Raw genomic sequence first — 72,089 nt, 5'->3', positions numbered from 1 at the left:
CATGACAATGCCAATAGGTGCCTCCATGTTCTATAAATATTTCATCAAAACTCATGAGGATAGGTGATATCGCTTTTCTGGATTTTCTGTTGAGGTTAACAATGAATTATTTCTAAGGAACTATTTGTATAGGTGTACAGAATGTGCACACACAAGACCAAGGGACAACAGCTACCATGATTTTAACATGTGGACAACTATGCTTCCACCTATCACTGGGACAGAAAAGGAAAGGGGAAAGCTGAAGGAAATACAGTGTCAGACAACTGTGACAGGCCATCCCAGACAGACTCACCAGGTGCTAGTCAACTGTGACAGGCCATCCCAGACAGACTCACCAGGTGCTAGTCAACTGTGACAGGCCATCCCAGACAGACTCACCAGGTGCTAGTCAACTGTGACAGGCCATCCCAGACAGACTCACCAGGTGCTAGTCAACTGTGACAGGCCATCCCAGACAGACTCACCAGGTGCTAGTCAACTGTGACAGGCCATCCCAGACAGACTCACCAGGTGCTAGTCAACTGTGACAGGCCATCCTAGACAGATTTACCATGTGCTAAGAGACATGGGATTGTGAACAAGACTGCTAAATTGAACCAACAAAGATACTTTAAAGCTGTATTAACTTTTAAAAAAAAGAAGTATAAAAATGTATTTGTCAAATAGAAATCAAAAATGCTTTGGGGAAGAGGTTTTGTTTTTGTTTCCACAGGAACTAAGAGGCTATGGATTCCTTTGGGATTAATATGGATCAGGTTTGATCAGGGGAGACGTCCTGAATCATGATAGGTGACATATATCAACAAAGGTTACAACTGGTTTTCCCAAGTCTTGGTCATTATCTCAGTTTTCTCAGGGACCCTGAAAGATGCCTTTACCCACAGACAACAGGAAGTACCACATTCCCAAGAGACAGAGTGGGTGGTTGTTGATTATTTGGTGGGTTATGGATGTTTGTTATCATTTAGGGGAATATAGGATAAAAGACAACTATTTATCTCAGATATTTTGCATCAGCATGGATTTTGGTATATTAATATAAATTTCAAGTTATTTTTGGTATCCTGTACATAGTTTCTACTCTTGTTTGGGGTATGGTGCTTTTGCAGCTCATTTAAAAATTCAATGTATAATTAAGAAAAGAGATTGGTAATTAATCTATAATAATCAAGCTTGTAGTCACATTACATATGTTTTCAAGGTTAAATAGGTATACTTTAGACATTTGGATGATTTTAAAACACTTTGAAGATGTACAGAATATGGCATTTAAGATGCTTAATAACCTAAGGTTATTAAGTAAGACACATCTGCTCCTGGCAGCATCAATTTACTTCATAAAAGGATGATGGGCATCAAAGAAATTCCATATGGAGGTTGCTTTCAATGTGGCAAGGCTAGCCATTTAGGCAAGAAACTGGTCTTGCCTTGACTGCTGACAGTCAATAGTCAGCAATAGGACACAGAAAACAGTCAATAGGACACAGAAAAGTGACTGTTGAACTTTGCCAAGACAAGGCAGGACAGTTCTTTGAGATTCCTGCTTCACAGAAGAGTATGCCAGACATTCTGCAGGACACAGAGGAAAGTGACTGATACACTTTGCAAATACAAGGCAGGACAGTCCTTCAAATTTCCTGCTTCACTGAAAAGTCTTCCAGATATTCTAAGCCTATAGGCTGAAGATTGGATGGCCCAACATTGCAGAGGAACACTGGGTGACTGTACAGGCAGCCAGATGTCTCTGCTGTTAGGTAATATTATATTCTTCTGGGGCCTTTGATGGCATTAAAGACTAAAAATAATTAGAGTTATAGCTTTCCTTACTTATAATAGAAAGTAAAGTAGGTATAAAACTTTGAAATCCTTAAGATAAGATAGCTAACGGAGTATTTTCCCTGAATTTGCTAAATACAAATGGAATGAAAATTGTAAATGTAATTCTTACTTGATAACTGTTTTGTTATATATAATTAACTATGTTAAAGTTAAAATCTTTCATTTTTATTTAGACAAAAATGGGGAAATGTGGAATATTAGTTTAAGATGTATTACATTCATTTATGCTGTGGAATATTTAATGATGCAAAGATGTTGCATTATTTTATATTGCATTTGTTTAACTCTATGAAGCTGTGTTACTTTGCCTGCCTAAAACACCTGATGGTCTAATAAAAAAACTGATCAGCCAATAGCTATTCAGGAAAAGGACAGGCAAAGCTGCCAGGCAGAAAAAATAAATAGGAGGAGAAATCTAGGGAAAAGTAGAGCAAGGAATGAAGAGTGAGAAAAGGAAAAAGTGAGGAGTCCTCCAGGGGGCAGCCATCCAGTCACACAGCCAGCCATGGAATGCAGAAGTAACCGTCTTATTAAATAAGAAACACAGAGCCAATGCAAAGATGAAAGCCAAGAGGTCAGAGCTAAGAGCCTTACCCTTCACTGTTGCAGCTAGCCTTTTCATCCAAGAGAGCTACTTCCTGTCTGTTTGTCTTTATATAGACTTTTTGTTCTGCCTTCTCATTGGTTGTAAACCCAACCACATGACCGCCACATCACTGCCTGTCTGTACAGACTGCCAGGTCTTCTATGGTTGGTATTGAGATTAAAGGTGTGTGTCTCCAATGCTGGCTGTATCCTTGAACACACAGAGATCTACCTAGCTCTGCCTACCAAGTGCTGGGATTAAAGGCATGCACCACCACTGTCCAGCTTTCGCTAAGGCTTGCTAATAGTTCTGACCCCCGGGCAACTTTATTTATTAACATACAAGTCACATTTCAGTACAAATAAAATATCACCATATTTCCCCTTTTCTATTTTAATAAAAAGAAAAAAGGGAAAAGGTTACAACTAACATAAGAAAAACTATGTACAAAAGTACAATAACTATATATAATATATACAAGTAATAAATACCTAAGCAATGTCTAGTCCATTTGTATTTGACAAATTCAGAGAAAATAATTCCATTATCTATCCTATTTTGGTAAGTCCAAAATGTACCTAATTCATTTTCTATCCTAACTAATCTTTAACTATAACCAACTAATCTTCAACTATAACTAACTAATCTTCAACTATAACTAACTAATCTTCAACTATAACTAACTAATCTTCAACTATGACTAACTAATCTTCAACTCCCTCAGAGACCCAAGAAGGAAATAATATTACCTAACAAAAGTAAAAACAGGAAGTACATGCATGCAACTTCCAAAAAAATTGGAAAAAAAGAAGAAAGATATATAGATTAAAGGAAAGTAAAAAAAACCAGAGGCGCCGGGCGGTGGTGGCGCACACCTTTAATCCCAGCTCTCGGGTGTGGTTGTATTGTGTTCCCCAAAATATTGTGTATCCTAATAAACTTATCTGGGGTCAAGGAACAGAAAAGCCACAATATTAAACATAGAGGTTAGGCAGTGGTAGCACACACCTTTAATCCTAGCATTCCAGACACAAAAATCCCTCTGGATCTCTGTGAGTTCAAGGCTGCATTGGAAACAGCCAGGCATGGTGACTCACACCTTTAATCCCAGAAAGCAGCCTTTAATCCCAGGGAGTGGTGGTAGAAAGCAGAAAGGTTTATAAGGCGTGAGGACCAGAAACTAGAGGCATTTGGCTGGTCAAGCATTTGGCTGGTTAAGCATTCAGGCTTTTGAGCAGCAATTCAGTTGAGACCCATTCTGGATGAAGACTCAGAGGCCTCCAGTCTGAGGAGACAAGACCAGCTGAGGATCCGTCGAGGTGAGGTAGCTGTGGCTTGTTCTGTCTCTCTGATCTACCAGCATTCACCCCAATAACTGGCCTCGGGTTTGATTTTATTAATAAGACTAAGATTCATGCTATACTCGGGAGGCAGAGCCAGGCGGATCTTTGTGAGTTCGAGGCCAGCCTGGGCTACAGAGTGAGTTCCAGGACAGGCACCAAAACTACACAGAGAAACCCTGTCTCGAAAAACCAAAAAAAAAAAAAAAAACCAAAAAAAAAAAAAAAAAAAAAAAACAGAGGCAAAATGTAATTAAAGAGAAACTGGATCATTTAAGTCAGAAAAGCTGGCTAGAAACAAGCCAAGCTAAGGCTAGGCATTCATAAGTAAGAATAAGTCTCTGTGTATTTATTTGGAAGCTGGGTGGTAGTGATTTTTTTTTTTAATCCATACAGTTGTGAGCTGTCATATAGAAGCTAGAACCTGAACCTGGCTCCTCTGGAAGAACGACAGACATTCTTAGCTGTTGAATCACCTCTCCATTCCCATTATGCATCCATTCAAGTGGAGGTAAATTTTATTTTACCACATGACATTTTGTAGTTACCAATTCACCTTACCTATTTAGAATTGCAGTTTATTCAGTACAAGTACTGGTACCCAATATATGATAAATGTATGTGACAAAATACATGAATCCCAAACTAACTATTTAACCATACAGTGTGGATAATAATTATATGCATAAAAACACTATTGCAGCCATCAACACCAAGATCAGAAAATTTTAATCAATAATTTGAGAACTCCAGTGTATAATTGTAACAGTTGCTACTTCCTGGAGACTTTGTATGAATGGATCAACACTATGACATTTTACACACTTTTTTTACTCATTTAACCCCTTTGCTACTTTACAACCCAGTTTACAGAGCAGAAAACTGAGACTTAAAATAGGTAGATACATTAGCAACCGCAAAAGGATGCGTTTGACCCTACCTTTTTCAGATTCTGAAGTAGGCACTATTCCCATTGAACCAGGTTGCTTTATTTATAGACATTCATTATAATGATCTCTTGTTCTGTACCATATTTACACTGTGTCTTAAATCATCTAAACTTGAGTAAACTTTAAAATGGGTGATAAATGATTGCATAATCAATGTTCCCACACTATCACAGTTGATAGCCTATAACTGCTTTGAAAGAAGATGAGTCACAGTCATAGTATGCTTTAAAACACCAAGAATGTGTGCCTTTAAAGTATGTAATAGATCTGCAAAAAAAGATGCACATTAGAACTCATGTGTATTTCAAATTTAAATATTGGCAAACATCAATTGAACAGGATACATGACTCAAGAGTATTAGTCTCCAACAACTCTAACTGCCTCAGGAGAAAACACATACATCAATGATTATTGCTGTGATAAAACACCATAACCAAAGTAATTCATAAAAGCAAGAGTTTAATTGGGCTTAGAGTTCCTGAAGGTTAGAGTACATGATGGTGGAGGGAAGACATGGCGGCAGGAGGCTGGGGCACCAGCTGAGAGCTTACCTCCTGATCCACTAGCATACAGCTCAAAGCCCGCCCCGTGGCACATCTCCTCCAACAAGGCCACAGTTTCTTATTCTTTCCAAACATCTCCACCAACTAGGGATCAAGTATTCAGACACAGGAGCTTATGGGGGCCATTCTCATTAAAAAACGCCACATTTTCCTACTTTGATGCAGTATTAGAGGAGAAGAAAGGTTGTGTGGGATTGAGTGGGGAAGTGGGATAAACTCAGATGGCCTCAGGAGACCTAGTTAGCAAATGTTTTTAGAAGTTGATGTGCACATTGTGTGACACAGCTGTTATTAAAAATAAGTCACGAAGTCTTGCAATTAAATTACACCAAGGTTACAGTGATAAATCCAATTGTTTTAATCCACTCAGGACTGTTTGTGCTCATGCAGTTATTCCTGTCCTGTACTGTGGAAATGGTGTGTGATGTTACTCATCACATATCTCTTTTAAGCTCCATATTAGGTGACATCAGCTATGGCGGGAGCTTTTATTCCACCAACTTGGCAAACCAACAAACAAGGGCTGGACTAAGGGATTGTAAATTTGAAGATTATGGGTAGTTTTATAAAGTAAAATTACAAAGTAAAAATTAGTGGGTTATTATAAAGTTTATTTAAAACACCTTATTTCCTGTTGCCCATGGCTGCTTTTGTAATAACTGTGCAAAGTAGCACAGAGTCAAGAAAGACCTCATGCCCCATAAATCCAAAGATATTTATTATTTCATCAATTAGAGAGAAATTTTGCCAATCTCTTGTCTAGGCTTAAGAGGCTAATTGACAGAATGTTAATTTTATAGGCTAAATATAGAAAGAGTATCATGTATACAGCTATCACATTCTGGCTAGCATAAAGACTTGGCAAAACTTTCAGTACTCAAAAACAACTATCCGACTCAGCAGAAAAGTTGCCTGTGTAATTGGCAAATGAGTAAAATGCCAATATATACAACACCAAATGGAAAGCAACTTCAGTTCAATTAATGTAATTTGTTGGGGATGGGAAATAATTTAATTTTAATGATGATAAATGTATTACAAAAATGTAGTCAATTTAGAATGCACTTCTATTTGTCAAATCAAGGCTGAATGGCAGGAATAGGTTGTCTATGGACACAGCAGTTTGAAATGGTCTGTATGTCAAATGTGTTGCTGATTGGTCAATGAATAAATCACTGATTGGCAGTGGCCAGGCAGGAAGTATAGGCGGGACTAACAGAGAGAAAAATTGAGAGAACAGGAAGCTGGGTGGAGGAGACACTGCCAGCCGCCATCAGGATAAGGAAGATGTAAATTACCGGTAAGCCACAAGCCACGTGGCAAGGTATAGATTAATAGAAATGGATTAATTTAAGCTATAAGAACAGTTAGCAAGAAGCCTGCCACGGCCATACAATTTGTAACCAATATAAGTCTCTGTGTTTACTTGGTTGGGTTTGAGTGGCTGTGGGACTGGCGGGTGTCAGAGATTTGTCCTGACTGTGGGCCAGTCAGGAAAACATTAGCTACAAATGGCGCCCAACGTGGGGCAAGAGTTTCCACCTAAAAACTGAAAAAAGATTCTAAAATGGAGCTAAAAACAGCTTCCTAATTGTCTCTCTCAAATGAGCGGCAGCTGCCAGTTTGAGCTACTGGCGGGTTGCTGGCGTGCGCGCTCGACCTACAGTATGGCGGGAATGAGGCCTCTGCAAGTGGCACATTAAGCTACATTGTGGATTTAGCCTTTGCTAGTACAAAACAAAAAAAGAGGTTTCTGGGCTACACGCTGCTTGGATAAAAGCATAGACCCACTATAGCTCCCAGAGCTGGTGGTAAAGTACCACGCCATGTTGGGAAGCTGAGGTGGGCGGAGCCAGCAGCCACAGCTGCTGCAGCTTAAAGCAATAGATTCACAATAAGACAGATTCAGATGTAATAGTTTAAAATGTGTGTAAAATATACGTAGGCTTAAAAGAGACAAAAAAAAGGTGATATATACAGTATAGAAACAAATACATGGTTTTAAAAAATAAAGTCTTTAAAGAGACAGTAAAATTAATATAAAAAATAAGCCACGTAGAGATGACTATTACACAGAGAGTCTGGATTGTGTTGTCTTTGGGATTCTTAACTACAGAGAGATATTTGATTGTAAAGGAAGCTGAGTTAAACCAGTATGTATATTTTAAAGATACTTTGACTTCAAAATTTGGATGTAAGGATATGTTGCTTTGGAAAAGAGTCTCTTTTGTTTCCACAGAAAGCAAGAGGCTATGGATTTGTTCCAGATTAAGACACATCAGGCTTGACCAGGCAAGACCACCTGAAAGGTCTCCGATGACACCATGGCCCAGATGATCCAACGTCCAGAACCGTTTCAAGGCAACTGGCTCAGATGATACAGCCTCACGGACTACTCCATGATCCTAAAAATTTTCTTTGTTTCCCCAGAAGATACAGCGCCCCCCTCCAGCAGGAAGTAGTAAGAGAAGCTACGCCCAAATTCCCAAATATACCAAGCTGACTTTGGAGATGTGTAAAGGTTAAAACCTTCCTTTTTAAGAAAAGAAAAGGGGAAGTGCTGTGGAATGGTCTGTATGTCAAATGTGTTGCTGATTGGTCAATGAATAAATCACTGATTGGCAGTGGCCAGGCAGGAAGTATAGGCGGGACTAACAGAGAGAAAAATTGAGAGAACAAGAAGCTGGGTGGAGGAGACACTGCCAGCCGCCATCAGGATAAGGAAGATGTAAAGTACCGGTAAGCCACAAGCCACGTGGCAAGGTATAGATTAATAGAAATGGATTAATTTAAGCTATAAGAACAGTTAGCAAGAAGCCTGCCACGGCCATACAATTTGTAACCAATATAAGTCTCTGTGTTTACTTGGTTGGGTTTGAGTGGCTGTGGGACTGGCGGGTGTCAGAGATTTGTCCTGACTGTGGGCCAGTCAGGAAAACATTAGCTACACCTCATGCCCCATAAATCCAAAAATATTTATTATTTCATCAATTAGAGAGAAATTTTGCCAATCTCTCGTCTAGGCTTAAGAGGCTAATTGACAGAATGTTAATTTTATAGGCTAAATATAGAAAGAGTATCATGTATACAGCTATCACATTCTGGCTAGCATAAAGACTTGGCAAAACTTTCAGTACTCAAAAACAACTATCCGACTCAGCAGAAAAGTTGCCTGTGTAATTGGCAAATGAGTAAAATGCCAATATATACAACACCAAATGGAAAGCAACTTCAGTTCAATTAATGTAATTTGTTGGGGATGGGAAATAATTTAATTTTAATGATGATAAATGTATTACAAAAATGTAGTCAATTTAGAATGCACCTCTATTTGTCAAATCAAGGCTGAATGGCAGGAATAGGTTGTCTATGGACACAGCAGTTTGAAAAAAGTCAATGAAAGTTTGCTGTGACTCAATTGTCTACAGAAAGCTCAAAATGCTGAATTATTTATGATTATCTATAAATCATTTGCTATGTGTTGGCATCAATAAAATTAATAAACACACACAGACAACTTCCCCAGAGATCTTGTCTTTAAACAACTAGCTGGACAGCATCAGTCAGGGACCAAAGGGGGCAATTTCTCTTTGTCCAGTGACATTAGGACACTTAAGTTAGTGAATCTGATTATTTTGTTTACAGAAAAACCAAGAAAACTAAGACTGGACAGAAGACAATACCTTGGACAATGAAAAAGCAGAAAATAGTCAGGAGACCAACCCTCATCCAGTTACTGTAGCAGGATTTTTTCGACCACCAGCCCCCAAATCATGACATAGAGACTTATTATTAATTATTAAAGCTTGGACTTATCTTAGGCTTGTTCCTAACTAATTCTTATATCTTAAATTAGCCCAAACTTTTAAATCTACATTCCTTTATGTGGCTCAGTTACCTTTACTCTGGACTGCCCATCTTGCTTCCTCTGAATCTGGCTGGTGACTCCCTGGTTTCCTCCCCAGTCCTCTCTGTGCCCAGAAGTCCCTCCTAGCCTCTTCCTGCCATTCAGCTCTTTATTAAAACAATCACAGTGACACATCTTCACACAGTGTAAAGAAATATTCCATAAGTTACACCCAACCTCAAGGAGCACCCACTGTGAGCAACTTTCTCTGAGGCCAGAGATAAAGAACATTGGGGAACGGGTGGCTGAAACTGATGGTTAGAGCTTTAAACAGCTCTAGAAACTCACTGACACACACATTGATCCTACACTCAGACCATTGTCCAATGTGGTGTAGTGGATTGGGGTAGAGGCTCTGTTCCATACTCAAGTAGGGACCCAGGATCCTTAAACTTAGGTGCTAAACCACCTCCAGGAGTCCTAGAGGATCATGGGATGTCTTGTTTATAGGTGACCTACAGAAGAGTGTGTACTGGGTATAGCAAGAGATTTTAGGGCTAATTCTAGAGAAATCTGCACAAAAGGAAATGGTCATTTGGGAACAGAGTATTGCCTCACTGCTGTTCTTAGCCCTTTCTTCATGGATTGAGAATTTGTAGTATATGACACTTCCCCTTTAAAATTTATTTTATGTGTACGAGCGCTCTATTCTGCATGTACAACTTTATGCCAGGAGAAGATCTCAGATCCCACTGTCAATAATTGTGAGTCACCATGTGGTTGCCAGGAATTGAACTCAGGACCTCTGGAAGAGCAGCCAGTGCTCTTAACCACTGAGCCTTCTCTCCAGTCCTGTTTCCTCTTTGAAAGCACATCCCAGTAAACATGCTCGACTCATCCAAACTGCACAGTAAACCTGAAAGGGTCCAGGAAAACTCACCAGCAGTTGTCTGCTGCAGATGTACAGGATTTGAGCTGGCTCCTGCAGGAGATTATGGGAAGGATGGGAGAGATGGGGTCAAAAGAACCTTATTTCTCTGATGTAACTGATTACTTTTCTGTGGTGGTATTGTGTTCCCCGAAGTATTGTGCACTCTAATAAACTTATCTGGGGTCAGAGAACAGAACAACCACAATATTAAACATAGAGGTTAGGCAGAGTTAGCACACGCATTTAACCCTAGCATTCCAGAGGCAGAGATCTACCTGAATCTCTGTGTGTTCAAGGATACAGCCAAGCATGGTGACTCACACCTTTAATCCCAGGAAGTGATGGCAGGAGGCAGAGAGGTATTTAAGGCATAATGATGAGGAACTATAGTCTGGTTAAGCTTTCAGGCTTTCAAGCAGCAGTTCAGCTGAGATCCATTTGAATGAGGACTCAGAGGCTTCCAGTCTGAGGAAACAGGATCAGCTGAGGAACTGGTAAGGTGAGGTGACTGTGGCTTGTTCTGCTTCTCCGATCTTCCAGCATTCACCCCAATACCTGGCTCTGGGTTTGTATTATTAATAAGATCGTTTAAGATTCCTGCTACACTTTTCTACTTTAATTTTATAAAATAGTTACTCAGATTCTTATCACCTGGATGTTTATAACTTCAGGCCGGTGCTACCTGTTATGTTATTGGAATTTCCTGAGTCTTTTCTAAAACTTTGTGTAAGGAAAGGCAGATGCTCAAATGAGGTGTTAGGACAAGTAAGTAAAACACAGAGAAGATTAAAGGGAAGTCTGAAATAAACATCCTGAAGGATGCAATTGCACCGACCAATTGTAAAGTTCAAAGACAAACACCCAACAGTGTGAACAGAGCTGGATGTCTGCAGGTGCATGCTGCCTCGCCGTGTGTGTTGGTGGGTGTCTGAGAAACTTGCCAAATTCTATTTCTAGAATGTGATTCTAAGGACAGCAGGGCAGGAATGTGCTCCTGGAACAATGTCAAGCAAACAGGCCACCCTCCTCTCCCCAGCCTGGGTGCCAGTAGAGACATACATGTGAGGGAGATGCTTCCACATGCAGCTCTCCATCTGCTTCCTGGACTCTTTGAACAGAATGGAAATGCTGAGAGCCGGGGCAAAGCCAGGGGCACCGCTGTCAGCTGGCCCAGAGACACCTCCGCTCACGGCGATTGGCACAATCCACGGCAGGCACACACTTTGGTGAGAGCAATAGTCCAGTTTCATCTACAACGTGTTTAAACACGGCTGCTCACAGGTCTCCCTCCTTAGTAAAGCAACAAGACCAGGAAATATCAGAAAAAGGACTCCAGAAACTGACATGCAGGTACTACCTACCACATGATGGAGGCCTTCCTTTGCTCCTGGTGTGTAGGAAAGCTGCCCCACGTGGTGGCCTTGACCGCCTTCTTCTTTGGGGGGTTTCCTGGTGTAACTACCATCTGTCATGGGGAGTATTCTGGGAGAGGCCTTCCTATTCTAGCAACCTGCAGAGGAATGACAGATGAATGTGGGGGAAGGGGAGCACATGTCCCCCTCTCTGAGTGGGCTTGTGTGACTTCAAGTCAAACAGAGCTATAATTACAAATGAGCTTTTGAAAAGATGCATCCCCAAATGTCAAGGGTTGCAGTTTCTTTAACTGTCTTTCTATTTCTTATCTATTTTTCCCATAAATTTTTTTTTTTTGGTAAAGAAGAGACTCAGAATCTCAGAGCCCTATCCCAGAAAGGCAGTATTTGCTTTTTACAAATTAAAAAATGACTAGTTAAGAAAATTCATAAATGATAGTAAACTTTGTAGCACCATAATGAAGAGAATAGTGATGTGACCAGAAAAGTGTTTATTTTAGTTGTCTCGCCTGTCCTGTGCTGTCCAATATGGCAGCCTGTGTGTGTGTGTGTGTGTGTGTGTGTGTGTGTGTGTGTGTGTATGTGTGTATGTCATTTGAGCACTTGAAATGGATGAATGGATCGGTGTAGACAGGCTCTGGGTATAAAATGCAGAACCATTTCAAGTACTCCATACAGAAAGAGAATGTAATCTCTTGAATAATTTATTTTGATTGCAGGTTCAAATGGTAATATTTTAGTTACAAGGGACTAAATAGAATACATAATATTTAAATTTTTATTAAGTGGTTTTTATTTTTTAATGTGGCTTCTAGAAAATTTAGAAATCTGTTGTGGTCCACATATTTCTATCAAACACTAGGAGACAGCATGTGTATTAAGGGAATTGTGGAAATAATGACTAGTTTGGAAACTCCCTTGCTGGTCTCCTCTCAACTTCACATTCATTACCTAAAGCTGATTATTGGCAACCACTATTTTTCCTTCTCATTCCATTTGTTTTAGGAAATGAGAAGCAGTATACACTGTAACAGTGTAACTCCTAGGCCAGCAACTCCAGGCTGTGTCTGTCATAATGTGTCTCTCTACCCTCTAGCCAAAGCACATTGTGTGCGTGGGAGAGGAGACGTTGCAGGTGCCCATGTGCCACAGTGCATGTGTGGAGGTCAGAGGACAGCCTTCTGTAAAAGGGGGTGTGATGGCTGTTCTTAGTTGTCAACTCGACTACATCTGGAATGAACTACAATCCAGAAATGGAGGCACACCCATGAGAGAGTCTTTTTGCTTGGTTTTAAGTGAGTGAATCCACTTTAAGGTAGGGAGACACACACCTTTGAAGTGAGAAGACCCACCTTACATCTTGGCCACACCTTCTGCTGGAAGTATATATAGACATAGAAGAAAGAAACTTTTTCTCATTGCCTGCTTGCTCTCACCTTGCCAGCACATCCATTCCTTCACTGTCATTGGAGCCTACGTCTTTGGAATTCCAGGATGTACTGAAGACCAATTGAGATACCCAGGCTTGTGGAATGAGCAACTCATGGATTTGGGGACTTTCTGTTCATAGCCAGCCATTTTTGGATTAGCTGGACTGCATGCAACCTATATGTCATTCCAATAAATCTTATATGAGATGTGTGTGTGTGTGTAGAGAGAGAGAGAGGAGAGAGAGAGATTCACTCTAGAGAACCCTGACTAATACAGGGAGTAATTGAATCATTTTAAAAAGCAAATTAAAAGCCCCTTCCATGTATATGTTACATTTCAAAAGAAATAACTGAAGGATTAAACATAAGTTCAAATTTCCAAACTGTAGCTAGAGTTTTCCTGCCTGGCCCACAGTCAGGACAAATCTCTGTCACCTGCTAGTCCCACAGCTGCTCAGACCCAACCAAGTAAACACAGAGACTTATATTGCTTACAAACTGTATGGCCGTGGCAGGCTTCTTGCTAACTGTTCTTATATCTTAAATTAATCCATTTCTATAAATCTATACCTTGCCATGTGGCTTGTGGCTTACCGGTATCTTCACATGCTGCTTGTCATGGCTGCGACTTGCAGTGTCTCCTCCCACCTTCCTGTTCTCTCAATTCTCCTCTCTGTTAGTCCTGCCTATACTTCCTGCCTGGCCACTGGCCAATCAGTGTTTTATTTACAAATCAGAGCAATTTGACATACAGACCATCCCACAGCACCAAACTTCACTGGTTCTCCTGTTCAAGAATTTCTTTGCTATCCTGTGACACATTCTTTATCTTATTCAAAGATGACATCTCTCAATTCTGTAAGAGTGACTATGACTTTCAGATAGTATTTAACATGTCATGGAATTGATGCGTGACTCTGGGAATATAATAAGTGCTTTAAAAGAGGTGATGCAGACTTAGAAGACTGACTTTTTCTGCTGATTTTAAATGATTCTGATGGTAGTTTAAATCAGTGTTGGAGTTCTGGTCCCACTTAGAATGATGGATGGTATTTAAAAGTCTACTGGTTTGAAGCTCATAAAAGATGTAAGGTGGTATAAAAACAAATTAAATTGAGTTTCAGTGAGTGACGGGTTCCTCTAAGGTAAGATGAGATGGGAGAAATGTCAGCCACACCAAAGTGTGGGAGGAAAAGGCAGATTCTAAGTGAGTATTAAAATAAACCTAAAATTTTAATTTGATTTTTTTTTTATTTTTATCATCATCATCATCATCATCATCATTTGTGTGTGAGAGAGAAAGAGGGTAAGACAATTTTCAGGAGTTGATTCCAGGGATCAAACTCAGGTCTTCAGACTTGGACAACATGTGTTTTCAATATGATCTCACCAGCCCTTTAACCCACCCTTAAAGACCAACTTTGAGTAACTGGGGGGCAGAGACAACAGACATTCACACACATTTGTGATCCCTTTGCCAAGCATTTGTATACAACGTTCATGATGAAGATGGAGAGGAAGACACAAAAGCACGAAGGAGTCTTCCGGGATGGTGCAGGTGCAGAAAGAAAAGGTGCATAACTCGGTGTGCCGAGAGCAAAGGGAAGAGACAGCACAGCGCTCTGCAGAAAACAAACTAATGAAAGAACGCAAGGGAAAACTATCGAGAGCAAGATATCTGTAAAACTGTAGAAGAAGGAGTGGAAAGATTATAAGAGCATGAGGATCAGAAAGTGTGTTGTGAAATTATGTCTCCTAGTAACGTCAGAAACTATACCTATAAAGTGTCACCAACAAGAGCACCCAGCCAGGAGCTGAACAAGGAGGACATCAATGAACATGCCAGACTGGAGAAGAAAAGCCCCAAGAGGCCTCCACCATACATGAAGAACTACAGGCAGATGAGGACAGCTGAGAAGTAGAGAAGTAGTCCTCCCCCAGGGAAAAGCACAGTGCCAAACAGTCAGTCCTAAATCATACATATAAGTAACATGTGGATGTAGCTGGAGTTTCCTCCAGTCCTGCATGGCCCGTGGTCAGGACAAATCTCTCTCACCACCAGTCCCACAGCCACTCAGACTCAACTGAGTAAACACACAGAGACTTATATTGCTTACAAACTGTATGGCCACAGCAGGCTTCTTGCTATCTAATTCCCCTGTCTTAAATTAACCCATGTCTATTAGTCTATATCTTGCCACATGGCTCGTGGCTTACCAGTATCTTACATGTTGGTACTCATGGCAGCGGCTGGCAGCATCTCTCTGCCTCAGCCTTCCTGTTCCCAGAATTCTCTTCTCTGCTTGTCCCACCTATAATTCTTGCCTGGCTACTGGCCAATTAGCATTTCATTTATACAGAGCGATATCCACAGCATGTGGACTCAACAGGCTAGGAATATATATGTATGTACAAATACATACATGCATGTAGTAACAATTAACTTAAAAAAGATGACATGAATTTGAAGGATAGCGGAGAGGAATATATATGAGGGTTTGGAGGGAGGAAAGGGAAGGAAGATACATTTAATTAAGTTACAATCTCAAAATTAAAAAGCAACCGCAACTAAAGAAATAGCTGTAAAAGGCATTTTTTCCTTTTCCCCCCAAGTGGTATAAAGCTAACCTAGAAAACATACAGTAACTCTTATAATACTTAAAACTCAAAGCTGTGATAATAGTCCATAGAACAGGAAATAGAAAAAAGAATAATTAACTTTATGAATCAATCATGAAAACATATCAGGATGATCTACAAACACTTGAAAACTGAATAATTCACTTTTACATATACAATGGTTCAAGGGTGACATCACAAGGAAAAATTAGAAAACAGTGTTTAATTTACATAAGGAAAAATGCAAGATACAAAAATGCATGAAACTCAGCTAAAGCAGTGCTCTGAGGCAAATGTTTAGCCTTAAGTGCTTGTATTAGAAAAGAGGAGGGCTCTCAAATCCATATTTACATGAAGGGTCAGAACATTCTTCCCAGAACAGGCCAGATCATTAATGTTTGAAGCTGTGACTAATGTATGGTCTCTCTTATAAACACTCAACACTGTTTTTATAGTGTGAAAGAAGCCACAAATAACAGAAAAGTAAGTGATTATGTTTCTGTTAAAAATCGTTATGAACACTGAAACTTGAATTTCATGTAGTTTAATGTACTACATAGTATTATTAGACGTTTCTAATCAAGTAAAAATATGAAGACATATTCAAAATGTTATATAGATTTAATACAATGACAATCAAAAGCTCAATATGATTTTGTTATACAACTTAATTAGTAATATATATATATAGAGAGAGAGAGAGAAAAATAAAATACTAAAAAGAACAAAACCACAGAACTCACTCTGTATGAATCTAAAGCTAACCATAAAAGAAATATGCTGATCTAGAGACCCTTGTATCAGCATGAGGATGCACACAGAACAACTGGGTAACATGAAAAGACACACATCTCATTTTATTTTTGACAAGAGTGTCTTAGTAATTCAGTAAAGGAAAAGAGGATTTTAACAAGTTGACTTGGTGTGCTTTTTAAAAATGAAAATAAATAAGAACATGAGAGTGTGAAGTTGGGATGAACATTTATCAGAGTACCAAAGAAGATTGGAGAAAGAGCAGGGTGGGAATGGTCAAGATACACTTGTGCACATGCATGAGAATCTCAAAGAATAAAAGAGAAGTAAAAAGTAAATCTCAAACCATATCTCATCATTGGCAAGAATTAACTAAAATTGGATCATAGGCCCAAATATAAATGAAAACTAGAAAATTCCTAGGAGGGAAAAACAGTTTGAAATCTTGAGTTTGGAGCATACCCTTGTAAAGAAGACACCAACAGCACCAACTACAAGAGGGAAATTTTGATTTACTTTACTGCCAACATTTAAAGGCTCTGTGCATAGAAAAGTACTGTTAAAATGGAAATACAAGCCAAAGATTCAAAGAAAATAATTTAAAATTAACCTGATTGGAAATATGCCCTGAGAAGAAATGAAGACCTACAATCAGTTAAATAGTGGACAACCGGGTCTGAGGAAAAGGTCTGGGAGTAAGTTAGTCACTGAGCAGTCGGAAAGCCCTACATTTGTATTCCCAGTACCCAGAGAAGAAGCTGGGCGCAGGGGTGGGCAAAGGAAGGAATGGATGAAAGATTCAAACAGGGACTTTCTGAAAGAAAAGTGGTAATTTTGATGGTAATTTAATGACTTCATGTACTGTGTATACTCATCACATTGAAGCCCTAACATGGTAGGTTCTGGATCACCCAATTTATAGTTCATGAACATGAATTTTGCAAACCTTATAAATGAGAATAAGGCATTATTCTCTCTCTGCATGCTTTCTGTGGTGTCCACATGTGTATATGTGCAGGTGTGTGTTTGTGTGGGTACATACACCATGTTCTGGAACTGACCACTCTGTTTAGTGAGATAGTGTCTCTCACTGGTCTGGTACTCACAGAGGGGGTGAGGCTGGCTGGCTTTCTAGAAAACTCCATGGATCCACCTGTCTTCTCCTCCCCAGCAGTATGATTAGGCACACACTACCACCCTGGCTGTTCTTAATTTTTATTGCCCTCATTTGGATACATAAAAAAGAAGTGGATGTCTTCAGTCATGCCAATTACACAACGTTCCCATTTGCCTCATTTTTTCTTGAATTTTTGTTTTTCAGATGCAGTGGTGAAGTGCCTTTGAGGTAGCAGAACACTCAACAGGAAGTGCCTCATCTCTCACAGGTGGGTCCCACAGCACGTGAACCGGCAGAACCAGGACCAGGTGGGAGTCTTCATCGGCTCCGCCTACTGCTCTCTGCTTCTTTTCATTTTGTTCCAACTTCTCTTCACTAAACAAAGATGCCCTCAAGTGAAATAAATGTGTGATTTACAACTCTCCAGAAAGCCCCGGGTTCCTTCCAGGCCAGCTCTGACAACTAGGTAGAGTGAGTAGCCTGCAGGTGCAGTCCCTGCTTGGGTTTTTATGAGCAACTTCTGGGATGCAGGGAGCTCTCAGTGAAGCCAGAAGATGGGGCAAGATGTGATGAAGACATCAGAGGTAAAATAAGCACACTGCATAACAGAGGTAGATTTGCAAGGACAGTGAGACCAGGGCTGTCTTCCTCTGTAGCCTCCGTGTATGTGTGTGTGTGTGTGTGTGTGTGTGTGTGTGTGTGTGTGTGTGTGTGTGTGTGTGTGGCTGGCTCACCGGCTATGTGTATCTGTCTGTATGTGTGTCTGGGGGGGGCTTCTGTGTGTGTGTGTATGTGTCTGTGTGTATCTGCGTGTCTGTGTGTGTGCCTATGTATGAGAGGGGTCTCTGTGGGGGAAATCTCTGTGTATCTGTGTGTCTATTTGTGATGGGGTCTCTTTATGGGGGCCTGTATGTGTATGTATGTGTGTGTCTGTATCTATATGTGTCTATGTGTGAGGGGAGTCTCTGTGGGAGGGTCTGTGTGTGTGTGTGTGTGTGTGTGTGTGTGTGTGTGTGTGTGTGTGCATGTATCTGTTTGTATGTATGTGTGTGTCTGTGTTCAAGGGAAGAACTAGAAACCCCTCAGAGAGATAAATCACATCAATTGAATAAGCCTTCAGTACATATATTCAGTCCATTTGTCAAACTGTCAGCAGTGTTGACTACTTTGGCCTATGATACTAAATTACATTTTAGGTACTACCTGGTTTTCCTAGCTCACTGCCCCGTTTGATGACAGGGTACATAGCATACCAGCAGAACAGAGAGGCTTGGCTGTGGAATTTTGTTTTTATTTTAATCTCCAGAGACTGTGTGAGCTGAGTGCAGTTGTCTCCATGCCACACACTGGGGGCAGGAGGGGTCTTGGATCTTTCCAGTGTCATGGTGAAGATCAGACACACTGCAAGTTTCTGAAGAACAGAAGATGGAAAGCAAGCAAGCCAGGTCTGCCCCCAAGCCCACTCTTTCTGCTCCTGACTCTTAGCAGCATCTTCCATTCTTGAGCATGTCCTTGGACTCTGTCAGCCTGGTGCTTCCACTGATGGCCAGGACTCCATGCCTCCTTAACACTGAAGCTCTCCTCATTCTCTTAGACTTTGTAGACCAAGTTCTATGGCCCCTTCCATGTTAAGCTTTCACAGAGAGTGAACAATACCTAGGTACATTTTTCTGCAGTTTTCTCTGTGTAGTCGTGCCTTGGAAACTGTGCCATGTGATGAACTTCATATGTATTATGTGCCAAGTGCATGAAATTCAGCTCATTTTCCTCCTCACAATTTAAATGGCAATTTAATCATTGGTATCTGTTGTGATTTTGCCTTTGCCAAAGAGAATATAGATTACATCTTCCCTAAAGTTATTATTTATCTCTTGGTAAAGGCATGAAGGTAAATTCCTTCCACAACATGCTGCAGAGAGTTAGAAGCATGCTGATCTACACCAGGACATTTCAACCTGTTTTAGGTCACGTGGAGATGCTTACCAAATAGTCTGCCTCTATCAGGGATCTCTTGGTTGCTGGTGGATATCTTTCTGTACACTGTGAATATATGTTGTTCCCACTGGTTAATAAATAAGCTGCTTTGGCCTATGGCAAGGCAGCTTAGAGGCAGGCAGGAAATCCAAGGAGAGAGACAGGAAAGAAAAAGGTGGAGTCTGGAGACACACCAACCTGCCACCCAAGGAGCAACATGCCAGCAGACCAGTAAAGCCCTGGAACATGTGGTGATACATAGATTGATAGTTATGGGTTGAGTTAAACTATAAGAGCTAGCTAGCAAGAAGCCTGCCATAGGCCATACAGTTTGTAAATAATATTAAGCCTCTGAATGATTATTTTATAAGTGGGTATGGGACCACAGGGCCAGGTGGGACTGCAGGGGCCCGGTTGGATCAGAGAAACTTCCCAGCTACACTTGGTGGCATTTCCTCCAAGTTGAACCAGACCATTGCCATCTTGTAACATAGCATCTGTGATCACCTGCATGATACCCTCAACAAGATCTGGCCTGTTCACATTCCTTTATGAAGAGAGGGAAGTGCATGAGGTATGTGGGCTCATTGTGCTTACAAGATCCCTCCCCTTCTAAAGGTTGTATGGGAGTATGATTGGCAGGGCATGGGAGTCTCTTGTAGGGTAGCTGCCTGTAGTTTGTCCAGTGATTCCACTTCATGCTACCTGGGACTCTTCAGTGGTGTGGCTGCCCGTAAATTGCCCTGAAGACTTCCCAATGTAATGTTGATTTTGAGTCATCAATGCTCTCATAAGTAATCCCAGCCACAAGATGATCTCAGACAGAATCCTGGATCTGCTGGTGCCCTTTCTGGGGTGAACAGGCATTTCTTTATGTCTCCCCAGGAAAACTCACCTCATAGTTTGAGTCCCTAAAGGCAATGCCTAGGAATTAGAGTTGTTTTAAAAAGGTGTCCCACATACGAGAGGAGTAAGCCCGTACAAGATACTGCTTTAATGTTTTCTGGCTCTGGCTTTCTTTGGCTGCATTCACCTGAGAATATTACCACTAGTGAGTACTACACCAGCTTCTTAAAAGAATAAAGAGAACAACTTCTTGGTTTAAGTGTGACTGTTTGCTGGAAGCCACTGTAGTCTTTAATCATTTCACTTATGACCTGAAAACCAAAACTAACATTTCTCCCTCCCTCCTTCCCTCCTCCCCTCCTTCTGTCTTTCTCATGTGTGGTATATATGTGTTCATTTACACATGTGTGCATGTGTACTTAAGGGTACATGTGTGCATGTAGAAGGGGTCAGTGTCAAGCGTCTTCCTCAGTCTCTCTACCTTGATACTTGAGCAAGGTCTCTTATTGAAACTGAAGCTCATAGATTTGGCTAGACTGTCCAATGAACTTCAGGAACTTACCTGTCTCCACTTCCATTTCAACCTCCCTATTCCAAACTCCCTCCCACCCAGTGCTGGGCACAAATGCAGGTGTCATACCTGGTTTTACATGTGGGTACTAGGGAGTCCAACACCGGTTGTTGTACTTGAGTGACAAGTAGTTTACCAATTGAGCCATCTCCCCAAACCATATATTGAGTTATTTTAGTTAGAATTTGTTCATTCCACATCTCAATTCATACAATTAACTTGTTTCACAGAGTGAACATGGTGAGATTTTTGAAGGAAGGGGGTGGAATTCTTGTCAGTGCAATCATCAGGTGCATTACATTCTATCAGGGATAGGAAATGAAAGGCAAGCAATTCCATCACACCTGAGAGCTGTGCATACATGTGTGATTGCTTCACCGACAGACAAGTCCCACAAGACAAAGCAAAAGTTCTCAAATAAGCACAGCACTCTGTGAATCCGTTCTCTGACCAGTGAGAACATGAACACCTCTGACCCGTTTGCTAACTGCAACAATGGGGGAAGCTGTTGTACAAGGGTGGATGAGTAATGAAGCTGTTGTATCTTGGTTGGGTTTTGAGCCTTTAACATTTCAGGCAAAGAAAAGGGTATGAGTGTCATCTAGCTTTACCTTCACTGGGAGCCATTGCTTAGGCTTCCTCTCAACCTCTTCTCTCTTGACAATTTGAACTTACAACTCTTTGCTGTGGGGACTGCCTTTGCCTATAAGATGATGAGAGACATCACCGGCCCCTTCCCACTAAAAACGTCTCCACACCTTGCCAAATGTCAACTGGATTCAAAATCACTCCCACTGAAAACCACTGACCTAAGTGTACAAATTTAACTATCATGATAAAATTTTCAGAAAATTAAAGGGACTCCTTATGATCTGTTTTAAAAGACTAAAAAACACATTTACTTAAATATCTGAGCAACAAATGGATGGCTGGGGAAGGGATGAATTCCAGAATCATGTGGAGTGAAGTCTCCTCCATAGTGAGGTAACACAGAGTTCTATCAGTGTGGGAGGAGGGTGCAACTGCTTGAATTCAAAGTAAAATTAGTTTAAGCTCCTTTGAGTTCCTACCTCTGAAGCAAGGGGTGGACTTTTATAAGTAATGTAGACTGGGATGTAATCAAGAAAATGGAAAGGGCCCTGAATGGTCATCTAAGTGACGTTTCTCAGAATTCAAGTCTATGGACCCTGAAAACATTCTGCTCAGTCTTGACCTTAACATCTGTGGATTTCAACATTCTTTTCTGTGACAGGAAGAAAAAAAAGGAGGAAACCACATAGTTCATTCACAGTGGAGGCACTGCCCTAAAACAGTCTTCTTCAAAATCCCCCAGCAACCCCTCACTATAGCTGAAAGTTGCCCTGGTCCCCCCCAGGCCTGTGGTCCTGTGTTTCTCTTGTGTGCCTGGCCCCATGGTCCCACAGCCATTTATAAAATAATTACACAGAGGCTTAACATTAATTGCAAATTATATGGCCTATGGCCCAAGCTTCTTACTAGCTAACTCTTATAACTTAGCTCAACCCATAACTTTTAATCTATCTTGTGGGCCACAAGAATATATTATAGAGATTCAGTTGTGCATTAAAGCTATACCTAGAAATTTCAAGGCATTTTTCTAGTTGGAAGCCAATTATCACAGAATATTTGGTATTATTCAGCTTTAATAATCAGCTGCTCCTTGTTATGAATTTCTTGTGCTCATAATTCCCACAGAACATGTATGTGTGAGCATCTTCCTCAGGCCAATACTTGTATAAGGTCAGGTAGGTAGGGCCTTCTGCCTCTGAGCTCCATGCTCCCTTTTTAGCATTTGAATTGGGTATCTGCCTTCTGCAAATTTCCCCTTTTAGCTACATCCAAAGATAGGACCAGCTCCAAACAAAGCATTGAAGGACAAGTGAGGAACAGAATAGATACCAGACCACTGCTAGGCACCTGAAGCCCCTGAACTAAGTAAGGTAAAACATCCTTTCAGAGGCAACCTGGCTCCTAGATGCATAGCCTTGTTTCTTGTGCAGATGAAGCTCAGACCATTCCTTGCAGTCAGGCCTAGTGGCTTTCCAGAGCAATTGACTGAGAACAAAGGAGGTTTTTCATATCCAGGTGGTGTGAAAGGTGGAACAGAATTCCTGAGGGATAGGACCTTGAGGCCAGAGAGAAGAAAGAAAGGCAGAGATTCTGTAGATGGTAAGGCAGAATGGCTCAGGATGGTGAGTGAGGAACAAGGAAGAGTTTCTTGTAGATTGTAGGTGAATCAGATCAGTGTAAGAATGATAAGCAGCTCTGGTTACCATGCAGAAAGGTCACAGTCATGACTACCCCAGTATCAGTATCAGAGCTTTATTAGAAGAGGGGTCAGGGGGAACAAGAGAACCAGGCCTGGGGAAGGAACATGTGAAGAGAGAGAGAGAGAGAGAGAGAGAGAGAGAGAGAGAGAGAGAGAGAGAGAGAGAGAGATGTTGGGGGGAAGAGAGAACAGAACAGAGAGAGAGAGTGGGGTCTGCATCCGTCTTTTTAAGGGCTGCTGTGAACATGCACAGGTGGGTTTATGGAGCTACACCATGCACGCACTGATTGCGTGTCCACGCCACACACACATAGTCACCAGCACACACTGATGACATAAAATACAAGACCCTTTGCTTAACTCCTGAACTGCGCATGTGCAGTCATGCAACTGGAGTGAGGGCAGAATTCTAACAATCAGGAGAGGAGAAGAGGAAGAAAAGATGAAGGATGAAGAAACAGGGGACGAAGATGAGATCAAAAGCATAAGAGCTTAGTTATTACCAAGGCTATGAGGGGACAGGAAAAGTAGGTACAGAGAGGAACTGAGAGTCAGGATGGAATTAAAGCTGGATAGATAGAATTTTGTCATAGAGGAATAAAGTTAATGGACAAAAGAGCTTGGTGTATCTAGATTCTTTCCTGTGCTGTTGGAAGCATCTCTCCTGGTCCCCTGGGAAAGAAATTAAGAGGCTGGACCTCAAAATTTCCAAAAAAATCTATGTATTGCCATGTGGTCTGTGACTTTACCTATGTTCCATTACATGTTGTTCCTTGAATGATAGTTTGACGTCTCCCCCTACTCTCCTTTCTCCTTTCATTGTCTCTCTTGGATTTTCCCATCTGGCTCCATCCTGCCCTGCCATAGGCCAATGCAGCTTTATTTATTAGCCAATGAGAGTAACACATATTCCTAGCTCACAGAAAGACATCCCACAGCACCTCACATCTGCCATGGTGACCTCAAAAGTTGGATGTCGTAATCCTATAGGTAGACCTGTTGCCACTCCTAAGGAAATCTAGTCTCTGTTGTCAAGGACAAGGGTGAAACTTGACATTGGATAGCAGCTGGTGGCCTCGGCCACACTAACTGTTTTTTGTAGTTTCTGCCCATCTTAACAACAGATGTTTACTATTCTTTTCTCCTTGGCTTTCCGGTACTTTGTCATTTCTTCCATGGTGTACACAATGAACCTGACAGATACTGTCATAGAAAGAAACAGCTCCATTTCTTTTTTTTTCTTTTTCTTATTTTATAATTTAATTTTATATATCAGCCACGGATTTCCCTGTCCTCCCTCCTCCTGCCCCCCCCCCCCGACTCCCCCCAACCACCCCCCATTCCCATCTTCTCCGGGGCAAGGACTCCCCTGGGGATTTGGCTCAGCCTGGTAGATTCAGTTGAGGTAGGTCCAGTCCCCTCCTCCTTTCACCCAGGCTGAGAAAAGTGTCCCTGCATAGGCCCCAGGCTCCAAAAAGCCAGCCCATGCACCAAGGACAGGTCCCAGTCCCACTGCCTGGGTGCTTCCCAAACAGTTCAAGCTAATCAACTGTCTCACTTATCCAGAGGGCCTAATCCAGTTGGGGGCTCCTCAGCTATTGGTTCATAGTTCATGTGTTTCCACTAGTTTGGCTATTTGTCCCTGTGCTTTTTGCAATCATGGTCTCAACAATTCTCGATCATACAATCCCTCCTCTTTCTTGCCAATTGGACTCCCAGAGCTTCACCGGGGCCTGGCCGTGGATCTCTGCATCTGCTTCCATTAGTCATTGGATGAGAATTCTACCACGACAGTTAGGGTGCTTGGCCATCCGATCACCAGAGTAGGTCAGTTCAGGCTTTCTCTTGAACACTGCCAGCAGTCTGTTGTGTGGGTATCTTTGTGGATTTCTGGGGACCTCTCTAGCACTTTGCTTCTTCCTATTCCCATGGGGATCTTCATTTATCATGGTCTCTTTTTCCTTGTTCTCCCTCTCTGTTTTTGATCCAGCTGGGATCTCCCGCTCCCAAAAGATCTTCACCAACCCCACATCTGACACAGGGCTGATATTCAGAATACACAAAAAATTCAAGAAATTAGACATCAAAATGCCCAACAGTCCAATTAAGAAATGAGCTATAGAGCTAAACAGAGAATTCTCAACAGAGGAAGCTCAAATGGCTGAAAGACATTTAAGGAATTGCTCAACATCCCTAATCATCAGGGAAATGCAAATCAAAATGACTCTGAGATACCACCTTATACCCGTCAGAATGGCTAAGATCAAAAACACTGAAGACAGCTTATGCTGGAGAGGATGTGGAGCAAGGGGAACTCTCCTCCACTGTTGGTGGGAATGCAAGCTTGTACAGCCACTTTGGAAATCAATATGGTGCTTTCTTAGAAAATTGGGAATCAATCTCCCCCAAGACCCAGCTATACCACTCTTGGGCATATTCCCAAGGAATGCTCAATCATACCACAAGGGCACATGCTCAGCTATGTTCATAGCAGCATTATTTGTAATAGCCAGATCCTGGAAACAACCTAGATGCCCTTCAACTAAAGAATGGATAAATAAAATGTGGTACATATACACAATGGAGTACTACTCAGCAGAGAAAAACAATGGCATCATGAGGTTTGCAGGCAAATGGATGGATCTAGAAAAAAATCATCCTGAGTGAGGTAACCCAGACTCAGAAAGACAAACATGGTATATACTCACTCATAGGTGGATACTAGTTGTAAAACAAAGGATGACTAGACTGCTACTCACAACTCCAGGAAGGCTACCTAGAAAACAGGACACTAAGTAAGACACAGGGATCACCCAACGACAGAGAAATGGATGAGATCTACAGCGGAAAATAAGATTGTGTCAAGTTAAGACATTCCAGAGATTTTTGTTTGCTCATTAGAATATTAGGTCTGGTACAGAGGTAGGCAAGGGATGACTCTGGGAGCTAAAGATAATCCAAGAGAAGTTGTGATCTATTGGCTCAGCAACACTCTAAACTCCACAGTCCCTGAGGTTTGTTTCTAGCATGCACAACAGAAGCAATTCTCACCTATGTCTTCTAGCCCAAGTCAGAGCAGGAGGCAGAGCCCCCAGCTGTGTGGTTCAGCTGGGGACAAAAGCAGCTGAAGTCAAACTACCAGCTGCCTCGTGTTTATTCACAAAGTCTCACGCTGCCAACAACTGAGGGCATCATCTGTAATGAGAATCCAGCTAAACCAGCAGCTACAATGGAAGAGCTGGGTCTCACTCACCTACTCCAAAACAAAGCAGGCTGACCCTCTGGGTGATGGCCTAGCTCTTCGGGGCTGGAATGTCACAGAATAGAGATTTGAGTTCCCACCTCCAAAATGTTTTCACTTACAACATTTCTGACACCAAATGTGTGGGTTTTTTCTTCACACCAATCAACTACTCTCCAGATACCATCTGGGTGTCCTACGATTCAGTTCAATTCTAACACTAACTGCATGGAGTCAACAGAAAACCCAGAAGTGAAGGGCTCAGCCCCACAAGACTGCCTGGCCCACTTCAGACACCAAATGCAAGTCCAGGCCACCTGTATAGTGACCAAGAAGTTGTAAAGTTAGAGTCAGAGTTCTTTAGCTCTGCCTCATGCTCCGCAATTTATTTGAATAGCATCCATACACACACACACACACACACACACACACACACACACACACACACACACACATACACACACACACACACACACACACACAGACCAACTAAATAAAAACATAAACAAATAAAAAGCCAAGAGACATGCTTTCTTTAGACTTACCAGGTCACTATCAAAAGACACAACTCAGGAACAAGCAAGTTAAAGGGACACACAGCTGGGAACGGAGCACGGAGCTCCGACAACCTCTCCAGGCAAGCAGCCCTCCTTTTATTGCATGGGTCAACTTGCTAAATCAATGGCCATTGGTGCTTGACTCGGTCCGACTCTGTCCCTCTCCCAGGAGAAAAGACTGCAAGTCACAACCCTCCAAACCCAATGTTGGTTCTTCCTGCTGCCAAACCCCATCCTAAAGCTCTGTGTGTGTGTGGCGGGGGGTGGGGGGTGAGGGGGGGTAGGGGGGTGAGGGGAGGGGTGGGGGGGTGGGGGGGGTGAAGGGGGGTGGGGGTTGGGGAGGGCTGCACCAAGCAGCTCTTTAATATAACGGCAGAGATGTTGAAAGGGCTTATTGTGAGTTGTAACAGACGTTTATCTGATGGTTGTCACCCAAGGACATGCACCATCTGGCTTTTTACATGGGTTCAGGATAGGTCAAGTCACCAAGGTTACACATGTGTGGCGAGTATTTTTTTTTTTTTTTTTTTTTTTTTTTGCCCATGAATCAATTGCTGACTCTGAGCACCACTTTTCAATAGTTCATTCATGGTGAACTCAATTCACTTTAGGTACAAACTGGAAACTCCACGAGATGTGCTTGCTGAATGTATCTCAGCTGCATCTAACTAAGGAGGTCTGATGGCATTTTGTCACTAGTTCAGGGGGGACTTTCTCCATTGCCTTACAGGGCATGAAATAAAATAGAAACTATTCGTTTCATACTAACAATGTAGATTAATAACTTTTTTGTCATTGCTGCAACCGAATCCCTACAAGGAACACACTGAAGGAGGAAGGACTTTTAGCTCCTGGTTTGAGAGCATTGGCCATCATGAAGGTGAGTCCGTGACAGCAGAAGCATGGGACTGATTGCTCACATCCTGCTCACAGCTGAAGCAGAGAGAGACTGGGGCCAGAAGTAGAGCTGAGCTACAACCCCAAAGACCTGCCTCCAAGTGACCCTTTTTCTCCAGCCAGCCACAGTTTCATAATACATCCCCCAAGGCATCACCAACTGAGAACCAAGAAATGTTCAAACACATGGACTTGTTTAGAATATTTTCCACTGAAACCATAATCATAAAGAAAACAGTCGATGAGACCAGAAAAGTGAGGATGTGGGTTGGGTGGGCACTTCTGTTGTTTTCTCCAGACTGAGATGACAGTATCTAAGACATTCAGTGCCCCCTCCCCACGGTCCTTCCCTGAAATCCCATGAGTTCTTATCCTAACGGCACCACACACTGGCAGTGGCCCATCATGGCTTATCATACTTCCATTCAATTATGACTGGCACGGGCTGTACACCTAGAAACTGCCAGAGACAGTCTCGGATGATATGCTCTGAATGACCAAGGAGTTCTGATGACATTTATCACCAGTTTAGGGTGGACATCTTTGGGCTTTCTTGACTCGTGTTGGGTATCATGTACATCAAGAGCAGAGTCTCTGGGTGCTGTGTGCACACGGAGATGAGTTCTGGAAGAGGTGCGAATATACGCTTGGCAGTAGCCGGTGAAGATAACCAGGCTCAAACTTTCTGGTGCTGCAACAGCTGAGTGCTGACTCAGCTTTCCCCGCAGCTCCTGGCCGGTATATGAAAGGTACCATCCAAAGACTGGGAAAAGACACATGATCATCTCGTGGTCTCCAGAGATCTGTTATTTGGTCAAGAAGCCCAGACCATCTTCTATAAAATAAGAGAATGGTGACTGAGAATCTCTAAGGTGACTTTCACTTCATGCCCTTTTTAATTTTGAAAGTTCCAGTTAAACTGCCAGAGGCAGGGATGCTTCATAATTCCATGTGAGAGAAAAATCCCTAAAGTATTTTATGGGCTGGAGAATACCATTAATCAACATCCGAATTGGACAAGAGTGAACTCTCCAACATCACATCAGAAGGCAGCCAAAGTCAAACTCCAAAGGATTGGTCCAGACTGAAGGAAAATTTCTCTAAAGCTGACAGTAAATGGTCCCAGCTTGTTTATTGATCTGAACTCACCCTGGAGATATCAAAACGTGTATAGTTTCTGGACCCTAAAAGGAGGGGATTGCTGTGCTCCATCGCGATATGTCTCTGAATAGTCAGAGTTTAAAACCTTAAAGGTCAGATCCGAATGCACAGCTCGAAGACCTACAACCTTGAAGCAGCTGGAAGCTTGGGGCTGCACTTTGGAGGCGAGGTATAGCCATTCACCATGCCAGCAGCACCTTGAGGAGGTAGGATGCCACAGGAAAGAGTATCCAGCAGCCCATTTCTACACCACAGCCCCTGGGTTATCCCACTCCCCTTTCCACACACGCCACTCTGAGCCTTGCGTCCTTGAACCCAAAGAAGGATTCTCCTGGTTTTAGGGTTCTGCGTCGACTGGAAGCAGTCACCAGAGCCTCCAGTGTTGAACTATTTTCTAGTCTTCGCCTTCCCCTTCACACTGGTTCGGTGGGAGCTCCGTGAAATGGATGATTTCCCCTCCCGAAGCATGCTGATTGCAGCCCGGTGTTGTGTAACCGGCTGGAGGAGCGCGGAGGTCCCCGGAGAGCCCTAGCCTGGTAGACAGGCTGGCGCGAGCCCGGCGTTCCGTCCAGCAGGGGGCAGCAGAGCCCGCCGCCGCCGCCGCCGCCGCCGCCGCCTGCCCGTGAGCCTGCAGCATGACAGCCCCTCCGGGGAAAGCTAAGCAGGCCTTGAGCATCGTGTTCTTGTCTGTGGAAGCATTTTTCCCTGTCTCGTTTAAGCTGGGACACAGTGTTTCGGCAACTGACGCGTACTCGCTTTGTTTTTTACTGTTTGCCCTGCTTCTGTTCGCGGCTAAAGGAACAATAATTACACTCTGGCCCATGTCCGTCTGTGCCGGACGCCTTGCGTTTCACCGCCGCATCCCTGCATCGACCTCTAGTCACTGTGCCCAGTGTCCAGATGATGACTGTGTCATCAGTAACTGAAAGAGGTAAAGGCTTTCAAAACCAGGTCTGAGATTAACGCTGGGGTGAACAAGAAGGGTGTGTGGTTTCTTTCTTTCTTTCTTTTTTTATTATTAAGAAACTTTCTATTCATTTTACATACCAACCACAGATCCTCCTCTTCTTCTTCCTCCCACCCCCCAGCCTTCCCCCAACCCAGCCACCATTCCCACCTCCTCCAAGGCAAGGCCTCTCATGGAGAGTCAGCAGAGCCTGGTACATTCAGTACCAAGGCTGTGCACGGTGTCCCACCATAGGCACTGGGCTCCAAAAAGCTGGCTCATGCACCAGGGACGGATCCTGATCCCGCCCCCTTAAACAGTTCAAGTTACTGGTTTTTTTCCACCCGTTGGTACAGACACATTGGACACGATTTAGCAAACGCCTGTGGTAGCTGCAGCACTTTTATAAATACTAGAGATTCGGAAACTGAAGGGAAGACTTCTTGATCTGAAAGACAATACACAATTTAGTTTTCCTTTGAGCGACTGATCCAGGAACAGGTGCGGAGTGTTTGATCTTCACCCCAGAACGGCTGCACCCCAGAATGGCTGTACCCACAGCCTGCAGTTCCACGGACTCTCCAGACGGTTTCTGTGTACTTGAAAATTTGGGAAACTATTGGGGACTATGGGGGTCCAGCCCTTTTACAGTCCCCTCCTAGGGTCCGGGAAGAATCTACAACCAGGTAATAATTAATCTTTGAAGAAAAGAAATGAATCTATGTACACGAAATTCCTTAGTCCATACACTTTACTATTCTGTCAGTTCTCTCTACAAGCTTATACTCTGCTCTCATTTTAAGCTCCTTTCTTGCCCAGTTTCTCTATACATTTATCTGTTGTCCCCTCTAAGTTCTATCTTAATTCCTTCATCCAGTTCTGCCCCTTCTAGGTTTTCATCCATCTAGTTCTTTCCCATATCATCTCCTCTCCCATCTCCTTCTCTCTCATCTTGTTCTTCCCCATCTGTCTCTTCCTCATCTTCCATCTCGTTCCTCTAGTCCTCTCTTCTAGTCCTTCATTCTAGTTCTTCCCCATCTCAGTTTGTTCCTCTCAAGTTCTTACCCATCTATTTCTTCCATTCTCTTTTCTCTTCTCTGACCCCTATGTGCCCTGGAAGTCCTGGTATATATACACTTACAGGCAGTATTCCCTTAGCAGTGCAAAGCCAGGCTTCCAGGGTCAAATGGAGGGGTGATAAGAATCACATAGGGAGGCAATAACCGTTAATTATCATTTGCAACCCCAAAGGGAAGTGACCAATGGGGGAATGAGTTAACTAAAGGCTAAATTCAGGTAATATTTAAGAAGAGGGCTCTTATGTGCTCAACTATAATTTTAAACGTGATTGTTAGAAAATGTTAAGAATCTATAAGTTGCTAGGTCAATGGGAGAAAATAAAACTGCCTTTTTTTTTTCCCCCTGTGGCTCCTATCTGTCCAAGCTATCTGCCGTTTTTCTGCAGGGTGGGGGAAAGTGTGCTCGGTCACTAGGCAACCTGTGTACAGCTAGATGCCTCTGGTGATAGTTGAAGGGAGATCTGGAACCAGATGTAAGGTTTGGGAAAGGAGGAAGTAAAACTTAATTGGCATATCCGCCAGGCCTTCTCAAACAGGTAGCCTGGGTGCTTAGGTCTGTTCTTAGAGAGTACAGAGGTGTCTCTGATAAGGTACTGTAGCTAGAGTTTTCCTGCCTGGCCCACAGTCAGGACAAATCTCTCTCACCTGCCAGTCCCACAGCCTCTCAGACCCGACCAAGTAAACACAGAGACTTATATTGGTTACAAACTGTATGGCCGTGGCAGGCTTCTTGCTAACTGTTCTTACTGTTCTTACAGCTTAAATTAATCCATTTCCATTAATCTATACCTTGCCACATGGCTTGTGGCTTACCGGCATCTTCACATGCTGTTTCTCATCATGGCAGCTGGCAGTGTCTCTCTGACTCAGCCTTCCACTTGCCAGCTTTATTCTCCTCCTTGTCCCACCTACACTTCCTGCCTAGCCAATGGCCAATCAGTGTTTTATTTATTGACTAATTAGCAACACATTTGCCATACAGAACATCCCACAGCAAAGTACTTTCCTCCATCTTGGGATGGACCTGACCAGATGCTGCCAATGATGATAATTACAGGGAGGCTTGAACTGGAGTTCTGGCTGAGCATAGCTGTCAGCACAGAAAGTTGTCTAAATATTCCTAGAAGTGGCTAGGTAAGGAGTTAAAGGTCTATAAAGTTAGTAAGGCTGTAAGAAAGGAGGGTCCGAGCTAAATTGTGTAAAGCTATTATTTACCTTCCACCTGACCTAGGCGGTGTCTCCTTGTAGAATTTACCTTAAATCAGGAGACTTGCATGTGGACTGTTATTACTGCTAGTCCTTGAAAGTGGCTAAGGGAGATATCTGATTCCAGAGAAAGCCTTTCCTGAGGCAGTTCTCCAAATACCTGGAATGTGTGTGTCCAGAGAGTGATCAGTCTACACTGTTAGCCCTTCTTAGGGAAAAATCAACTGGGAAAACTATGAAGGCACACATGATTTTCATACCAGAATACAGCTGATATATAACAAGCCAAATAACACCAAAAGCTTCTTGAAATTTGGCTTCCTCTGGAGGAACTCCCTCCAGGTAGTGGATTTGCCATAACCACCTGAGTTCTTATGATATATTGCTGCGGCCTGCAGCAGGAAGCAGCCTGGGAGGGCACCCAGGATTGCCTGCCAGTATTTGGAAGGGCAATATGTGAAAAAATGTGAATGTGTTTGTTTGACCTTGTTCTGAAGGGCAGGCATAAGTTCAATGTATACGATTCCAGAGAGGAGAGTCCCCACTTCCTCTAAAGAGCAGGGAATTGTGGGCTGGAATCATATCTCAAAATGAGCTGGCTTCTTACTAGTTACCAGATAAATTCAAACTGGAATGTTGCAACTAAATACTTCTTGCCTCTGATTCTTATTACTTAAAGATAGGAATGTGTGTAGCAGGAAACTTAAAGGGCCTTATTAATAAAAACAAACCCAGGGCCAGTTATTGGGGTGAATGCTGGAAGATCAGAGAAGCAGAACAAGCCTATCTCACCAGTTCCTCAGCTGATCCTGTTTCCTCAGACTGGAAACCTTTGAGTCCCCAACCAGAATGAATCTCAGCTGAACTGCTGCTCCAAAGCCTGAAAGTTTAACCAGCTAAAAGCTTCTAGTTCCTGGTCCTCATGCCTTATATACCTTTCTGCTTTCTGCCATCACTCCCTGGGATTAAAGGCGTGAGTCACCATGCCTGGCTGTTTCCAATGTGGCCTTGAACACACAGAGATCCAGAGGGATTTCTGCCTCTGGAATGCTAGGGTTAAAGGCGTGTGCTACCATTGCCTATCCTCTATGTTTAATATTGTGGCTGTTCTCTTCTCTGACCCCAGATAAGTTTATTAGCATGCACAATATTTTGGGGAACACAATACCACCACAAATGTGGTTATTAAAACTACTGGGTAGTGACTCTCCCCCCCCCCACCGTGTGTGTGTGTGTGTGTGTGTGTGTGTGCGCACTGTAAAATGTTTAGCTACTACAAACAGTATTCATGGCTATGAACAACAGCAGAGGCCCAGAGTGATGCGGTTTGCACCTGAGGTAGTAAGTGCTCATCACAATCCGAGGGTAGTGTGAATGGAGAAGGGAAGTGCATCTGAAGGTCCTGAGGGACCCAGTGGGGTTAGAGCACGATATGAGGATGAGAATAGGGATAACGGACAAGCAGATGAGAGAGCAAAATTCAAAGGAGGACCCAGACAGTCACTCATTTCTTATTCATCATGTTGGCAGTAAGAAGAACAGAGACTCCTCCACCCATACCTCACAAATACCGGCTCTTGAAAGGGAGTGCTGGGTGGACTCCGCTGTTATGAGACCCTTTGAGTCAAGTCGAGCACTGAGGGAGGCTGGCTGTTTACTGTTTCCCATCACACGGGTACAATTAGCATTGAGTGGAAACGATGAGAAGATCACATGTGTGTGATCACTGGACTTCTAAAGCAGCACTTGTCTTGTGAGCACCGTGTTATTAACTAGGAAGGCAGCAGTGGCCTCCCCTGGGATGCAGGCTCCAGGACCAGGCAGCCTGAGCCCTGCAGTCCTTGGGATCCTCCCTATGCCTGGGGCACCAGGAAGAGAAGAATGAGATGGCCACTCAGTGGCTGGGACCTAGCAGGCTCTCTGTGGTGTTGTGGATTGGAGAGTGACAGGATGACTGAGGAGCTGCAAACTCAGCCAGCTGGCCTTGTCTCCCCCACTCACTCCTCCCCTGCCTCCCCTGCAGAGTCTCAAGTAGATAAAAACTCTGATCCTTCAGTCTAGTCTGATTCAGACCTAGGGTCTGCCTTGAATGGCATCTCTTAAGTGGTGTTAATTAGAAAAGTGTGTAATAGACAGTAACCCATTGTGTCGCGTGCCTCAGAGAACATTCTTCAATCTGACAGTGTGTTTTCTTAGTGTTATGCTTGTTTGCTGTTGAACATCCCAGTAAAGGTCAACACCACCATCACTCCAGGTATGGGCAGTGTTTGCATCACAGACCATTCTGTTTCTGAAGACAGAGGGCTGGAACAGCAGAACAGCCAGGAAAGGACAGTAGCCAGTGAGGAGCAGGGGAGAGGGACTTTAGCGGTCTTCGCTTCACGTGGTCTTGGTTGAATGGATGGACTCATCTATCTTGACAAATCTGTTTTCCTACTCGGTTTCCATCCATGTCAGGGAATGGCAGTGGTCCTTCCCATACTCAACCACTTCCCACCCATTTCTGGTTTTCTCACTGCTCAGAAATTCCTCCAAATTCCAAGTGTTCCAAAACCAGACACCTCCGGCCTGTGAGACACTGGACTCCAGCCTGTCTGCTCTGATCGTCCCCTCTTGTTTCTCTCCCATGAATGAACAAATGAATCCTGTAGAGAGCACTTGAACTTTACCCTGGAAGTACATTCAAAGATTTTTTTTCTCTTTCTGGGTTTCTACCTGAGGAACAGATGGTCAACTTTTATCACCTCCTTGTCAGTCTACACTGATTCATTTCTTCTTTTCCCCTCTGATTTCCAGGTGACATTTTGCTACTTAATGAGATTCTATAAAAAGAATTCCACTTGAAATCAGGCTGCCTACCTGTTAGCCCAGGCTTGCCCTCCCTCCCCACAACACACACACACTGGCTCACCAGCCCTGGTGGCATCACTCACCTGTGTGAACCTGTTTCCTTACCCATAAACAGACCCAGCTGTGCTCCCACAGCCGCCATGATGATGTGCCTAACAGCTCTGGAAGAAGCGCCACCACCTCCCTTATTCAGTCCCTTTGCCGTCATTCCCATTTGCTGTCTCTAATATTCTTTTTTTTTTTTAACTCCTCAAAACTGGCATTTTAAAAACTGTTACTGTTAAAATGAGTACTTCCCTTTTAAAAAAATCTTCAAGTTGCTAAGCAGCACCTGCCCCCCCCCCCTTCCCCTTTTATGCAGCCCGGTTGCCATAGTATCATTTGAGCATGGTAACAAGAAGCAAAGAGCAATCATTTTTCACTAAATAGGGTTGGGCAGACAGATAAACATGTTGAAATGTTTCCGTACAACTCTCTCAAGGAAGGGGGAGGCTGCTCCACGGCACACAACTTGGGGCCTTTCATCAATTCCTCCCCTGCCTTCCCATTTGCCTGGAGCTCTTCTTACCTGTGGCTCCCTGTGGCTCATCCCAGCCCTGGTATGACACTTCCTAAAAAGGCTTTTTGAAGGGCTGCTGCTGCTACTCCGGTATTTGTAACTATTTAGGGCTAAAAGCAGCCTGGAATCCTTCTCAGAGAGCTGCTAAACATGGAGTGTACTGTGAATCAGGCTGACGACTGAGGCACCCATGTCGTAGCAGGTTTGGGGATGACAGCAGACGTCACCAGAGTGACATCAAAGGGTGCTTTTTAAAAATAAAAAGGACAAAAAGAGAGATGAGGTTTTACAATCCATTTGTTACCTAACATGTATTAGAGAAGTATAAACCCCAGACCCTATTCTTCAGCTCCAAGGTCTGAGGACAGGCTTTTGCCCACCAACTACATAAACAAACTCAGACTCTGTGCTAGCACCTGCCTGTTTCCTTTGTCCTGTGTGGTCCAATAAGGCCCAGGTTCCATATCAGGAGCACAGGTGTTGTTTGTCTAGCTGTCCAACCACGACACTATTTCTTGACTGATGGTGGACTCCTGCTTCTCGGTGACTCTGGAATCAGCTGAGGGACCCTCGAGGGCTTCCATGATTCAGGATCCAGAGGTTGAGGCCAGACCAGCAGAGGTTGGCAGGTATGTGCCCACCTGTGAAAGCCAGTAGTTCTAGTCTGTCAGTGTTCCTATTGTGTTCCTTTCACAGACTTGAAATCACCTCTTGAAGCAGCCCCCATAGACTCAAAATATTTAAACATGCACGTAAGTAGTGCCTCCTCAGAAGCGAATTGACTTCCAGATTAAGTCTTCAGTTGAGCATGCTGCCCTCTACAAAGCACTGCCCCACTTGGCCTTCTCCGAGAAGACATTCTTTGAGCTTGAGTCTCAGGCCTGGGAAGGACTAGCATTGTCAATGCACTCTCATACTTGGCTGCACTATGACAAGGACGTACCATTGCCAGGCGGCCACTTAAAACAGAAAGCACAGTCCACTGCTCCACAGAGCTGTGTGCTGAGCCCCTGAGCTGATCCTCGACATCTTAAACACATATGGCTTAGAGGCTTAGAGAGAGGGCGTTATCAGACGAAGGCAGGGTTGTCCCAGACTCCTTCAAACAAATCAACTTCTCCCTCAAAGTGGAATAAAATATTTTACTTCCTCTGCCTTCTGTTGTCCTTCCAAGCCAGTTCTTTCCTTAGTCTATATTCATTATAGATAGTGATGATGTCATAAAAATAGTTTCTTTCCTGTATCTCAAGTACTGTGACCATATTCACTCCCCCAAACCCTTCACTCTGTTTCTGATTCCCCATTCTACTCATGCCCTTCCTTCTCCAGCTCTTCCTTTGCTTTCATATATATGGCTTTTTGTATTTATGTGTATTCAGGGATTTGCAAATGAGTAACAACGTGACATTTGTCTCCCTGACTTATTTCACTTCAGACAGCAATCTCCAGTTGCATACACTTTCCAACAGATGACATAATTCTGTTGTATATCGTGACTAAGGCTTCATCATGTACATATGCCACAATTTTAATCTGCTCATCTGCGGATGGATGCCAAGCATGCTTCCAGCACTTGGCTATTCTGAACAACACAATAGTATACAGGGATATGCAAATATATTTGTGGTATGTTGACTTACAGTCCTTAAGGCAAATAACCTAGATGTGGAGTAGTTGGGTCACATGGTAGTTCTATTTTTAGTTTGTTGAAAAGCCTCCATAGTGGTATCCATAGTGTATACTGATTTATACTCCTTAATCTGTGTCTCACAGCTTCTTCTCTCCTACCTTCCAGTCAAAGGTCACATTGTTATTAACAATATGTCTTTTCAGAAGAATCCTGGAAGCTAGAAGGTAGGCAGATGAGACTTCCAATCTTTGTGTTTCTCAGAAACAGCCTCAGACATCACAGCTGGAACATGTCCATTCAGCACGTCTGAGAAGGAATTTCTGCCACATCACTGCTACCCCACATGGGGTTCAGAGACCCTCAGTGCAAGTGCTCACAGTGCATCCTAGAGCTCAAGTGTCTTTTGTCTGAGCTCTACTGGCAGTAGAGCTTAACTAGTTAACTATCAAAATGCCCTGTAAATTAGTCCTTCTGAGACACAGCTTTCTGGATCTCATCCTTTATCTGATGTCCCTGGTCAAATGAGAACAAGACCCACATCATGTCTAAGTACTTTCTATCATGTGGTCATGTTCCTAAAGGTCCCATACCACTTCTGAGTGCCACTGACCATGAAGCTCTATGAATATTGACTCTCGGGTAGCTCACTGGTGAGTACATCACACAGGTATGTTTTCCAAGAATTTTTTCCCTTTTTCCGAATTCCACAGAGTTCCCCATAGTCACTGATTTGACTAATTCCTGTGCTCAGAGAACCATCAGTTGGAGCTTCAGAGGGCTGTGGCTGCTTTGCTGGACAAATTATCTTTCGATTAAACTCCAGGAGAATACCGATAAATATTTAATAATATACTTTCTAGTGGTGGGTGCAACAAGCTGAGAACAGTAAAAAGAAAAGCCCCGATTTGGGACAGCTGCCAGATTTGACAGTGTAAACACTCCCTCCTATGAAGTCATTGAATGGGGAATTTTGAAGAGTTGGTACCACAGGTTCCTGTGAGCTGGGACAAACTGCCTCTCATACACCAGTGCAGTGATTCCTCCAGGGGAATTTGACTGTCAATCATTCTCTTGCTCATTTATCTGTCATGTTTCCATCAAACAGCTAATTCCCCCAGACATTCCAGTCCTTTAAGCCAGTCTTTCTTTTTGGCCAAAGGTCTTTATGCTTGTCTAAGTAAATAATGTACAAGAAACAAAAGCAACCTGATAAGCAAGAGATGTTTCCCCAACACTCTCCCAGAACTCTGGAGAACTTCATGCATTGCTAATTCAGAATTAGCAATCTAGATTCTTGAGATCTATACAGTATAGTTCTCGTCACAGGACTGTTTTCTCAGACTTTTTGAGAAAGGTTGAGATGAACAATATTTTCATACACTCAGAGCCACATGTAAGCCCAGGCTTTTAGCGAGGTGAGAGGGTAGTTCTCCAAATCCCATTAATGTAGAGATAATGACCCATATGTACTTCAGCGCAGGCCACTGCAGCCACACTACAGTGGAAGCCCTTGCTCCATCAGGATACTTAATGTAAGTGTTTACCTACGGCTCTGAATGTTCTCTGGCTTCAGCTGTCTGCCCCACACTGAGCTCTGAGTCACATCACTTATCTGACTGAGGGCTTCAGTCTTGCTTTGCTCAGTCAGTACCTTTCTCTGTCCCTTGTTTTCTCGGTGCTTGGTGGAGTGTTATTCCGTCTTCATTCAGAGAGCCTTCAAAGATTCTTCTGTACATTTCCTCTCCAAGAGAGTGCTTCCATTTTTCATTTTAATCTGTTTTATGATGCAAATCATGGCTTAAGGGAGATGTACCACTCAATCTTAATGGACTCACGATTTCATCAATGAGTTCCTTTCATTTTGATGGAAGAAATAGGCTTAGAATTTCCTGAGGTTTCCACAACCAAGCTGTTAAAGAAATAAAAGAAAAAGGATCAAGCACGAGGAGCCTATGAAGACAGAAGACTTAGTCACAGCAAGTTTCTCCAGATTCATGAATACCTTGTGTCTCTCTGACCATCATTTCTTTGCGTAGGACCCAAAGATTCTTCTAGCTCTGATCCCTCATGGGCACCATTGTGTGGCTATTTCCTTAGAACTGAAGCATGCCCTCCTGGAGAGAGAACAGAGGACAGATGCTCATGAGATCCCAGAAGCTAACAAAACTTACAAGGCTCAACAAACTCATGACACTTAGCAGGCCAGGAAGCTCAGCAAGTGACAAGACTTACTAGACATGGTCCCTGATCTAGTTTCCTTTATGTTACTGTGATAAATGCCATGACCAAAAACAACTCCGAGGAGGGAAGTGTTTCCTTCAGCTGATACTTCCAGGTAGAAGTTCATCACTGAGGGAGGGAAGCCAGTGCAGGGACTTCAGGCAGGAACCTAGAGCACAAACCGTGGAGGATCACTGCATGCTGACTTTGCTTTCTTATCTATCCCAGGACTACCTCCAAGGAATGGTACTGCCACCGGGGACTGTGCCCTCTGACAACAATCCACAACAAAGATAATTTCTCAGATATTGCCACAGGCCAATCAGATCTGTCCAGTTCCCCAACTGAGCCTCCCTCCTTCAGAAAGACCACTCTGGGCTGTGTTAAGCTGACAGCTGAAGTTAACAGGTCCAGGTTGTATAAGCAATAAGTAATTGCTGTGGAAGAGGAGACTCTTTGGTGGAGCTGCCTTGAGTCCCAGGGATGCAGCTTTGCTGAGGCATCACTCACACTAATATTTTGGTGGTATAGTCACCTTTAAGCCACCCATGTTTTTGCGGGCAACCACTTGCCCATGCTTCTGTTCTAACCTAGCAACCCCTTGCCTGTGCTTCTGTGTGTAACCCCAACAAATTCGTTGGTTCATCAAACCGGAACTGAGTAGAATCATTGTTGTGGTTTGTTACTGATGCCCTGTTTGAGTTGATACTGACATCTGTGCAGGAAACATCACCTAACAGGCATGCTTAGAACTCTGGGTACATAGGAACTCTGGTATGTATAAATGTTTTGACTGTCTTCAGGGGCAGTGTGACAAAGTAATTGTTTCATACTGCGATAGATGGGTAGCACAAAAGCTTAAAGGGCTTCAACTTAAAGCTAGCAGTTTGAAGTGCTAAGTGTTGGATTTCAGGCATCAAACTCCACTCAGGAGTAAGACTGGTGCTGTGGAATGTTGTTCTGCATGCTGTGAATGTGTGTTGTTCTGATTGGTTGATAAATAAAATGCTGATTGGCCAGTAGCCAGGCAGGAAGTATAGGTGGGATGAGCAGACAAGGAGAATTCTGGGAAGAGGAAGGGAGGAGTCAGGAGTCTATGTCCAGCCAGACACAGAGGAAGCAAGATGGCAAGGCAGAACTGAGGAAAGGTACCAAGTCATGTGGCTAAACATAGATAAGAATTATGGGTTAATTTAAGTGTAAGAGCTAGTCAGTAATAAGCCTGAGCTAATGGCCATGCAGTTATAATTAATATAAGCTTCTTAGTGATTATTTTATACATGGGCCACGGGACTGCAGGGGCCTGGCAGAACCAGAGAACCTTCTGACTACATTTGGCATACCAACATGGGACTCTCGAATTTCCATAAGGCCTAAAAGAGTTTAAAAAGGGCTTCCAAACATACAATAACATAGCCCCAAACAGCTTTCTACTTCATGTCTCATGTGGGTCAGGATATAGACAGTGTGGCATGCAGACTTGAGCTACAGTATGGCGGGTTCACAGCATATGGGCTTGAGTGCTGCCACTGTACACAGTGGTGTCTGCAAGCCATGCAGCATGGTGCATGGTGGATGTAGCTTTTGTTAGTACAGGGGAAAAAAAGGAAAGAAAGAAAAGGTTTTTGGGCTGCACACTGCTGGATAGTCAAACTTATAGTTATGTTAGTTAAGTTTTCTAGATATACATAGATATAATTCAATTAGGTAGGTAATCTTAAAACACTTCAAAGACCTACAGAATATGGCATTTAAAATGTTTTAAGAACTTTGACTTTCTGGACAATGAGACACGTCTGGTCCTGGCAGCTCTGATTTCTTCAAGGAGAATGATGGGCATTAAATAAACTCATTATGGAGTTTGATTTCTTGGTGACAAAAGTTAGCCACTGGGCAAAAAAGTGCCTTTGTGTTGACTGATTGACAGTATGTTGTATAAAGTGGATATGCAGGACCCATAAGAGGGTGACCACTGAACTTTGCAAGGCAAGATGGCTCTTTAGGTTCTTGCTTCGCAGAAGAAACTGCCAGACATTCTATAGGACACAGAGAGAAGTGATTGAGAGACTCTAGGCCTGTAGGCTGAAGATGGATGCCCCAAAATTGCAGAAGAACTTTGGGTGACTGTCCAGGCAGCCAGCTGTCTCTGTCATTCTAGATTTTTGGAAGTTGCTTACAATGCTCTTCCTATTTACTTAGGTAGGTAATCTTCAAACACTTCAAATACCTACAGAATATGGCATTTAAAATGTTTTAAGAACTTTGACTTTCTGGACAATGAGACATGTCCGGTCCTGCTGGATAGTCAAGTTTTATCCTTCTGAGGTCTTTGATGTAGCTGAAGACTAGATATTTATAATTTTCTTTGATAATGATAAAAGATAAATTAGATATGAAAATTTAGACTTACAAATATAAGATATATGATAGAATATTTTCTTTGATTTTGCCAAATACAAATAGACTAGATATTGTAACTGTAATTCTTGATTGATAACTGTTTTGCTATATGTAATTTTACTATGTTAAAGTTAAAACCTTTCTTTTTGATTAGACAGAAAAGGGGAAGTGCTGTGGAATGTCATTCTGTATGCTGTGAATGTGTGTTTCTCCAATTGGTTGATAAATAAAGCTGTTTGGCCAATGGTGAGACAGAATAGGGTTAGGCGAGACATTCCAACTAGAGAGAGAGGAAGGAGAAAGACAGAGCAGAGAGACATGGCTAGCTGCCGCCATAAGAAACAAGATGTAAAGTACCAGTAAGCCACAAGCCATGTGGCAAAGTATAGATTTATAGAAATGGGTTAATTTAAGATGTAAGAGCTAGCTAGCAAGAAGCCTGAGGCATTAGGTCATATAGTTTGAAAATAATATAAGCCTTAATGTGTTTATTTGGGTCTGAGCAACTGCAGGACCAGGCGGAATACAGGAAAACTTCCAACTAAAGACTGGAAAAAAAAATTTGATAGATATTGTCCTTTTCAGTGGCTCCAAACTCACATGTGTAGAGTGTTACTACTTCCCTTTACAGGTAAAGGCCTCTTGTAGGCTCATCAGAAATGGAGGTTGCCTCCCTCACCTTCTCGCCTTCATCTTGGTCACTCTCAGATTGATGGTCTGTCGTTATAGCCTAACACCAAATGCATCCAAAACAGAGCTGCACAAACTCCATCTTTATTATGTCCATCTCTCAATTCATGATGTCAGTTCACAAGGTCACCCATGCCACAGGTTTTGGAATCCCAGTTCCCCTCACCTTCTGCCTACTGTTCATATCACTGTCAAGTTCCACTGACTCCCTTCCAGATTTCCACCTTTTAATTTGCAGTTCCAACACCATTGCCCAAATTCTAACTATTTTCATTTATGTCTGGTTGGAAGAATGTTTGATTCACAGAACACTTTCAAACTGTCAACAAAGTGGGGACAGATTCCTGTAAGTTCTTTGTTCTGGTTGTCTTTGATCCCAGTCAAGGGTACTTCCATTTTCTATGTATGCCTTACTGAAAGTTTGAAAACAAAGAGCATCCTGTCATGCTCAGAAATTGTAGTATTTCAACTACCTGTCACCCTGCCTGGCTCATCTCATGGTCCCTCCATCTACAGGAGAGTTGCCATTATATCTGCTACAGACAGACAGGGGTGTTGCCATTATATTTGCTACAGCCACAGACTCTCTAGACCGGCTTCCCCACAGTCTTTCCACCCAGACTCTGCCTCATTGAGCTCCCATCCCACCCAGACCCACATTCTAGAATCCTACCTCCCCTGAAATCACCCTAATAATTGATGTCTTTCACTTAGGCCCTGTGGCCATGGTCGCTCTTTCCCCCTTCAGTGTCCTTTCTGACTCACAACATCTGGAAACTAAATTTCCCAGAAATCCTGCCAGCATTCCTGCTTAGAGTCTGCCAATGGAAAACCTCAAGGGAGAATTGGAGGTAGAAGAGGAGACAGGCGGCCCATTGTTCCCGAAGCTGCAGGGTACAAGCTGCTGCAGACCTTCCAGGACTCTAGCAGACTGGCCCCCACACTGCTGCAGCAAAGCACACAGATAATTACTGTCCTGCAATTCCTCTTCTGATTTCTTAAATTCCTTTGTTAAATTTTATTATTGTAAATTTTATACACTGACAAGTCATATTTGTAAGATGTCCTAAATTAAAAACGTAGTTCTCACAAACCCCTGTTGCCAGACCTTCTGTTCTGGCTGCAATCTGAAATGTCTCCCCCAGGTTCATGGTCTAAATACTTCTTTCCCAGCAGGTGGATCTGTTCAGAGAGGCTGTGGAACTTTCTGGAGCTGGGGGCTTAGCCTGTAGACATAGGTCACTAGGAGCTAGCCTTGGACCATCACCCTAGCTCCTAACTCACCATCTGCAGTCTGGCCTGCCAAGGTACTGCAGCTTTGGCTACCATGATCTGAACTGCTCCTCTGTGCTTTCCATGTCATGATGGACTGAAATCCTCCGAAACGTGAGCCCAATCTTCACTCAAGTGCTTTCAGTCAGGTATCATGGTCAGCCGGGCAAACCGACTAATGCATGCCCCCAAAGATTCGAAAGTCTTGAAATCCTTGCACTCAATAATTTCTGCTGGAAATATTTGAATTCCTTTCTCTTTCACCAAGCCAGGTGCATGGTACTAGGAAATGAGCTTAAACCAAGCTCCTTTCAAGTGACTGAGATACAGTCCATTTGTCCCTCTGTTGGTCTGTAGGATTCTGTGTCTGCTTCTGTTCCTGAGTTGGATTTTGAATCTTTTGCAAGAATTAAATCCTAGTGGTGAATCCCAGCCACTTGGCTGAGATGAGGGCCAGGGAGAGGGGGGCTTTCTTAAGTTTTACTGGCCTGTCATTGACTGGAACTCAAATCTCAGCCTTTGATCACTCTGCCCTCAGAAGTTGTGCTGTGAATTAGACAGACTGTCTGGAAGAAAAAGGCTGTTATTACCCAACTTTGATACTCACTACTGCCTGGAAACTGCTAGTTCTTTGCTTATTTTTGGTTCCAAACAACGTTAATCACTAAATTATTATTCCATATTTTCAGGTGACAAAGCCTGAGCTAAGTCTAATACCACACCCTGGATCCAGTCTCAAAGCCTCCTCACTGTTAACCTCTTCCTTTGACTTCTAGTCTGAGCTTGACATCCCTGTACATGCCTCTCCCTCTAGCTGAGCTTGCCATGGTTAGAGCATTAAGCCAAGGCTGTTTCAACTCCTTGAATCATTTTTCTCTTCTATCATTTCACCCCAAATCCTTGTAGCCAGCCAGTTATCACCAGGGTCACAAAACTTAGATGCTACATTATTTAACACAGAAGCTCCACACTAGTCAAAACCAATCAATGGCAGACCTTAGGATTCCTGACATTACCTGCCCTTTGTGACATACTGAATTGTGGCCATTTGTTTTGCTCTCTCCTCACTCACAGTATTTCTGAGAGTATTTACTGCCCTGCTGATGCTCTTGCTCTGTGTTTCAGGGGATCTGGCCCTCACACACCTAGGCTCTGTTTCACATCCCCCTCAGAGCTCCTCTGTAATGCTGAAAGAGTCCTTTCTTTTCCCTGGCTCACTCTCTGCTTTTCCTCTCTGGAAAAATTTCATAACCACATGTGTACATCTAGGGCTACAGACACTTCTTTAAGAGGTAATTTATGGAAAACCAATCCATGTGCATCATACATGCCAATGTTCTAAGTCCACATAACCATTTAATGCCAGAGTCTGTTTCAGGCAGGAAGCAGGGAAATCAATCGTTATGAAGCTTGGACAGCTCTTATGTCCACATTCAAAATGGACCACAGAAATCCTATCAAAACATTACAGCAGCGATTTTTATTTTACTGGTCTCTCCTCTTAATATTTAAGTGGAAACAATTTCTGCTAAAAGCAAGATATGAACATACTACCTATTCTTCTTGGAAGTATTTTTTAAGAGAGTCCACCCACCTGTCACATTGTTCTGCAGGCTGAGTCATGAGTGCTATGATGCCACAAAAGGCAAATCCTAACACATTTACTCCGAGGCATCCTGGCTGGACAGATCGGCCCTCAGACCTGTCATGTTCTGTCTTATAACAATGATGTGTTCTCTCGTTGCCACAATGGCTGTGTAACTCCACCCTGTCTTCAGTGTCTGACCTCCTCTCTCTCTCTCTCTCTCTCTCTCTCTCTCTCTCTCTCTCTCTCTCTCTCTCTTTCCCACCATCAAGACTTGCTTTAATCTGTTTCCAAAATGCAATCGCCTGCTCTCCAATGAGTGTTTCCATGACAACTCCTTTGCGTGGTATTGTTGACTCCATCGTTCCATTCCAACCTGTCTTTGTGGCACAGAGTTCTACTCTCCATGTTAGACCTAAGCATTTCTGGTTCTGTTTCCAGATTCTTTGTTCTTATAACATGTTGACTTTGATCCCAGCCTCTCTGGACTCAGTTTTCATTTTTAGTTTCATTGTTAGATGAGCCAGAGAAAATCAGAACCAAAGTATAGTTTTAAGTACTGGATCAGACCAAGATTCTCCTGTCTTACAGAAGCAATGGTCATTAATCTTCTTGGCTGAAAAAACAAGGACCAGATAAGAAGGAAAGAAAATCAACTCTCATTTCATGTATATACATATGGGCCATCTTTTGAAATAATTCTACAACAATGAAAATTCATTTAATCATCATTTATTTTTCATTTAATCATCAATTTTTTCAGGTACATTTCTCTGATGGGGAATGTCTACCAGTTACTCACCCATTAATATAAAATTACTGTCTGCCATAGTGACAAACTGACAGTTCTGAATAATGGTGGAAGAATGGGAACAGAGGTCATATTCAAATGTGGAGACCGAGAGGCAAAAAGACCTAGGTTTTCTAGAGAGATGTTCCAGAAAAACAAAGGTCTAGAGCCTGAGGGAATCAAGAAGCAGGGGAGGTCAGCATGCTGATGGCCAAGGAGAAAGAGAGTGAATGCAGGGTTGACAGATTTCTTCACTCATTGACTGAAGAACCTGTGTCCGACCTTGGACCTCCATGGCTCTTTACCATGGGCAAGTGGTCCATGCTTGTGCTGTATGTCACTGCTGCAAAGGAACAGCAAACACACAGAGCACACTTAGCACAGGCTTGGTTCTTCCACATCCTCCTCTTCCTCCTTCCTCTCCACTCTCACTTCCACATCAAAAGGCCACATGTTAACAGTCCCCATGAGGTTCTGTCATCATCTAGAGGTAAGTAGGTAACAGTATATTCCTTAGAAAGGAGAAACGCGGGCATATCCTACACAGAAGTGTAAACCTCTTTAAATCGTCCAGCTACTATATCTGCTTGTTCATGTGGTGATGAGGCCACATCAGCCAAGTGGTGGTCAGGCCTTGGCATGGTCTGAGTGTAGATCCTTTTCTTGCCCCTCATCCAGCCAGAGTCCCTTAAATAAGTTCTTTAACCTCGTGGAGACTGTGCTTAGCCAGGAAAAAGGAAATAAAAACACCTGCTTTCTATGGTCAAGAAGATTATGAATAATGTTTATAATGGGTGTAGGAAACTGACAAAGTTAAACTTGAACAAAGATTATTCATAAAGTATATCGGTTAAAAAAATGACATTTTAGACCTTTTGTCTGGAAATGTTTCTACCAATCTTCAACCCACAAATAATGATGTCATGGCCAACGGGCGCCAGACAGCACAAAATTTCACATCATTTCTCTGTATGGGTTTCAGCTGTGTGACTTGGACTTACTTGTCATCAGATCGTTGGGACAGTCATCCTGTCCTGCTTGTGGTTTGCGTGCTGTTGTTGTCGGGTTTGTTATGCTGTAGTTGCTTACTGTTCTCGGAAAAACCAGTCACGACCTATCTCACAGTCCAGATCTCTCTGAGCCTCAAGCCCATTCAACTCAATGCGATCAATATTTATGTGCTACTTTTGTGTACCAAGGGTTGTGTTAGATGTGAGGAGGCAGGGGGTGGCTAAGAAAGAATGGGATGCTCGCCCTGTCTCAAGGAAGAGCAAATACAGCTGAGAGCCAGAGCAGTGACCAAATGACTCACAGATACCAAGAAAGTGAATCCAGAGGGGAAGCGACATAAGAAATCGTGGAAACAGAGGCATACTCTGTCTTGGCGACAGTAAAGTGGAGGAGGTTGCATCAAATCTGGCCTTGAAGAATGCCCAGGTTCTGGCAGGGGAAAATGGGAAGAGAGACAGGCAAGCAAAGTCTAGCACACACATGGCCATATTCATAGAGACAGTGAATTTAACTAAACTCACAGGTTTGGAAGTATTACAGCTGGAGGGACTCCAGAGACCTGCTACTCAGAGGGACACCTTTTGGGAGCTTACTAAAACTGTGTCATCTCTGGTCTTTCCCCAGACCTGTTTGAAAATGAATTTGCTAAAGAATCTATAAAAAGTTCTGACCTAAGTCATCACTTGGAATTTTTTAAACTACCTCTATTTCAAAGAAAAAAAAGGACCACCCCACCACGCCATTGGTTATCTAATACAAAGTAGTCAGCCATGCACCTTATACACACAAACAAAAAACAGACTCAGTAGGCCACATTTATATATCTGTGCATACATATAAATATATAAAGAACAATAATAATGAAAGAAAGTAAATCTGCTAATTTGAGATGGGGGCACAGGAGGGGCTGGAGGGGGGAATTAAAGGGGGAAGTCATGTGGTTCTGTTTCAATTTAAAAAGCTAGATGTGGTGCCACAGGCCTTTAATCTCAGCACTTGGGAGCCAGAGGCAGAAGAATTTCTGTGAATTTGAAGCCAGCTTGGTCTACATAGCAAGTTCCAAGCCAGCCAGAGCTACATATTGAGACCCCATGCCTGCCCTCCACCCAATGTATAAATTTTTAATTGAAAACAATCAAAATGAATTAAAGGCAGACCCACAAAATGGCCTAGCTGTACACTTGCACACTGATGTTCAAGCATCACTACTCACAATACTAAGTTTTGGAACCAACCCGGTGTCCAACAATAGAGAAATGGACAAGAAAAATGAATTTGATACATACAATGAAGCTTTTGTCAGCCAGAAAGAATGGCGTTACATCATTGGCAGAAAAATGAATACTGGAGATAATTGTACTAGGTCAGTCTCAGAAAGACAATATTACGTGTTTTCTCTCACTTACAGGTCCGGGACTTTATAGATATGTAAACTCATCTCTGTACAGGTGATATGAAAGTGGAAATGAACTCCTGGGGGAGGGGGGACAAAGGGAGGGGAGGGCCTTAGAAAGAGAGGATGCTGAAGTGTGGGGAGAATATCCCCAAAGTGCACTATACATTTGCATATGAATGTTATTGTATAATCCAGTATAATAATGTTTTTAAAGTCTTAAAAAGCTATCTCTAGCTGTTTTCCATCTGGTGCTTCTGAGCCAATCAAGTTAATAATCTAATCATTTAGCAGCACATGATAAGTTTAGAAAGGCTTGCTGGAGAAATTCATGCAGAACCCAGAATGCCATTTGGAAAGTCTGATTTGCAGGTAGTGACTATTTCTGGAGGTCCTGGAAGCTCTGTGGAAGAACTGAATGTGTTTGCAGCTTGCTTCCTTGTTCAGGATCCTTCTATTGAGGTGATTCTCAAACTTGGTCAGCTCCCCCAGAGAGCTTGCTATAACATGGCTGTTGGTCTCCAACTCCTGAGCTTCCCTTTCTTAGGCCTAAGTGGGGCCCAAGAGCCTGCATTTTATAAATATCCCGGGGAGGGGGGAGCTGGTACTGTTGGCCTAAACACTGAATTATTTTTCTAGAAATAATTCAGATTGGAGCCCTGAGATGGTGTCCTGTCATCATTTTTCTGGAGAAGAGAGACTAAGTCAACCACTAAATGGAAACAGAGAGGAAAGAAAGAAGGAGAGGAAAACAAAGAGGAGAGGAAGGGAGCGAAAGGAGGTAAGAACCAGCTTTGTACTTCGGGGGGTACTCTGAGCTCTGCATGCCTGGAACCATTGGAGGAGCTTGGAACAGCCCTGAGGCCCATGCTCTTGTCCAGACCAGCTAGCCCAGAGGCACTGTGGACAGGAAGTAGGTAAGTGTTTTCGCTTCCCAGGTGATGACCTACATCGGAGCTGCTCATCCTGGCCTGCGCACACTCCTCTTTAGTTGATCAGGTTGCCACTTGAGGTCTTGCACTTGTACTAGCTCCTAGCAGACACCAGGGCTACAGGGCTTCACCTTGAGTAGCAAGTTCTAGAAAGCACAACACTGTTTCTCCTTCCCTCCCTCCTTCCTACTTCCTTCCTTCATCCTTCCTTTCCTTTCTTCCTTCTTTCTCTCCATCATCTGTTTCCTCTCCAAATTTCCCTTTCATTCTGACTTTAGTCTACCCCTAGTCTCTCAATACATTTGCAATAACCCACCATCCTAGAGCCCCACCCCAGTTATTTCTAAGAAAAAGCCACATAGATACTGGGTGATATCCTCCTGACTCAGTCTGCTGGTGAGTTAACTTAGAGAGGGATCCCAGGCAGGCACTCCAGGCAGTGTTGAGCTGGAGGCAAACAGAAGATCTACCATCTGAAGCCTTCTGTCCCAGCAACCCGCTGAGCTCCTCAGCAGGCCACTGTTGTCCCCACACATACACACACAAGCTGCCCACCTGCCTGACCACTGCTTACATATTCTTCCAGAGCTTTGATTGTACAGAGCTCAGCGGCTTGATTTTCTTTTTCTTTTCACAAACCTCTGTTTATGATAAACAGAATTCCCAAAGAGAGAATAAAAAGCTTTCTGTCCTATCCATTAATCATAAAGGAGACCGAAAGCTGAAAATAGGAAAAAAGAGAGAGTGGACCTAGAAACCAAATGGAAAAATGTTCATTTGAAGTGAGTTGACCATTCACAGGCCCGGCAGTACCCACACCCCCTGCCTGTTGCTTTAAAGGCCTCCTCCCTGGTCCTTGTGTATGTGAGGACAAGAGAGGCAGGAGGGTGACGGGAAATTTCCCTCTCATTGTCTTCCATAAATGCTAACAGTAGCTGGGAGTGCTCTCGGAGAGCAAACTATCCTTGCAGGAGTTAAAAACAGAAAACGTCTCAAGGCTGTGAAGCAAGTCTCTTCTCTCACAACCTTGGGTAGATCAACCCTAGGACATCCAAATTATTTCAATCGAAGGGAGATGTCGGAGCAAGGCTGAACTGCGTTGTTATTGGACAAAGGAAGAAAACAGCAATTGTTTTGCCAAGCTGTGTTTATATGAACAAAAGCCTCTAGAAGACTTTTTGTGCCTGAACCTCTTTGCGGACTATTCAAGAGGGGACCCTATCACTTACTTGCTCCTTCTGTGTGGCTGAGGATGTTATCAAAAGGGCCCCAGAGAAGACTTCCAAATGGACGAGCATACAGACGCCTTCGAAAGCTGCCGGAATCCAGGCCAAGTGTGATACTTTGTGATACTCACAAATTTGGGTCACTCTCTCAATTAGTTCAGCTCCTCATCTGTGTGAGTACAGAAACAAAAGCTACTTGGAGCCCTTGCGAGTTGCCAGAGCATCTCAAAATACCCTCCTAAAGAGGCAGCGCTGTAAATTCAAAACAGACTACCAAAATAAACCCAGCAGGGCAGCTCTCCGGGAGCCTGGGAGCCAGGCCCAGCTGCCAGTTCCCGGGGTTTGAAACGTCTCTGCCCTGGATGGCTACAATCCTGCCTTCTCTGAGCCTGCGGATCCCAGGAGAAATCCATCATTCTGAAATATCGCTGGATCGCCGCCTCTCCAGACACACGCTTTCACCAGCCCGACCCCCTCCCCTTGGAGCGCTCCAGGGCCCCCCTGCTAAGGGAGAGGGAAGGAGTTCAGTGTATCTACTGCCAGTGATGATGGGAAGGCTGACCTTCTGAAGCTGCGGAGAAGACCAGCTCTCAGAACTAAATCCAAATTCTGTCCGGTTGGTCTCAGCTGGTTCTGCTGCCAGGGCAAACTTTCATGCTTGGGAATATGAGCAGTGCTTCGAAGTGGGCGTTCTGGTTTTTTGTTTTGTTTTCTTTTGTTTTGAGCTAATTTGGTTGTGCAATTCTATCAAGAGGAGCCACTTGTAAACTATATTTAGGGGTGTGTATGTGTGTGTGTGTGTGTGTGTGTGTGTGTGTGTGTGCTTTCACTTGTGGTGATGGTGACTCACATCCATCTTCACGCTGTTATGTAACTATACAGTTATAAGAAGGGCTCCAAGCCTCTGCCCCACAAGAAAGGCCCCACCCATCCGTGGTCTCCTAGAAGGGCCTGTAATTCTCCTCACACCTGTCCTGGCTTGTCTGTGGAGAAGAAAAGAGAGTGACCAGTTGTTCTCAACTGCCTGGGAAGGTCCAGATTGCCACTCAAAATTCTTATGTTCCAGACCCTAACAGGCCTCAGGTGCTGAGGGTGTGACTATGGCACTGAGTCCTGCCGCACTGGAGTTCAGTCATACCTTCTGCTCCAGGAGAAACATCTGTAAGACCCTAGCCCTGGAGGCAGGAAGTCTGCCCTGACCTGGAGAGCAAAGGGCTCTGCTCCATGTCACCATGCTGCAGTGTGAAGCAGTTCCCTTGGGGCCAACAGAGGCCAGTCTGGCAGGAGAAAGGTTCCTCACTCTACTGCACTGCGATGACCATGAAGCCAGACATAGCTGTGTGAGAGGGGACACAAGCTTTGGAGCTAGCCCGAGTGACACGACTGATTCATCCCATTTCTAGGACAGAAATAGTTAGGTTTTTTTTTTTTTCCCAAGGGAAGTTCTCTTGTACTAAAGCGAAATTATGAATCTGAGCGTCAAAACTCTGGGCTGCATTTTCCATATCACAAGGCCATCACTAAAATGCTGTCACTCAGCAGGTGAGCTGGACACGGCAGCAATGCAGCTCATTAAAAAATCTAGAAGAAAGATTTTGCATCTTTTCATCATGAAGAAGTGATAAATGTTTGGAATGATATTTTAACCTGACTTTAACATTACACAATAAATTAATTTGCATGCCTCAGAATATTACAGAGTATCACACTAATAGGTGCCATTTTTATGTAACCATTAAAAATACATTTAATTTTTCCACAGCCTATCAAGTTCAATTACGTCTCTTAGGTGTCAGTGTCAGACAGTGAACTTGGCTTTGACCAGGCGTATGCTGCCATGGAATTGTCCCCAGCCCTCCTGGCATGCTCTCTGGCTTTGCCTTTTGATCATTATTCTCCAGATATCCATTAAAGAAAACAACTTCCATAATAATCAATCCCTGTGGTTTTATGTCATAGAATTTTACTTCTCATTCTTCAAGTTTTGATGTAAATGGAAAATGAAAAATGGAATTCTGTTCCACATAATCATTCGTGGACCCAAGAACTCCGTCATCATCACCACATCCTTCTCAATAGGGTTGAGAAGGAACATTCATGTGTCATGAGAAGCACACATGTCCCTTGAGTTCATATTCAGTTGGAGAAAACTAGTCTCATGGCCCCACCCCTTTTGAAAGAGGACTTGGGAGATGTGTGGGCAATGTGTCTCAGCCATCAACCTAACCAGAAATTGTTCTCCCGTGTGCTAATTTCTTCAGACTTTAGAACACACGCTGGACATTCAGAACACAAAGTCAGGGAAGGCACAGCCCTACTCTCATGGAGCTCATCTTAAATATGGATAAACTATAAACTTCACCGCACTGCTCTCCCATGGCTCTGCACAGTAAGTTTACTCTGTACTGATGTAATCAATCATGAACACAGAATACAGAGTACACAGGGAAGAAGACTAATGCTAAAGTGGAGAGGATCCTACAGCACATCTGCACACAAATGTTTGTGCATGGATAAGAAAACATGAAGTCCAGAGAATTTGAATGACTTATTCAAATTCTTTTAGTTAATCGGTACCAGGTTAAACTCCCAACTTTTCCATCTTCCAGTCCCAAACACCTCAGCTCATTGAGAATACTGGTGACTATGCAACATGTAAGGATTTATGAGCTTGGCTTCTTTTTAAACATGTGGTTAAATAAGGGGAATTTACCAACGTGGTGCTATTTGTAGGCAACACAGCTAGCATTCACCATTATAACCTCCAAATACACAGGCTTCATTGCTTCACTGGGAAATTATCTCGCCTCTTTGGAATAGTGCCTTTATGTATGCTAGGACACTCACTGCATTCAGCGTCAGCGTCTCAGTTCATATGCCCCAAACCATCAACTTCACCTAAGTGATGACACCTCTCAGGGCTAACTTGTCCCAGTGGAAGTATGATGATATTTAGAAGTTTGAACAATACTTGGTTTCAACATGCACGCTTCTCTCTGCCATGTACCCCAAACTACTGGCCATATCTGTTTTTCAAGCATACTTATTGGGAATCTCTCACAAAGAACTCAGTTATGTTGGCCCCAGGTACTGTCAGAGTGATCTGTCAGCTCAAGCGAAAAGAGCATTGGCAGTGTCTGCACACGGACATAAAGGATGCTGGGTACATTGGAAAGTGAGGGGTCATCCTGTGAGGCTGGAACTCAGGCTATTCCCAGGATCCCAAGTCCCCACTCTAGAAAAGTGAGATAAAGCATGTTACCAGAATCTTAAGGAAAGCTCCTTGAGAAGAGCTGTGTCTAGTCCTTTTATCCTCAGGTTCCAAACAAGGGCTGTGTCGTAAATCCCATTTCTGGTAGCAATACATCTGACGACGAGACTTTGAAGAAGCATCTAAGGATCAGAAATAAAGGACTTGTATATGTCCTGTATTTCTGAAGCTGACCTTCTCACAATGTACTCTATACTAGACAACGGCATATAGCAACAGAATTTCTAGACAAGACCAGGTTGGGGGTGTCAGAACAAACACCCACCCACCCACATGCGCGCGCGCGCGCACACACACACACACACACACACACACACACACACACACACACACATACACGCATGCATAACCCAAAGTGGCCCAGGAATAACAAGAAAGGCTAGAAACACCACAACTTCCTGTGCTTCTTGTTATGTGCCTGAACTGGAATTTCCCAGAGAGTCTCGGATCTCTTCTCTCTGAAACTATGTGCTCAGCTGCTCAGCTGGAAGATACAGTGCTGGGTGGGAAGCTAGTTTCCTAATATATAAATAAGATGGAATTTTCCTACTGATCTGGATTTGCGTATTTTAGCAACCACTAAGCTTTTACCTACAGTTTCCCAGAAAACTAGTAACACACTGATTTATCTTCCCTGGACATGTTTTAGATTGTACTGAAGTAGCCAAGTTTCTCCTCAGTTGACAAAAAGTAAAATCCATTCCATGTGGCTGGATTCAAGCCCACTGAAATTGTTGTCAAGAGCAAAAATACTTTGTGTATATATCTAAAACAGTTGGAAGGGACTGGCTGTATTTTCTGTGCTACCATCGTTGGCACATGGCATTCTGGCCAGCTTATTTGCATTGGTTTCTTAGGTGGGGAGTACCTAGAAGGGCACAATTAAAGTTGGCCCCCAAAGCCAGTCCCTTCTGGACTGTAGCTCTAAATGTATTGTATATTCTATGGTCTTGTCCTTTCACACGCAGAGTGCTGAAGATGTCACCCAACTCTTCATTCTGTCAGATATTCAGTAAAGACTAATTTCTAGCTGACAATGTGTGGAATGTTGTATTGGAGACAAAGAATTCAAGGGTGAATAAAGCAAACTTTTATAATCAAAGAATGCATCTTAATGTCTACAGATGTGATCATAGCCAAACTGGCTGAAAGGTCATTCATTAGGAATGGCCTTTGTTTTCACTCCATCGCATACCCAGTAAGGAGGTCAGGTGCACTGTTTTCTTTGTAACCGACAGCTCTTAGCAAACAGTTCGAATTCTATTCTGAGCATGTGCAGTGGAGCTGCTCTGGAAGAGGTCACCAAAGGGCTTCTTGAAGGATGAGACATTTGAGTGGGCCTTATATGATGAGTAGATAGACAAAACCCAGAAGGACATTGCAGGGAATAACCTAAGGAGGTGTAATGATAGAGACCCAAATAAGTAGTGTTGGAATTCAGAAATTGAGAGGAAGCAGAGGAGATGGAGCCCCAGAAGCCAGGCAAAAAGTGACCCCCAGACACATGGAAGAATTTTACAGTATTCCACTAGGGACTGGAGAGTCTTTAAGGGGCTTGAAATGTGGCAGTCATTTGTATTTTTGAAAGTTACTTTGGGGTCAGTGTGGAAAGCTGTAGAGCAGAGAGCAGGAGGAGAGGTCAGGTTAATTAGGCACCTATTGGAAGAGCCCAGTAGAGACACAAGAGAAATCTGAGTGTGTTCAATATACAGAAATCCAATTCAATGTACAATATTTAAAACTAGTAGTTGCCTTCTAAAAACAGATTCAATAATCTACCCTTTATCTTATATCTATATAAATCAATCTCAAATTCATAGCAATATACATAGTTTGTATACAATATACAAAAATCCAATCCAATGTAAAATATTTAAAACTAGTAGTTGCCTTCTGAAAGTAGATTCAATATTCTATTGCCACTAATCTCATAATTCTTTAGTTTTAGTTTGACTCTTTAAAACTTTCCTTAAGGTATGAATTTTATATCAAAATTTATAAGATTTATATTTTTTTAAAACTTTTGTCATGATATTAATGGTCATATAGAGTACTAACTAATTGTAGAAATAAGGCTTCATCTATCTGCCTGTACATGTTTTTGTGTTTGAGTCTCTATCAGTTTTCTGCAGGGAATCATGACCAGGCCTAAGAGCAAATTTGAAGTCTCCATAAAGATGATGGGACCCCACGACAACAGTCCCATCAGGATGGTGATAATGCCACTAAGATGACAAACACCACCCGAAGATCGGCTTTGGACTACAAACCGCTCCGAGCAATTTTGAGATGGCTAGCTGAGATGATCCAGCCTCACAGACTACTCGAGCAAGGACTTGAGACAAGCCTTGCATTTTGCATTATGCAGAGACCAGACAACAAATGACACAGCTACCTCTCCCAGGACTTGACAATTAACCCAAAAATTTTCTTTTCAGGATACCCTAAAAATGCTGTTGCCCCCAGAGAGCAGGAAGTCATTTTAAGAACATGATGCCCACATTCCCAAGAGGTGGGGTGGGTGGTTTTGGTCTTTCAATGGGTTTTGGATAATTGTCATTGTTTAGGATGGTCAGTTACAAGTTGTTATTGTTAATGGTCAGGGAAAAGGCTAAACAAAGGAGAATAGATTTAAGGTTCTTGTTTGAAAAAAAAAGAAAGAAAAAAGAGGATTTAGATAAAAATGTAGATTGTTGAATCTACTTTCAGAAAGCAACTACTAGTTTTAAATAATTTACATTGAATTGATTTTTGTATACTGTATACAAATTATGTATATTGCTACAAATTTGAGATTGATTTATATAGATATGATAACATAAAAAGATAGATTGTTGAATCTACTTTTAGAAGGCAACTACAAGCTTTGAATATTTTACATTGGATTGGATTTTTGTATATCGTATACAAATTTTGTATGCTGATACAAATTTGAGATTGATTTTGTTAGAAAATACTGTACATATATTTCTAATCTTGTTCAAGGTATTGTACCTATACAGTTCATTTAACAATGTAATGCAAATTGCTAGTCCTTGAAAGTTATTACCAACTAATTAGGATATAAAGAAACGTAAGTTAGTAGTTAGTCATTACAATTGAACTTGTAGTCATATTAGGTATGTTTTCAAGATCAAGCAGAAATACATCTTAGATAGACAGGTCATCTTCAAACATTTCAGAGATCTACAGAATATGGCATTTAAGATGTTTTAATAACATATTTTTTTTCTTTTTTTATGACAATGAGGCATGTCTGCTCCTGGAAGCACCAATCTACTACAGAGAAGATGATGGAGTTTACTTTCATTGTGGCAAAAATTAGCCACTGGGCAAGAAAGTGCCCTCACATCGACTGCTGACATTATGCTGTCCAAAATGGACAAGCAGGACACAAAAGAAAGGACTGTTAATCCTTGCCAAGACAAAGTAGGAAGGGTCCTTAGAAAATCCTGTTTCACAGATAAGTCTGTCAGATATGCTAGGCTTGTAGGCCAAAGATGATGCCCCAATGTTGCAGAGAAATCTTGGGTGACTGTCCAGGCAGCCAGCTGTTTCTGTCATTTCTCACATTTTTTTGGAAGTTGCTTGTTTGCACTTCCTCCTTACTCAGTTAATATTATTTTCCTTCTTGGGTCTCTGAGGGAGTTGAAGATTAGATAGTTACAGTTACAGTTTTCCTTGTTAACTAATTCAGAAAAGAAACTCACCAAAGAGGTGTAAAGTGCAGAAGTTTGAAAGACATTAAAAAATAGTTTTTGGGCCGGGCGGTGGTGGCACACGCCTTTAATCCCAGCACTTGGGAGGCAGAGCCAGGCGGATCTCTGTGAGTTCGAGGCCAGCCTGGGCTACCAAGTGAGTTCCAGGACAGGCGCAAAGCTACACAGAGAAACCCTGTCTCGAAAAACCAAAAAAAAAACAAACAAAAAAAAAAAAATAGATTTTGGCCGGGCGGTGGTGGCGCACGCCTTTAATCCCAGCACTCGGGAGGCAGAGGCAGGCGGATCTCTGTGAGTTCGAGGCCAGCCTGGTCTACAGCGCGAGATCCAGGAAAGGCGCAAAGCTACACAGAGAAACCCTGTCTCGAAAAACCAAAAAAAAAAAAAAATAGTTTTTGGTTGGTAATACAAGTTAGGATAGAAAGTGAATTAGGTACATTTTGGACTCACCAAAATAGGATAGATAATGGAATATTTTCTCTGAATTTGTCAAATGCAAATAGACGAGATATTGTTGGTGTATTTATTGCCTATATATATATATATTGCATATAGCTATTGTACTTATTGTATATACTTTTTCTTATATTAGTTATAATTTTTGTTTATTTTATACAAAAAGGGGGAAATTTGGTGATATATTATTTATGCTCTAATAAATAAAGCTTGCATGGAGATCAGAGGAAAAAGCCAGCCACTATATTAAACACAGAAGTCAGGCAATGGTAGCATACACCTTTAATCCTAGGATTTGGGAGGCTGAGATTCATCTGGATCTCTGTGAGTTCAAAGCCACACTGGGAACAGAGCCAGGTGTGGTGGCACATGATTTTAATCCAAGCACTAGTTAACCATAGAGGTCTGGAGGTCTGGAGGTCTGGAGGTCTGGAGGTCTGTACAGACAGACAGAAAGTAATGTAGCTGGGCGGAGAGAGGATGTGAGATGGCAGGGCACAGAAAGGATATAGGCGTGAGTATACAGAAAGTGGCTCTCTCTGGAGGCTGAGGACTTGGTGAGTGGTGAGGTAAGGTTGGCCGTGGCTTGTCCTATTCTTCTGATCTCAGTTTTCACCCCAATATCTGGCTCTGGGTTTTTTTTTTTATTAATAAGACTGTTTAGCAATTCATTTTACATCTGAGTTCTTACATCTGACTGATGAGGTAAACACTCATGCAACATTTCAGAAGTGAAATTAATAGATCCAGCTGTTTCAATATAAAGGATAAACAAAAATATTGCTTATGTTTAAAACCTTGTGAGTGGATGTCATTTAACCAGGACAGAGAGCCCACAAGGAAGGTACCTATGGGTGAAGAGAATAAATTTAGTCTGGGGATATGTTGAGTCAGGTATCAGGACCACCAGGAAGACTGCAGAAAGATATTTGAAGCTCAGGAGACAAATTTGGGCCACCAAAAAAAAGAAAAAAAAAAGCAATTTCAAAGCTCGGTGTTTCAGGCATGTGGAAAAGAGTCCCAGGATCCTTATTTCTTCCTTTCTCTCCACTCTGAAATGGCCTCTGATGAACTTGTCTGACAATTTGACTTTGTCAAAGCTGTCACTGGGAATCTATTTGGTCTTGGCTGTCAGATTGAATTACCACTTATGTGGCTCTCCACTTGATTATAGCAACTCTGAGCTCCTTGCTAAGGCTTCTATCTCTGTTTTTCTGATTGCTTCTAGTTAAAGAATTGAATAGACTTCCCCTGGGCTCTGGCCTTGCATAGCACAGTAAAAGGAGCAAAAAGGATTCTCTGCTCTCTAACTTTCCAGCCATGTGGACCAATGTAAGTTAGGAGATCACGCTAGTCCTCAATTCCTTATCTTTACAAGCAACTCTAATAAAAACTCATGAGCAAGATCAGCTTTGAAGTGTAGGTGAGATGAAACAGGATAAAATTCAACATGCTCCATCAGTAAATGCTCAAAAAACATTAAATCTATTGACATATTAATTATGTAAATCAGAATTTATTATAAAAAATTGAAAGAAAACTCAGAAACAGTCTTGGCCAATTGTGTCAAGCTGACAAGGAATGAACTGGGTCCCAGAGAGTGCGAGAATCTTTACCTAAGTCACATAGACAGTCAGTGACTATGTGTGACTTCACTTACTCAGGCTTAACACCCCATTCTTCTCCACCCTTCGGCACCATTAGGGACAGTGTCTGGGTCCCAGCATATCACCACAGCTCTACAGAACTTCTTGTGGGAGACTGACGCATGAAAGCTGTTGGTCGTCAATCACTACATAACAAACTCCCAGCAACTTAGAGGCTTAAAACACTGTGTGTCTGTTATCTCACAGCTTGTCTAAGTCCTGTGTTCGCTTTGTGCAATTTGGTTGGGCCTGTGGCTCTGAGACCCCCGGGCTGCATCAAGGACCTTTCTAACTATGCCAAGCACCCATCTAGAAGCTCACTTACGCTGTTGACAGAATTCATCTACTCATGGTTTGGGGACCAAGGAACCATTTTTCTTGCTAGCTTTCATGGGGAAACTGCTCTCATGAACTGGAGGCCACTCATGGTCAATGCAATCCACCCTTTTACACGTCTGCATGTCTATGGCATGGCACTTGACTTCTTCAAAAACAGTAAAGAGAGTCTCTACCTGTGAGCTAGTGAGTGTCTGTACATAGTGTCTGGACAGGTTTACAAAAGTGGTGTCTCACACCTATGATGCATCCTGAAGGTTAAAAGCCACCCCAATCCCCACCCATCCTTGAGGCTCACACAGGGTACAACATGGTGGGGGGCTGTCACAGATATCTTGGAAGCCTGCCCTCTGCAGACAGCATTGTGGTTCTCACTGTGACTGTCACAGAACACAGCTCAGTCAGTCCACTGCCCCTTCTAATCACAACCCAGCACTTGCCCTGCATTTAGGAAAGCTGGGTCTGTGAGGGGTCTGAATTAACTGTGTTTTCTGACCCAGGTGCACTCATGAAACCCTGGCTAACCAAAGTGACATATTGACACACACACTTGAAAGATCTGTGTGTCTGTGCATGAGTATATGTATCTGTGTATATCAGTGTACTTGTACATGTAAGTACACATAACAAGAAATGTGTGTATATGTATGTATGTTGGGAGCTCATCAAGTGACCTTGCCTGACATTCTGGCAATTTCCAGAGTGGCTTTTTCCTGAATTGTTGGTACACTCTGTGACATGAGTCATGCTGCCTCTTTATTAAAAATCCATCTCCTCCAGCTGAGGCAAAGCAAATATTTACTCACATCTGACTCTGGCCTTGGCCTTGGCAAATGTCTGTGCCTTCTCCATGGAGCTCTCCAACACACTGGGGATGTCTACATGGGGAAAATAGTCCCTCTTTCTTCAGTTCCTCCAAAGGCTGGGAGGCTCTTTCTCTCCCTGCCAGGAGACGTCCAGCCCACTGCTATCTTAAGAGCCTGCTCTTCATCATGCTACTTCAGAGATGCACAGAGGCCATGCATGTATAAACCTCCGTGTCCCACTTCTGGTGCTAAGATCTACCCAGCTGTAGCCAACCCCTGTGCCCTTCTCTACGTTTATTCCCCACTGCTCCTCAACCACGGGGGTTGCACCTGAGCAAAGTCAGTTGCCACTTTTTTTTGGTTTTTCGAGACAGGGTTTCTCTGTGTAGTTTTGGTTTCTGTCCTGGATCTTGCTCTGTAGACCAGGCTGGCCTCGAACTCACAGAGACCCGCCTGGCTCTGCCTCCCGAGTGCTAGGATTAAAGGCATGTGCCACCACCGCCCGGCCGGTTGCCACTTTTTTGCAGTGTACTTCTACCATCCTCCACCACCTGCTACAGTCCCCATTATAATATCAGCCACAGTAGCCAGGGCTCTAGGCTACTTTCACCTAGAGTTGCTTCAAACTTCCTCCTAAGTCTCACTACCTCCCTAGCCTTATCTGGGCAAGCCATTCATCTGCCCCAGCTCTGACCTTTCCCAGTATTTGCAGGCTGAACCAGAGTTCCCACCTTGGGCAATTTACTGTGTTCTATTTGGCAAAGTCTATGCAATTTTTTCATGAGGGTGTGTCATGTTTCTCTGGTGAAATTATAAATATCTTAGGGGTACCATTAACATTTACCCCCTGCCCCCCTTTTTTCTTTCTCTCTCCCTTCCTTTCTCCTTTTACTGTTGCTGATGTTTAGTATCTGGGGCTTCGGGTTGATGGGCTCATATTTAAATCTTGGGACCTTTTCTTTCAATTTGAGTGAAGAGGGTGTCCATTATTTTTGTGCTCAAATGGGGATGGTGACCTCATCTTGTTATTGAGAGAACACGTGTAGGAAATGTATGAAATCACATGTATGAAGAAATGGTTGTCCTTTCCTATGTACCTAGCACTAAGAAAGTATTGAGGCAATGAAAGTTATAGAATCTGTCATTGCATACTAAGGACCAACCGTGTCTGTTCAATGCAGCAAGAGTTGATCTTTGCACAAGCCCAGTGCCGTGTTTGCTTGATGCCAAGAGAGCCAGGAATCAAAGATGTCATCATGACCACCAGGCTTCTAGGAGTCAGCAGAGTGGGTGATCAGAACCCTGAGGAGACCAAAATGGATAGGCACTGTCTTTAAACATTTACAAGAATCTACTGATAATGATGTCATTGAAATGTAAAATAAAAATCACTTTCAATCAGGGTGTCCATTAAAGTTCATGGCGAGAGTAGCCTAGAGCCGGGGCTACTGTGGTCTTCTGTTTTCCCTACTCCACACAGCCTTGCACGGAGACAGTAGAGGTGGAGTTGTTCTGAGGGACTGAAGACCGAATGGTGCTTGTTGGTAATCTGTCACGTGATGAAGACAGATGTCTTCCATTCTAATCTACTAAAGGTGGGAGAAGCCAATGACTGTCTCACTGCCCCTCTCTGCATGCTTGTTGGAGATTGGGAAGTGTCTGGTGATTCAAGTGACTTCTACAACTCCCAGAAGCAAGTGTGGTGGCTCATGCCTACAATACCAGCGCTTGGTGGAGGGGCGGGGGCAGGGAAGGCAGGCTGCAGGGAGTCTGAAGGTCAACCTGGCTACAGTGTGAGACCCTGCTCATAAATAAATAAACAAACAGCCCGTTCATAGGTGGGATCTAAGCTGGGATAGTAAGTGCTGCCCTAAGTCCTGCTCTTTTCTAGCTAGTCCATAATGCTACAGAACCTGGTCCACTGGAAAAGATGGCTGCTCTCACGAGATTCTTCTGCACTAAAAGTTAAAAATGGAAGTTGAGAAAATTGTCTGAAAGCTGAAACACGAGTTTGGAGTACTTCCTCTGTTCTCTTTTGTGGGCGGCTCAATAAAGCACTCAACATTAATTTGGAGTAAGATTGCAAGTGGAAAAATTCATTGGTCTCTCTCTTTGAAGAAGGCAATGTGCCTTAAGTTTTGACAGGAAACTCTGGTTTGTGAGAACCTCAGAGGTGGAAGGATCTTCTCTCAAAGGCACTCACTGGCCAAGCAGCCTCCGAGTGGGTTCTGCAGAGGAAAGAGTTCCGGAGGACCTGAGCTCCACCAAGGCTGAAGCCACTCAGTGTCCCATTGCAAATGTTCTTTCTACCTGTGTCCCCTCTGCTTGTTCCTGTGCTGTCCCCTTGCCTGTTTCTGGATTGATCATCAGCGCCATTAATATCAGTCTATCTCCCATCAAACCATGGGACCCTAAACCTGAGGAATACAGGAACTGTCTGCAAGCAGCTCAGAGGAGAGAGAGACTTCAAAGCCCTGGAATCCACATGGCAGAGGAGAATGGGAGGCCAGTTCTACATGAGGGAAGACTCCGTCCCCCTGCCCTTGAGAAGCCTAACCCTTTTCAATTCATTTGCTTCCTACTCATCCTCAGACTGGGTCCATTTGGAAGAATCTTGTCGAGTACTTCTGCCTCACATGCATTTACTTCTGATGATTTTCTCACTCCCCAGCTCTACAAAGAAGTCTTCTGTGAAATGAAGCATGATGTTCCACACCTATGACCCTAGCACTTCAGAAGCAGAGGCAGGAGGCCAGTGGCAGCTACATCACGACAGCCTATCAGAAAGAAAGAAAGAGAGAGAGAGAGAGAGAGAGAGAGAGAGAGAGAGAGAGAGAGAGAGAGAGAGAGAAAGAGAGAGAAAGAGGGAGCGAGAGAAAGGAGAGGGAGGGAGAGAGAGGGAGGGAGGAAGAAAGGAAATAAGGAAGGAAGGAAGGAAGGAAGGAAGGAAGGAAGGAAGGAAGGAAGGAAGGAAGGCAGGCAAAGAGAAAAAGAAAGGCCCCCGTGAGAATTTACTGAAGAAAACCAAGGGCTGCTTCATTCCTTGCAGCAGCAATGGAACCACCTGCATACCTTGGCCTTTTTCCAACCCCCTTGCTCTGAACTAAGCACTTTTCACACTGGTTTACCAAGAAGCCACATCAGGGTGTGACCTTGTTATCCCCAGTTAGTAATGAGGAAGCAAGCCTCATCAAACATCCAAAAGAACACAAATCCCAAAATCGATGAGCCAGGATGTGAATCCTCATATTGGACCCTCCATGCTCAGCTCCCTTTCTATGATACTTCAAGTCTACAGAAAGAGTCTCTAAAAATACTTTCCAGTTTGGCGGTCTGTCTCTCCATCTCCCAGACATTTTCACTCTCCTTCTGCCCTCAATCATAATCCACAGGGGCACCAAAAATGAAACCACTACAGGGAGTTTATCATTTGGAAAGTCAAAGGGCAAAGAAGGCCCTAGGGTAAAGAAGGTCAACAGGCAAGGTACCAGCAGAGTTGGTGTCAGTCCAGAGATCATTTCCCGATTCACATCTCTGAGTCCTCCTGTGGTGCAAGAGCAGAGGAATCTCTCTGTGTCTTTTATTTGTTTCAGGTCTGAAGACCTAGTCACCCCTCCCAGAGCCTCTCCTCCAATCACCATTCTAATGGGGACCACATTTCAACATGTGAATCTTAGGAAGACAAAGACATTAAGGGAATAGCACCCACCCAGTCATCAAATCATAGATTTGATGTTTTGAATAATCTAGTTGGTTTACTGATCTAGTTAGTATATTCTGTTGGGCATGTGAGATAGTCTTGACAGTTCTGTGGCACACACAGGACCCAGAATAATGGTATCTTGGTTTCACCCAATGGAGAGGAGCCTAGAAAAAGCAGGCCAAGAGACTGGCGGGAACATGAGATGAGCGAGACCCTGGCTCAGGCCTTAGTTCTGCTGTGAGCACAGAAATCTGCATGGTGGACACTCTTTTTAGGCTGTTGCAGGGCCAGTTATGCAACCCAAATGCCCACTGGGCCAGTCTTCTTTCTTTGAGGATCACTTAATGGACCGTGATGCCATTTGCCATGATGCAGAGAAACATAAGCTGAGTAGTTTTCCCAAAAAATGTAAACTGAATTTTATCTAACTTTTCATTTACGGGAAACATGAGGGTTAGCGACCCAAGTTCAATGTCTCTGTGAGCAAACAATTAGACAAACCAGAAGACAGCACAGTTTTTCCATGTGACTACTGTGAGATTCTTCTACTAGGGTTAAAGGGACAACTCAAGGTTCAAAGAGAGGGTGTGTGGATGCAGCCCCGTGGTCAAGCATGCACTTAGCATGCGTAAGGCCCTAGGTTCCCCAGCACACACATATGTATGCACCAGAAGATAAATAATTAAATGAAAGAGAGCGTTGATTCTAGCTACAAGGATTCTATGGTAATCGGTGTTAGTGTTGATTTGTTGCATGTGCTGAGAGGACATTATGAGCATGTAGAAAAAAGCTAGTTTTAGAGATACTCCTATGCCTTCAGGGAAAAACAATGTCATGATTCCGAAGAGTGCTTTAAATACTACAAAAAAAAAATAAATAATAAAGTACACATGTCAAAGTGTTAACATTTTAAGATTCCAGGCGATGGGTATATGGAGCTCATTATACTATCCTATCGTGACAATGATAAGTCCAATGAAATGGAAAATTACAAGCTTGGTTCAGCAGTGTAAATGCAATGTAGTGATTTATAAGCCCTATTTAGGGATAATTGCCACATGTACAATGGCTATTAGGCCTATTGTGAATACGTCAGATTCGCTTTGGCCAGTCCTTTTGATTACCAAGGCACTACATTCAAGCACATTCAGAGGGCTGGTGTATGTGGAATGCAAAGAGTCATCCTGTGTGGAATCTGGAGCCTCCTGAGGGGACAGTCTGATTGATACTTTGAGGAGAGCCACAGCCAGAAGTCTCCACTGAGAAGATATGGGTTGTCCAGCCCATTTGATGGCTGACATACATCCCCATCTGAACAAGGAGTGACAACAGGTTGAGACAACGCCATGTCCCCCCTGTCCTTCTGTGTGTCTTCCATGTCCCCTCTGTCCTTCTGTGTGTCCTCCATTCCCCTCTGTCCTTCTGTGTGTCCTCCATTCTCCCTCTGTCCTTCTGTGTGTCCTCCATTTTCCTCTGTCCTTCCAACCCTTTGAGGTTTTGTGGAGGAGAACAGTTGGTTTATTGTTTATTTTTGTTTGTGAATGTCTCACAACATAGGCCTAGAACCCACTAGGTGGAGCAGACTTGGAATCGACGGCGGTCCCCTTGCCTCTGCCTCCCCAGGACTAGGATTATAAGCATGTGCCGCCATTCCAGACACCTACTGTTTGCCTGCTGTCCTTACTCTCTTACATGGAGGCTGGGCTCACTCTGTTTCCTCTCCTCTAGCTACTCGGAATCTTCTGCTAGGATCTTTCAGTTGTTTACCAGCTCTTTACCAGCTCTCCTGGTTGAAACCTTGTAGGACTCTCTCATCCTGTTACTCCATTTTTACTGCACTGAGGATTTTATCATGATGTATTACTTCAATTCTGTTTGACAATTCCCCTCCCCACCCCTGCAACCATCTGTCTCTTTGTAGAGGACTGGCGACACACACAGAGGAACTCATGAACACACATGCATACACACATATGCACACATGCATGCCCTTTTGATGAATGTCATATCAAATGTGAATCTGTTTGTATTGTAAGTGATGCTTAGGACAAATGCTTGGAGCACCATTGGCTGGTGCCTTTTGTTTCTGTGTGTGGATTTTCTCCCCAGAGGTAGTAACCGAGCCCACATTCACCTTCTCCTGTTGTTGATTTCTTCATTGACTTCCCTTATGTGCCATCCTGGTTTGTTTGGGGTAATTTAGATTTCAAGCCATTCTTCTCTTGTTAGAGTCTATAATGCTTCTTCTAAATTGAAATTCTTCCTTCGGGGAGCTGAGAACTCTGATGCTTCTAAATTTACATCTGGATAGCAGATTTGCTATGAAGTTGGACTACTGGGGAACCAATTCAATGTTTCAGAAATTTACAAAGAGTTACATTCCTCATGGCCTCATCCACCGAGCTCCGTCATCGGGGACAGATGGCCTGCCTTCAGTGTAACCAGGAAGTGGCAGAAACATGACATAATGTTTATCTCTCCTAAGATTTTGCTTGTTGGTCTGGCTTCTGAGAAATTCTCTCTCTCTCTCTCTCTCTCTCTCTCTCTCTCTCTCTCTCTCTCTCTCTCTCTCTCTCCCTCTCTCTGATCCTAACAAAAACAATGTTGCAAAAGGTTTAGTACATTTTCTTTCCTAAAAAGAACACGGATGCTTCTAATAATACATATATTATTATCTATATAATATACTATATAGAGAGGCTATCCAATCTTCAGAAAGTAAAAACTTGGGTTTTTTTTTTTCTTTTGTAAAAACAACATACTTTGTTCTGAGCAAATGGAGAAGTTATATGCTGTCTGCAAAGAGACAATTGCATGAAAGAACCAAAGAAAAATTATTTAGATCCAGAGCTGGTCTCAAAATTGTCCTTGGCACCTGCTCTACCTCTGACATTTCAATACAAGCTCCAGCTGCAGTCTCCTGAGTATGCTTGGAAGACGGCATTTAATAAGATGCTCCTGGAACATGATGTATGTTCAGTAATTTAACAACGGGATAGAAGCATCTGAGATGCAAATCTATCCAAAACTATCTACATGGCAGTAGAGAAATGGCCCCCAAACCAACTGTGCCGGTTCCTTTTGAGGAAGCTGCACTTATTTAGAGGAGAGAATGCATGCTAGAACTCTTTCTATCACTTACTATTCCAAGCACCCTTCACTTAAAAGTAGCATCTACATTTTTACCTCTTGTCTTGAAATACACCATGGCTGCGGTTTGTTCTGGAGCATCTGTGACCAGAACCAGCATTGCTTGCACAGAACCTGCCACCGCCGCAGCTTCCACTTACTCCCTAGGATCCATTTACATTGTTTAAAATCCTCAAAACCTCCAGGGGAGGCGGAGAGCCAGGGAAGGACTCCAGGATCACGGAGTGACTCACGTTCCTGGTGATGTGAGTCACTCCCGTGGAAAGCTGAAGTCCCCAGTTACTACAGCGTCCAAGGCTGTTGGTCCTGGAGGCAGGTGGACAGAAGAAGCAGAATGAGCTGGGGGCTGAGGCCCAGGCAGACCAGAGCTTGCTTGCTTTTCTCTTATGAGTTTTACATCTCAGAATGTCAGGTCTCTTAAAACTGTATGGCTAATGTTCCCTAAGGCAGGTGTTTGTTGTTGCTAAGCAGAAAAAGAAAGACTAGCAATTCTTTGTACAATATTGGCTGGAAAACACACACACACACACACACACACACACACACACACACACACACACCACATGCAGGAAGAATAAGATAAATAAAGCCCCCAGGGATACTAGCTTTCTAGTTTAATGACAATGTAGGCATATTATAGCCACATGTAATTATTGTTAATGGTATATAAAACAGTAGAAAGTAGTTGCTTTAGTAGGAAAGTGTGGTAAAGATAGGGCAATGACAATTGTTTAGTTTTCACTAACAAGCCATAGTACTTCATTTTACTACAAATAATGGATCTTGGCTTCTCTTACTAAGATGATTATTCACCTTGATTCTTGCTGGGTGTGGGAGTTTTGTTTAAGTACTTTCTACACCTATGATGTATCCGAAAGTCTTTGGGACTATGTTGGAAACTCAACAGTTCTCATGTCTGAGTTCTTGAAACCTAGATTTGAGAAAGCTGGACTGACCACACAGACCAGTACTCCGCTCTAGACTTCCTACCTTTGTCTCCAAGTACCCTGGAAAAATTAAACTGTGGGGCCAGCTTGGCATGGCTCTCACACACATATCTTATTCCTCTGCACCTTCAGTTTTCCTAGTCATTCCCTCCAAGCCTGGCCACTGCTGCTTCCTGTCCCCCATCACAAGTCAACGACTGGGAGGAACACACCTCAGGGAACTGCCCCAGGCTGACCTAAGAGGAAATCTAAGGTGCTCTTGTGGTCAGAGGAATAGGGCCAACACGAAGCTTTGCAAACCTCCATTTCATTTCTTTACTGTAGAAACCTAGTTTGCCTTGAGAAAAGTTACAGCTGTTCTGAGAAAAGGAGGGGGTGGTGAATTTTGTCTTTGGTCTTTCTGACTTCCAAAGAAGTGCCAATTACATCCCCTCAGGACCAAGGGCTCTTCCTGTTCCACCTATCCACCTGGCTCAGATTAATACTTGTTGTATGATACTTTGTTTGTGATCTAATAAATAAAGCCTGCCTGGAGATCAGAGGGCGGAGCTAGCCACAAGTTAACCATAGAGGCCAGGCTGTGGTGGCACACACCTTTAATCCCAGGAGTTCAAGGCCACCCTGGGCTACAGGAGATTGAACCAGTCTAAAAGAGAAACAGAGCCAGGCAGGGGTGGGGCACACCTTTAATCCCAGCACTAGGGAAGTGGAGACAGGATTTTGGCCCCCCCTTTTGGTCTGAGGATTCATAGAGATAAGAAGTCTCTAGTAGCTGCTACTTTGCTTCTCTGATCTTTCAGGTTATTACTCCAATATTTGACTCTTGGTTTTTATTGATAAGACTCATTAGTATCACATTTCACATGCTGTCAGTGAACCTTGCAATATAGTGTTAGTATGTAATGGTCTAAAAGTTGGTCTTGTATCTCCCAGCTACATTTGCTTTTCTCTTGATTTTTAATAAAAACTAGAAAACCAATGTTCTCAAAGAAATACCTCTCTAACAGTAAAATTGCAACAACATATTGATCATCAGCAAAAGCATTTGAGAAGTTCCCCCAAAATTCTCCATAATCTCATAGAAACGCCATTTCCATGTAACACTCCTAATATTAAACTAGTGTGTGTTCACTCATAACACATAGCTACTGTCTGATTCAAATCCCAACACTGCAGGTCACACAAAAGACTCTGTCAAAGGGCTTTCATGCCATCAACACCTCCAAGACCCCTTGCTGCCCTTTGCCACTGACTTCTAGCCAGGAAGGGAGTCGTCATGCAAAACTGCATGAAAGTCATGAAAGCTCACCAAGTGGAGACAGGAGACAGGTATGGGAAAGATTCCAGCTTTAAACTTACTAATCTCTGAAGAAAGGAATAACACTTACACTCAGATAAATGACATTGGCTTTCTTCATCACACAAATAATATGTTACTGCTAACTAAGATTGGACAGCACTCTAACAACTTTTTAGTAGTTTTACAACAGTCTGTTTACTAGGTTATATTCTAATTATAATTGATAAAAGCAACTCCTTTAAAGCTTTTGTTTTGTTTATGCACTTTATACAGTGGGGATAGTTGTGACCTGACACACTTATGAGGCGCACAATGGAGGCTGCAGGGTAACAGAGTGGGAGTGGTTGTTAGTATAGAGCCACGTACAGCTGGAGAAAGGAGTGCCAACCAGTGAGCCCCAGATGGTCTGGAAAACAGCGCCGAGGACCAGGACGGCATCCTCCAGTGAAGGAAGGCCCGGTAGGGATGATAAAACAAGAGTCCTAATGCTGCTCTCCTCTTTTACAGATGTTTATCAGTCTCCCACATAATATTTAACTTGAAGAAAGAAAGATAGTTGGATCTTGAATATCACCCCCCTCCCCCAGAAGAGCTACTTACTAAAAGGTTGCTTCCAGCCCTTGGCTCTCCTGGGAGGAGGCAGAGCTTGGTGTAGGAGAGTTTTATAACAGGAGATGTGCCCTTGAAAAGGTTACTTCAACCCTGACCTCTCTTCCTCTTTCTGTGTCTTCCAGTGAGGCTTCATTCTCCAGCTGCTCCTGACTTCAGGTTCCACGCTCCCACAGGCCCAAATCAACATTATCCCTGAAATCATGAACCAAAATAAACCTTTCTTCCTTGTAAGTTCATTATCTCTGGTGTTGTGTTATAGTGACGAAAATCTGCCTACATCCCATTTCAAACAGCAAAAAGGCTTCTGATGGCAACTCCTGTGCATTGTGAGCAAAATGCTGCCTGCTCCCTGGCATTCTGACTCAGCTGAGTGTGAAAGTGTATGTTCATCCAGAATGCAGTTCACTGTCAACTTACAAACACAACTGATAAACGAAAATCAGGCACAGAAAGATGGCCCTCGGTCAAGGCTCTCACCTGATTGGTGTACCTTCACGATGGTAATTGGGGAGTGAAAGAGCTATGGAGAAAATTCTAGAAAGAAAGGCTTTTATATCTGCAGGGATGATGGTGACTGCTGCACACTGCCCAGACTTTGTAAAGGATTTTCTCCTGTTCAGACTCTAAAGCTATGTTCTAGCATCTTTATCACCAGGAAGGCTAACCTTCCCTTCCACTCAGCAGGAGGAGCTGCCCAAAATGTCCAGGATGTGTCTGTTTTGGGGCACAACAGCCAAATGGTCATAGAGTGATTGACATTGGTGATTGGTGTGGGTAAGACCAAAAGGCCACACTGGCCATATGTAGTGGTGAATTCCTGTGATCCCAGAAATGTAGGGGCTGGAGGACCATCACCAGCTTGAGACCAGTGTAGACTAGCATATAACAAACACCAGGCCATCCTGGGCTACAAGACTGTATCTCCAAAAACAAAAATAAAAATGAAAGAGAGGAGAGAAATCAAATGTCATCACCCCTACACACACACACACACACACACACACACACACACACACACACACACAGAGTCTAGGAACAAGATCAAGGGGCTCCTGCTGTGGTCTGCAGCAGAACTGTCTGTTTTGGAGATTTTGGTAGAAACTAAGCAGAGGGCAGGAGCACTCAGAGAAGAGTGATGGGCATCAGGCTGCGTTAGAAGGTGAGTGCGATGCACTTCTCCAGACGGACACACGAGCACCATCTGCGAATTAACTGCATGGTCCATGCTTCTGTTGGTAGCTCGGGAAGTCAGAAAGATGCAGGAAGCAATGGGCAGTACTAACAGTGCTGCAGGTGCTGTGCGCATCCTCATCCTGTCTTCACTTTACACTACCCAGCCCCCAGTATATAAAGGAATGTTTTCCATATGTGGATTGGTGAGATTTCTAAATTCAGAATGTATGGAGACAATTTGAGTTGGCTGATAGAACGCATGTTCCTCTTGGCAGTTGTCCCTAACTCTGCT

At 43.1% G+C, this 72,089-nt stretch overlaps 1 long non-coding RNA gene across 1 annotated transcript; it reads right to left on the bottom strand.

Moving 5' to 3' along the window:
• Positions 1 to 30,035: 30,035 nt before the first annotated feature.
• On the bottom strand, positions 30,036 to 45,527 carry LOC128107037 (uncharacterized). The gene is made up of 3 exons (XR_008216918.1): positions 45,336 to 45,527; positions 39,162 to 39,273; positions 30,036 to 39,068 (listed from the first exon to the last, which is right to left on the bottom strand). It is a non-coding gene; the product is annotated as an uncharacterized LOC128107037 (long non-coding RNA).
• Between the last annotated feature and the right edge of the window lie 26,562 nt (positions 45,528 to 72,089).

This window comes from Peromyscus californicus, unplaced genomic scaffold (assembly GCF_007827085.1).
Source record: "Peromyscus californicus insignis strain IS unplaced genomic scaffold, ASM782708v3 Scaffold_12__1_contigs__length_115047231, whole genome shotgun sequence".
Taxonomy (NCBI): domain Eukaryota; kingdom Metazoa; phylum Chordata; class Mammalia; order Rodentia; family Cricetidae; genus Peromyscus; species Peromyscus californicus.
This window is presented reverse-complemented; position numbering and strand designations above follow the sequence as displayed.